The 72,089-nt window shown below is 39.8% G+C and overlaps 3 protein-coding genes, 2 long non-coding RNA genes and 2 pseudogenes across 6 annotated transcripts; 5 read left to right on the forward strand and 2 right to left on the reverse strand.

The window, feature by feature from the left end:
• The first annotated feature begins 15,688 nt into the window (after positions 1-15,688).
• Positions 15,689-18,671, forward strand: LOC108268641 (uncharacterized). Its single transcript, XR_001813349.3, has 3 exons — positions 15,689-16,926; positions 17,649-17,776; positions 18,338-18,671. It is a non-coding gene; the product is annotated as an uncharacterized LOC108268641 (long non-coding RNA).
• Positions 18,672-23,230: 4,559 nt separating this feature from the next.
• Positions 23,231-23,349, forward strand: LOC124628450 (uncharacterized; annotated as a pseudogene).
• Positions 23,350-26,807: 3,458 nt separating this feature from the next.
• LOC108268636 (elongation factor Tu-like) lies at positions 26,808-43,775 on the reverse strand. 2 transcript variants are annotated; one of them, XR_006982933.2, is made up of 6 exons: positions 43,044-43,775; positions 42,667-42,909; positions 41,152-41,301; positions 28,101-28,413; positions 27,434-27,518; positions 26,808-27,205 (listed from the first exon to the last, which is right to left on the reverse strand). XR_006982933.2 is itself a non-coding variant. In XM_053682266.1 (5 exons), the coding sequence occupies exons 2-4, from the start codon at positions 42,673-42,675 to the stop codon at positions 28,276-28,278; spliced, it is 297 nt and encodes a 98-aa protein (XP_053538241.1). In that variant the 5' UTR covers positions 42,676-42,909; positions 43,044-43,775; the 3' UTR covers positions 26,808-27,518; positions 28,101-28,275. The 2 variants fall into 2 exon arrangements, 1 of the variants encoding a protein (XP_053538241.1); XM_053682266.1 differs by having other exon boundaries at positions 26,808-27,518.
• On the forward strand, positions 38,070-39,969 carry LOC108268619 (kelch-like protein 10). Its single transcript, XM_047157137.2, has one exon. It carries the CDS (start codon positions 38,085-38,087, stop codon positions 39,864-39,866), a length of 1,782 nt encoding a protein of 593 aa, XP_047013093.1. The 5' UTR covers positions 38,070-38,084; the 3' UTR covers positions 39,867-39,969.
• A 9,326-nt stretch (positions 43,776-53,101) lies between the features above and the next one.
• Positions 53,102-55,133, reverse strand: LOC108268525 (elongation factor Tu, mitochondrial-like; annotated as a pseudogene).
• Positions 55,134-65,011: 9,878 nt separating this feature from the next.
• LOC108268639 (uncharacterized) lies at positions 65,012-66,659 on the forward strand. Its single transcript, XR_001813347.3, has 4 exons — positions 65,012-65,194; positions 65,317-65,366; positions 65,807-65,944; positions 66,466-66,659. It is a non-coding gene; the product is annotated as an uncharacterized LOC108268639 (long non-coding RNA).
• Positions 66,660-67,522: 863 nt separating this feature from the next.
• Positions 67,523-69,781, forward strand: LOC108268618 (kelch-like protein 10). The gene has a single exon (XM_047157136.2). It carries the CDS (start codon positions 67,869-67,871, stop codon positions 69,648-69,650), a length of 1,782 nt encoding a protein of 593 aa, XP_047013092.1. The 5' UTR covers positions 67,523-67,868; the 3' UTR covers positions 69,651-69,781.
• The last annotated feature ends 2,308 nt before the right edge of the window (positions 69,782-72,089 follow it).

The raw sequence follows: 72,089 nt of genomic DNA on the forward strand, positions 1-72,089 counted from the left end.
AAGCAAATACTCACATCTGTAAACCCAGTTGGAGATAGAAAAAAAGACACCAGCCGTGAGTGAGAAGAAGCAAGGATCCAGATTTATTGGTTCCATTCCACCACATGAGATCCACACCAATGAGAATTCTCAGAAGTGATCTGACACCTGGAGCTCAAGCTCCAGTATTTATACTGTATTTACACAGTAGATAACCAATATATTTCAGAAAGACTATGATATCAATAGCAATAGGGTTAAAAAAGAACTCATCTACATTACCATTATATTTTGAAAGAGGCCTTTCCAATTTACCATTGGGTTCAAAAGTGGAGAGAGACAAAACAATTTAGAGAGACCTTGGCCTCACTATTATCTCGCGCGGTGGGGGTGGGGGGGGGGGGGGGGGGGGGTGGGGGTTTGGCAGCTTGACTCAGCTACCCTTATAAATGGCTCCTCATGGTTTTCTCTTAAAATTAAGGCCTTCCATGTGAGACAAGAATCTTCACCATCTGAATTATGAGTAAGTTACATTTTTCTGGATTTCTGGTTTATAATTTATTTTCATATTTGCTCTATATCTCTATTTTATATATAGTTATACTGCTTGCAAAATGGTTTACTGTACTTCCTACTTCATAATATCATTATATTACCCTTCTACTATCCTACTACTCTTTATTTTATAAAGAGTTTTTTATAAAGAGTATATATTTTATTATTATAAGATATTACCCTTATAATATCTTAATACTCCTTTTTATTATCCTTATAAAGTTATAATGTTATGTGTGTGTGAGAGAGAGAGACAGAGAGAGTGTGTGTGTGTGTGTGTTATGTCTACATGCCCGCCCTTGACTGTACAAGAGTGTGTGTGTGTGTTTGCACTCCTCAGCTCTTATACTTCTTTTTGACTTTTTGACTAATAAACCATAGTGTGTTACTCTTAAAAGATCTTAAAGTGTGAATCCAATTCGTCAATATCGCCCTAATACCGCTTCTGTGTGTCTAGGTGCCCGTCGTCATTTCTTCTTCTCTACACCCCATTTTCTTCCCCCTACCGCTCTCCTCAAGATTACGCACCCACCAGTCCTGTGAATTTTCAATAAAATTACATATTACTCATACTAGGTCTCCCTCATGTCTATTTCATGTCATTTTTATCCACAACAGTGTATATTCAACTAATATTTGTGAAGATCCAGCTAGAACAAATTCCTTGCTTCACAAGGCAACTAACAGAATGGCGACAACAGTTAACTTTTAACTCTTAATCACTGGTGATTACTGTGATTAATTAAGACGACTGGTAGGTGATGCATCATTTTAGACCTCGAAACAGAGAATAAACACATTACTCTGTGCAATCATCGTTAACCATTGTTTTTAAATAAACGAGCCAACTTATCATTACACTAATCAGACCATAGAGGATAAATTATTATTTTTTTAATCTACGAAATCCTCAAATCATAAATTTCAATGAGCTGCCTTCAGCTAAAGTTACATAAATGCATGTGAGTGGATAAGCCATGACAGAGGATTTGCTACAGAAACCTAGAGTCACTAAATCAGGGTTGCCAAGGTCGCAGGTTTTCCGCCAAACTGGGATAATTTTGGAACATTGTCATGGATGGAAAAACAAATTCTGCAGGCGGCGTTTGTTTGGGCTAGTTTAAAAATAGCCTGCAGCTGCCAAGACTTTGTATTAAAGCAAATAACCAGATTTAAATATATTAAATATTCCAGATGTTAATTGGATTTGTTTCAGAAGGATTTAGTTATTTTGTTACTTTTATGACTTTCATTTTTTATTTTTTATTTGCCAAGTATTTTTTCTTTCTTTTATGCCATATAGCTGTACTTGTCTGTAGAGGTCTTGCCTTGCTCTATGTACTGATTTTCAATAAGCACGTCGATGCACTTCTTTATCATTCTGATGTTGGGGTTGAACTGATCTTTGGACTGGTTGATCACCTTGAAGGAAGAAAATAAAAGAAATGTTGAGGGTTTAAAATAAACATGACTTTTTTTTTTACAACAGCAATCATCATCAAACAACAGAGAAAATGTAGAGAAATATTTGTTTAACTACAATTTATCAAGATTCTAGGAATATGCAAATGAAGATTTGCATACTGGAACATGATAGGCTGTTATACTTTTTAGGTTACAAAATTCACCAGTCACATGAAACTTACAACAAACAGGCAAGCATAAAGATGAGTTACTTTGACAAGGGCCAAATTGTGATGGCTAGACGACTGGATCAGAGCATCTCCAAAACGGCAGGTCTTGTGGGATGTTCCTGGTGTGCAGTGTGATGCTCTGGTCAATGTTCTGCTGGGAAACCTTGGGTCCTGTCATTCATGTGAATGTTACTTTGACACGTACCACCTACCTAAACATTGCCGCAGACCAAGTACAACCCTTGGATCTGGGGGACCTACCCAATGTTATGCAGGTGAATTTAATGTTATGGCTGATCGGTGTTTACCACAGTGCTGTCGAATTCTTGATTCTGATTGGCCAGAATGTGTTGGTTAATTTTCTGTAAGAGCAGCTCTGACAGTAGTGCTGGCTGTAATTCCTAATGTTGGCTTGCCAAGGTTGGTGTACAACCACAATTCCAAAAAAGTTGGGACAGTATGGAAGATGCAATAAAACAACAACAAAAAGAGTCATTTAAACATTCATTTCACCCTGTACTATATTAAAAACACATAATTTGATGTTTGACTTGACTTGTGAATTGAATGTACTGTTGAAAATATTCACTCATTGCAAATCTGATGACTGCAACACACTCCCAAAAAGTTCAACAGTTGACTGTTTACCACTGTGTAACATCAACTTTTCTTTTAATAACACTTATTAAGCATTTGGACACTGAAGACACTAGTTGGTTAAGTTTAGCGAGTGGAATTTTCCCCCATTCATCCATTGTTAATTTCTTCAGCTGTGCAACTGTATGGGGACTTCGTTGCCTTATTTTGCGCTCCATATTGTGCCACACATTCTCAATGGGAGACAGGTCAGGACTTCAGCAGGCCATGCTCGCACCCGCACTCTCTGCTTACGCAACCATGCGCTTGTAATCCGGGCAGAATGTGGTTTGGTGTTGTCCTGCTCTGGATGGCAGCACATGTTGTTCCAAATGTGTACATGTCTTTCTGCATTAACAGATGTGCAAGTTACCCATGCCATAGGCACTGACACACCCCAATACCATGACAGATGATGGCTTTTGGACCTGACGCTGATAACATCTTGGATGGTCCTGTTCCTTTTTGGCTGTTTTCTCAAAAACTATTTGAAATGTCGACTCGTCAGACCACAAAACACAATTCCACTATGCTACTGTCCATCTCAGATGAGACAGAGCCCAGAGAAGTCGGCTTCTGGACATTGTTGAGGTATGGCTACTGCTTTGCATAGTAAAGCTTTAACTTGTATCTGTGGATGCAGCGTCGAATGGTGTCGAGTGACAAAGGTTTACCAAAGTATTCCCGAGCCCATGTCAAGATCTCCATTACAGACTCGTGAAGGTTTTTAAGACGGTGACATCTGAGGGAACGGAGATCATGTGCATTCAGAAGTGGTTTTCGGCCTTGCCCTTTACACACCGAGATTTGACCGGATTCCTTGAATCTTTTAATTATATCGTGCACTGTAGAAGGTGAAATGTCCAAAATCCTACCGATTTGTCTTTGGGGAATGTTGTTCTCAAAATGTTGGATTATTCACTGACGCATCTGTTGGCAGATTGGCGAGCCTCGACCCATCTGTGCTCTTGAAAGACTAGGTCTTTTTTGGAGGCTCCTTATATAACTAAGATTAAACAGTTGCCTCACCTGTTTCACATCACCTTCTTATTTCAACTTGACACATCTCTATTAGTCCTAAATTGCCTTTGTCCTAACTTTTTTGGAACATGTTGCATGCATAAATTTCAAAATAAATGTTAAAAAAACCCCCCAAAAAACGATGCAGTTGACAAGGTAAAACATCAAATACCTTGTCTTTATACTGTTTTTTTGTTTAAATACAAGTCAAAGTACATTTACAAATCACTCCTCTTTGTTTTTTATTAGCATTTTCCATACTGTCGAACTTTTTTGGAATTGGGGTTGTAGAAGAACTCATGTGTCCTGGGTCCTCAACCCAGGTCAGGTGGAAATCTAGTGCAAAGCCTTCCCAGCAGAGCAGAGGCTGTTATAGGAGCAAAGTGGGAACAAATCCATTTTAATGCCCATGGTTGTGGAAAGTGATGTTCATCAAGGCTGTGATTTTCAGGTGTCCACATACAGTACTTCTGGCCATATAGTGTATGATCTAAAAATAACTATTGGAAAAACTGCAATGAAACACAAAATGTTTAAAATAAACAAATAAATAGTAAGCAACTAAGAAGTCACAAAGTAGTTGACTGGCAGTGTAAAAACATCCAAAATGTTCTTAAGACCATTTAAAAAGGTCCATATATAAAATGTCTATAAAAACAGCGATGTGTCTTTATCTGGTTTGTTGGTGTGTCATGTGGATTTGAGAGCAGCTCTGTTTTACTACATGGAAGCTGAATGTGTTGCCTGATGTATGTTTGACAGATAAATGGTAAATGGTGCACTTATATAGCGCTTTTTATCCAAAGCACTTTACACTGTGTCTCATTCACCCATTCACCCACACACTTACACACCAATGGTAGCAGAGCTGCCATGCAAGGCGCTAACTTGCCATCGGGAGTAACTTGAGGTTCAGTGTCTTGCCCAAGGACACTTCGGCACGTGGAGTCATGTGGGCCAGGAATCAAAACACCAACCCTACGATTAGTGGACAACCCGTTCTACCACCTGAGCCACAACTGCCCCCATCCATACTTAATGACAGATGTTGGGCCTAGTTAGAAATTTCTGCAAATAAACTCTGATCGCTGCTGTTTAACGTGACTCGCTTCTGAAAGCATAAAGCAGTCTTATGTATGCATGATGTGAACTCAATGCACCACAATCCTACAGCGATAGTTAACCACTAAAGTGAAATTAATTGTTTGTCTTTGTAACTTTGCTCAATATGAACTACGTCTGAACATCTCTACCAGCTGAAAAAGTTCCCTGGTGTCTTGTTTACATGGACACCACAACTAATGAGGCTAGAAGAGTGTTTCTGCTGCATTTGGATCAGGAGTTTAAGATGCCTCACTGCGGTCTTACTTTCTGTGAGTCATGGTTGATCATCTTGATGTGCAGCAGGGACTTGATGGTTTTCTGCAGCTCCTTCTCGTTCAACTGCGGGCGCTCCTGCAGCTCTTTGTAGCTCACCATCTCGCTGTTGTTGAAGGCCAGCAGCACCGCCATCTGGTAGGTGGTAACAATGGCGATGTAGGATTTTGGGCAGGTAGTTCATCTTCACCTCACCTGAAAGATAGGTAGATGGATAGAGAGAGATAGGGAGTGTGAAATGATGGCAGGATTATCAGAATGATATCTGACTACTTATCAGACTGGTCAGTGATGGCTTTTCCAATATAAGCACACACGGCGTTATAAAAGAGTGGTGAGCAGTTCTGTACAATACCATCGCTTTATTTATCCACTGCTGCTAATTTTCTGTTTTAATTTTTAGACAGTGAGTCAACCAAAAAAAAAAGCGGTTCCAGAGAAATGATGTTCCACAGAGATGACAATCTTGCCTTGCTTGGCAAACATGCTCAAACGACAACAAAACTCCCACATACAGTATCTCACAAAAGTGAGTACACCCCTAGCATTTTTCTAAATATTTGATTATATCTTTTCATGTGACAACACTGAAGAAATGACACTTTGTTACAATGTAAAGTAGTGAGTGTACAGCTTGTGTAACAGTGTAAATTTGCTGTCCCTTCAAAATAACTCAACACACAGCCATTAATGTCTAAACTGTTGGCAACAAAAGTGAGTACACCCCTAAGTGAAAATGTCCAAATTATGCCCAAAGTGTCGATATTTTGTGTGGCCACCATTATTTTCCAGCACTGCCTTAACCCTCTTGGGCATGGAGTTCACCAGAGCTTCACAGGTTGTCACTGGAGTCCTCTTCCACTCCTCCATGGCGACATCACGGAGCTGGTGGATGTTGGAGACCTTGTGCTCCTCCACATTCCATTTGAGAATGCCCCACAGATGCTCAATAGGGTTTAGGTGTGGAGACATGCTTGGCCAGTCCATCACCTTCACCCTCAGCTTCTTTAGCAAGGCAGTGGTCATCTTGGAGGTGTGTTTGGGGTCGGCATCATGAATGAATGAATGCCTTTTATTGTCACTATACATATGTACAATGAAATTAAGAGCCACTCCTTTTTGTTCCGTGCAAACATGTACATTCAATAAACAAGAAGAATAAACAAGATAAATAAACAAGATAAATAAACAAGATATACAAGATATACAAGATATTGGGGTGGATGGGGGAGGTACTATGAAATGCACTATATACATATGCTGTGAACTCAGTACATGTATTTGTTTATAATGGTAATAGCTTTCGGGAAGAAACTATTCTTAAATCTACTAGTCCTTGTTTTGATGCACCTGTAACGTCTCCCTGAGGGCAACAGATTGAACAGATCAAAGCCAGGGTGAGAACTGTCCTTAATGATGGTTTTTCCTCTGCTGAGGCAACGGGAGGTGTAAATATCCATCAGGGAGGGGAGAGGGCAGCCAATGATCTTCTGTGCTGCTCTTACTACTCTCTGAAGCCTCTCCCTGTCTGCTGCGGTGCAGCTACCGTACCACACCGTGATACAGTATGTCAGCAGGATCTCGACGGACGAGCGGTAGAAGATCAGCAGCAGATTGTAGTTCAGATTGTACTTCCTGAGAACCCTCAGGAAGTGTAGCCGCGTTTGAGCCTTCTTGATAACCGCTGTGATGTTGTCCGTCCAGGAGATGTTTGCAGAGATAAGGACGCCAAGAAACCGGACGGTGTGGACCTTCTCCACACACTCACCATTAATGAAGAGGGAGGCCAGCTCAGTGTTGTGTTTTCTGAAGTCTACAATAAGTTCCTTGGTTTTCTTGGTGTTTAGAGTCAGATTGTTCTTTGAACACCAGGCTGCCAAGTTTAGGACTTCCTCTCTGTAGGCTGCCTCCTCTCCTTTTGAGATAAGTCCGACCACTGTGGTGTCGTCAGCAAACTTGATGATAAGATTATTGTTGTAGACTGGTCTACAGTCGTATGTGTAGAGACAGTACAGGAGGGGGCTCAACACACAGCCCTGTGGAGAACCTGTGCTCAACGTGCGAGTGGAGGAGAGGTGGGGTCCGAGTCTCACTGTCTGGGACCGGTTGGTGAGAAAGTCCTTTATCCAGGCACACGTGAGGCGGGGGAGGCCAAGGGTGACCAATTTGGTGACGAGAATGTCCGGAATTATTGTATTAAAAGTCGAACTGTAATCCACAAAAAGCATCCGGACGTAGCTCTGTTGCTGCTCTAGATGTCTTAACACGTAGTGGACAGCTACAGCGATAGCATCCTCTGTGGATCTGTTTGCACGATAAGCAAATTGAAAAGGATCGAAATCTGGGGGGAGGTAGTCCTTGATGTGCTGAAGAACCAATCTCTCAAAGTACTTCATGATAACTGGAGTGAAGGCCACAGGACGAGAATCATTCAGGCTAGTGGTGGGCGACTTCTTTGGCACTGGGATGATTATGGCTGATTTTAGGCAGGCCGGGATGACTGCTTGGGCCAGGGAGAGATTGAAAATTCTGGTAAAGATGTGGGCAAGCTGGTGGGCACATGATCTGAGCACGTTACCAGGAACACCGTCTGGGCCAGCAGCCTTCCTGGGGTTCACTGCCAGAATCATCCGTCTAACATCGTGTTCCCTCACAGTAAGTAGAGTGGTGCAGGAACCAGAAGGGGATGGAGGCAGGGCTGGATTGGTACGGGGGCCAGATGAGGGTGGAGGTGGGGCTGGAGGAGATGAGTGCTGTTGTTGTGATGTTTCAAAGCGAGCAAAGAAGCAATTTAGCTCTTCTGCCAGCATCGCATTCAGGTCTCCTGTTGTCGCCTCACGGCCTCTGTAGTTCGTGATGTTCTATATGCCCTGCCACACCTCCCGTTTATTTTTGCTGGACAGGTGGGACTCTATGCTCCTCTTATAGTCTGTCTGTTCGAAGCAGTCCTGTAGTTTGCAGAATGCATCATCAGGCCAGGTGGTAACAGTCTTTATAGTGGTCTTGGCACTGCGTCTGAGGGGGGTATAGGCAGGGGAGAGCAGGAGGGAGAGATGGTCTGATTGGCTGAGGTGGGGGAGAGGTATGGCTCTATACGTGTGCTTAATGTTGGAGTAAACATGATCCAGAGTCTTCGCCCCTCTAGTAAAACACTTAACATGTTGATAGAATTTCGAGAGTACAGTCTGTAAGTTCGCCTTATTAAAGTCTCCTGCAATTATGTGGACACCGTCGGGGTAAGCCCGCTGCTGTTCGTTTATGGTGTTCAACAGGAGAGAGAGCGCTGTGTTCACATTGGCGTCGGGTGGAATATACACAGCCGTGATAATCACTACTGTTAGCTCTCTCGGTAGAAAAAAGGGCCGACATCTTAAAGACATGTACTCGAGGTCAGGGGAACAATGTTTATCTATCATTGTTCCGTTGTTACACCAATTCTCATGCACATACATACAGAGCCCCCCCCTCTGCTCTTATCGTAGTCCTCAGTCCTGTCCCAGCGAAGCATAGTACGACCTGCTAGCTGCATGCTAGCACCGGGTATCCTCGGATGAAGCCAGGTTTCAGTAATAATCAAAACACAGCAGTCACGAACGTAACGATTTCCAGCTAGTTGTAATTCCAAGTTGTCGATTTTATTCACTAGGGATCTGGCATTGGAGAGAAACAGGCTCGGTAAAGGTGGCTTGTGTGGTTGTTTTCTTAGCCTTAGCATAATACCGGACCTGCATCCCCGCTTTTGCTTCCTCTCCCTCCTCCGTCTGCGCCGCCTTCTGGACCCGACAACAATCGACGGAGAGCCCGGCAATCTCGCTATGTCGTCTGGGATGTTGTGCGTGTGATGAAACATTCTTGAAATAGGTATGCGGTGTTGGTCCCCAATATCCATAAGGTTCTGACTTGTATATCGGATGTTCGTGGAACCGATAATGCTCAAACAAGTAATAAAGAAATAATACAAAAACAAGAAAAGAGAGCACTGGAAAGGAGAGCCATGAGTCGCAGCAACTGTGTGTGCCGCCATCAATAAGACGGAGAAAATGTCCGATAAGACAGAGAAAATGTCATGCTGGAATACATGCTGGGATCATACTCTGGTTCAGTATGTCACAATACATTCAATTCAATTCAATTTTATTTGTATAGCGCTTTTTACAATAGACATTGTCTCAAAGCAGCTTTACAGAAATATCAACATGGTATACAGATATTAAAGGTGCGAATTTATCCCAACTGAGCAAGCCACTGAGTGGCGACGGTGGCAAGGAAAAACTCCCTAAGATGTTTTAAGAGGAAGAAACCTTGAGAGGAACCCGACTCAGAAGGGAACCCATCCTCATCTGGGTAACAACAGATATTGTGAAAAAGTTAATTATGGATTTATATACAATACATGTTGGCATTCATGGTTCCCTCAATGAACGGTAGCTCCCCAGTGCCAGCAGCACTCATGCAGCCCCAGACCATGACACTACCACCACCATGCTTGACTGTAGGCAAGACACAATTGTCTTTGTACTCCTCACCTGGGTGCTGCCACACACGCTTGACACCATCTGAAACAAATAAGTTTATCTTGGTCTCATCAGACCACAGGACATGGTTCCAGTAATCCATGTCCTTACTCTGCTTGTCGTCAGCAAACTGTTTGCGGGCTTTCTTGTGCATCATCTTTAGAAGAGGCTTCCTTCTGGGACGACAGCCATGCAGACCACTTTGATGCAGTGTATGGCGTATGGTCTGAGCACTGACAGGCTGACCCCCCACCCCTTCAACCTCTGCAGCAATGCTGGCAGCACTCATACATCTATTTCCCAAAGACAACCTCTGGATATGACGCTGAGCACGTGCACTCAACTTCTTTGGTCGATGATGGCGAGGCCTGTTCTGAGTGGAACCTGTCCTGTTAAACCACTGTGTGGTCTTGGCCACCATGCTGCAGCTCACTGTCAGGGTCTTGGCAATGTTCTTATAGCCTAGGCCATCTTTATGTAGAGCAACAATTCTTTTTTTCAGATCCTCAGAGACTTTGCCATGAGGTGCCATGTTGAACTTCCAGTGACCAGTATGAGGAGTGTGAGAGCGATGCCACCAAATTTAATACACCTGCTCCCCATTCACATCTGAGACCTTGTAAAACTAACAAGTCATATGACACCGGGGAGGGAAAATGGCTAATTGGGCCCAATTTGGACATTTTCACTTAGGGGTGTACTCACTTTTGTTGCCAGCGGTTTAGACATTAATGGCTGTGTGTTGAGTTATTTTGAGGAGACAGCTAATTTACACTGTTACACAAGCTGTACACTCACTACTTTACATTGTAGCAAAGTGTCATTTCTTCAGTGTTGTCACATTAAAAATTGTAATCAAATATTTACAAAAATGTGAGGGGTGTACTCACTTTTGTGAGATACTGCAATATCTGTGTGAACATTAAAGGATTAACCTGAACACGTTAGTCAATTTTGTTCCCTGTGTGTGTGTGTGTGTGTGTGTGTGTGTGTGTGTGTGTGTACGCATGCGTTTCTGTCTGTTTCATAAATAGATTTTGTATCGAGAAATATAAATTGTCAATTTTATATATACAGTACACATTTGATAATTGAAGTAAAAGTGCATCTGTAGCGGCATCTTAAAAGAAAAGTATTACGTTTAAAGATACTTGCGAACACGTCTACATGACGGAAACTCATTGTGGTGGAGGATTTACTTTTCTCACTCTTGTAACTACACTTTATGCACTTACAGAATAACTGTGGGTAGTGAATAAGAAGCTTCACAATGAATAATTGAATAATAAACAGTGTTTAAGAGCTTCATCTATAGAGTTGTGTAGCTAAAACAGGTTGGTATGGGTGTGTGTGTATATGTGTGTGTGTGTGTGTGTGTGTGTGTGTGTGTGTGTGTGTGTGTGTGAGAGAGAGAGAGAGAGAGAGAGAGAGAGAGAGAGAGAGACGTAATAGGACGATTGCAGGGTTGGTAACAGACTATCTGAACACAGTGAATGAAGCCGGAGCAGCTAAGTGCCTCATTTGACCCGTTTCCTGCTATTCCACAACTACAACAATGTGTTAATTAAACCCAGCACAAAACACTGCCTACAAGGCACTTAGAGCCTCAGAGTCTTCACACACTGCATGCAGACACAGTTGATTAAAAGAAACGGCTGAACTTAAAGCTCTGAATGACTTCAAGCCTTAATTTGAAGGTGTCACGTTCTAACCCTTTCAGTGAAACACATAGCAACACGAAACAATGAAATCAGGATCCTAATGCAAAGCTCTAATGAGAACCATGTCCTGTGTGTGTGTGTGTGTGTGTGTGTGTGTGTGTGTGTGTCTGTGTGTTTGTGTGTATGCACCGTACCTGTGCAGAGACAGTGTAGCCAGGTGAGCTTCCTTCCACTGAAATTCTGGTTATAAAACAGCTCCAACTAGGAGAAGAGATACATCAGCAATAACACGTACGCTCTGTATAGTGTGTCATATAGGAACAATTGAATTGAAAGTTTTAGTCATTTGGTTATTGTCAGTTAAACTCCAGTAATGTTAAAACCACACGCAGTAATTCCTAAATCATTCATTCCCTCATAAGTGAAATGCCACACAAGTGCACAGTGTCGTTATATACATATAGACACACACAGAAGTGCAAAACAGATCTTAATTAATTCTCTTGTATATTGTTTTTGTTTATTTGTTTGTTTAGAATTTAATACCATGCCAGCTACCATGGCTATTTTCACGGTAAGAAACAGGTTAAAAAAGTAGCATATGTGGGGTGGTATACGTAACATCTAAGCTAGTTTTACATCTTGTCATTAGATTTGGTGATATAAACTATTGGTCAAAAGTTTAGAAACACTCATTCTTTATTTTTCCCCACATTTTAGAATAATAATAAAGTCATCAAAACTCTGGAGTAACACTATGGAATAAGTGGAACTATGGGAATTATGTTGTGATAAAAAATCCTAAATAAATCAAAATAATTTATAATTTTAGCATCTTCAAAGTAGACATTTAGAATTTCCGGAAATTTCTAGAATTTCCAGAAATGTATTCGTGCCATTTTCTTGACTGATTTCTTGAAGAATTTCCCTGAGATGCTTTTTAAACAGTATTAAAGGAGTTTACACCTATGATGGACACTTACTGGCTGCTTTTCTGAATATTTCTCTCAGAGTCGTCTCTTTAAAAATATATTTTTTTGTAAATAAAATGTTAGTTTTCTAATGAAAGAAATGAACATGTCGGCACAATTATATTTTTGTATACAACACCGATTTCAAACATTTAATCATGCATCTTCAGATCAAAAGGCTTCTATCATCATGAGAAACATTTCAGTCGAGTGTCCACAAACTTTTGAGTAGTGTATTTTGATACGGGTGAATTATAATTTATTAATCACTCAGTTTTAATCATAGAAAATACGGTTGTTCATCATATTTGGTTTGTCTTAATTAATTACAATAAAATGAACAGTTTTCATTTCCTGTGTTTATAAACCAGGCCAGTCTTCACTAATATTAATGACTGAATGAATGCACGAGTTGTATTTGGGGTAATCAGCCACGTTTTCAAGCCAGTTGTAGATTTGCTCCAGTTTTAGACTCGCGGAGCACATTTTCACATTCATACCTTCAGTTGTTAGTAAAGTAAATTGCGAATCAGGTATAAGGCCCCAGGTGATTTGTCTACACTATGACATCACTGCATTTCACCAGGAGTCTTCATTCTTACAAACTCAAAATAATAATAAAAAATAATTAATTAAATTTAATGGAATATAAACTTGGGAAGTGACAGAAATGAGAAAACCTTTATTTCAAATATAAAAAAAGTGCTCTGGTGCATAAAGCATTAACATGCACTTGTGAGATATCTCTCCCTTAACCATCTGAATAAAAGCTGTAGCTTTAATACTATTCAAATTGTAATCTATTGTTGAATCATTTTCAAATAAGCCCCAGGGCCTACACTTCCTGAACCCATGAAGTGAGGGGAAATAAGTATTCTGACACTTGTTTTTGTTATTTAATATACTTCCAGTAGATACATGTATATCCACTTAAAATGTACACACAATGTCTTTTGACTTTGTACTTCTAAATATGAACAGAAACACTGGAGTTAAGACGACTGCTATGCAGTTCGTTGCTTACTGCTCTCTGGTTGAGGTAGACCAATTGATTGGGTTTCGAATAATCGGTATCAATAGTTTTTCCCAATTGCGTCCACTGCGGGAGCGGTTTAGAAGGGTCCACTGTTGTCATATAGTACGAGAGCAGCCTCTAGAGGCCAAATAAAAACTATCACTGACTAAGTGGTTGTGTTATTTGAAGTGTTTTTTATTTTTATTTTGTTTTTTAGTTCACTTTGGCTCTCTGTTTGGATGTATATCCTTTATTTACATTAATATTTATTAATAGTTAATATATATTACTATTTATAGATTTATTTCATTTAAAAAAGAACAGTGCATTTTCATTGTACAGTAAGTACTGTTTATTATTATAATAACGTTCTGTAGTATTTTACCCTGATAGTTATTGTTGCATTCAGTATCAATTTTAAAAACTATCGGTTGATTAATCGGTTATCGGCAGGTACTGATCCACTAATCAGTCGACCTTTATTCTCTGTGTGACTATTGTTCCTGCTGCCGTCTGGTTGTCCTGCAACTCTTTTTGAGTGACTCCTGGCTTTTCTCTAATCTTGTACCTTCCTTATCATCAGTCTGAGAGCGTATTGTGAAATCATGTCTTTGGACGATTAGTTGTGGTTCCAGGAACGTTACACCTGCATATTAACTGTACCAACAGGGATGCTTAAGGTCTTTAAGGATGTTTAAGGCTCTGTAGGTTTTTCCTATCAAGTGTTGTTTAATCATGTTGTCCCTGAGAACTTCTTCACCTTCACCCTGAATCTACTTGTTGCTTGAAATCTTCCCAACCATCTGCAACGTCTTTTATGACGACACCTGGTGCACGATAGACTGAGACCACACTTAAAATCTGGGATCCCCCCATTTTAAAATCGGAAATAAACAGGTTTTTGAATTTTAAAAGGTGTAAAAAAAAGTAAAATGTTCAATATAGAAACAATTTAACATGCACGATTCTGCCCTATTTCTAGGTCCCTATTTAAATGTAAGCAAAGGTGTGATATTGACCACGTTTGTACAAAAGGTCAGATTTTCTTCACATGTCTGCTCTGACAGATTTGATCTAAAATGGATGTAAGGTTTTGCACAAACTTGCCAGTAAAGCAAAAAGGGACATACCAAATACAAAGAAACCGAGGGTGACTGTTTTAAACAGTTAAAGGGGTTTGAGAATCCCTGATTTACACCAATAGACAATGTTATCTCCAAACACACAAGAACAGGGCTGGGCGATAAAACAATCTCGATATTTATCGCGATTAAAATAAATCCATGATATTGATATTTAGCCCACATTCTACCTTTAGATGAACATCAGCGGAACCTTTCGTCTGCGTCATCATGCGGCAGACGGATTGCTTTTACGGTTGCAGTGCCTCCTGGTTTATTACGGCTGCGTCCGAAATTGCATACAACGACAGTACGTAATTGCCATTCAAAAAGTACGTGCTATTCAACGTGTGTATTATGACTTCAATCCCGGACATACTACATCCGCCACGTTAGCACTGTCATGTGAACTTCGATGTCATCATAAACACAAAAAATCTTAAACAACTTAACTCTTTCCTGCTGAGATTACCTTTTGAAAGAAATCTTTGTCATCTGTGTACTTAACGACAGTGATGACGCTGGTAAGTTTATCCTCCACCTTGTTCTCGGTCATCCCCTTTGCTGATTTCTTCAGCAGATTGTCACAGTACTTAGCAAGCTATAATGCACAGCACAAGAGAACAGGCATATGAAATCCACATTGTGATTAGTGTCACTGTGCAGAGAAAGTGTCTGTTTTAACAGATCATACGCAGCATTATTCTAATAGATAATACAAGGAAGATAATAAAATAAAATGAAAAAAATTACAAATGGATTTGGGCTCTCTGTAGTGTACTACTGACATCGAAGCCTGAAAAAAGTAAAGATATAAATAAGTTAAAAATATATAAATATATAATAAGTTTATCATTTAAATAGGGTTATGAAGTGTTCTCTTTAGTACTTTCGAAATCTCTAGACACCAGTAAAGTTCATGTTATTAAAAAAAAAAACACTTCGAATATCATTTAAGACCAAATATGCAGTTATATAATATGCTAAAACATTATTTGAAGTTCTTTAGGGAGGTCACTGCTGGACTCATGCATGACCAACAACTAACCATCTAAAACTCTTAGACTATGTGAATGAAAGGAAATTAAAGACAATTTAATACTTTGATTTAATGTCAATTCAGACAATTTAAGACATTTTACAGAGCTGCCGACACTCTGTTAATGTTTGTTGTGGATAAAAAATGTCATAAAATAAACATAAGGGAGACCTAGCATCCAGCAAAGGGGAGAGGAAGGATTGACGACGGGCACCTAGACATATAGAAGCGGGATTAGGCGGACATTGACAAATTGGAATTACACTATAAAGATCTTTAAGAGCAGTAGTAGTCAAAAAAAGTCAAAAAGAGGTACACGAGCTGAGCTGAGGAGCGCTAATACACACACACACACACACACACACACACACACGCTCGTACAGTCAAGGGCGGGCAAGTAGACACAACATACACACACTCTCTCTCTTTCTCATACACACACATGAATAACTTTATAAGAATAATGAAAAAGGAGTAATAAGATATTATAATATCTTATAGTAATAGAGAAACTCTCTATAAAAAAACAGAATAGTAGGATATGCAGGACAGTAGAACTGTAATGATATTAAGAAGTTGGAAGTACAGTAAACCGCTTTTCAAGTAGTATAAAAATATATCTATAAAATAAGAAATATAGAGCAAATATGAAAATAAATTATAAACTAGAAATACAGGAAAATGTAAACTTACTCATGACTCAAATGGTGAAGGTTCTTGTCTCGCAAGGAAGGCCTTAATTTTAAGAAAGAACCATGAGGAGCCAGTTATAAGGGTGGCTGAGTCAAGCTGCCCCCCCACGAGATAACAATAAGATCAAGGTCACTCTAGATTGTTTAGTCTTGTCCACTTTCTATTTTACGGGTTATTCAAATTCTCTGGTTTCGATTCTCTGGGTAATTCAAAACTCTGGTTTCGATTCTCTGGGTAATTCAAAACTCTGGTTTCTGATTCTCTGTGTAATTCAAAACTCTGGTTTCTGATTCTCTGTGTAATTCAAAACTCTGGTTTATGATTCTCTGAGTAACTAAAAACTCTGGGTTTTTATTTTCTGGGTTATTAGAAATGCCTGGGTTCTGATTTTATGTGTAAATTAAAACCCCTGGTTTCAATTCTATGTGTAAGTGAAATAGCCCTTTTCTGGAACATAAGAGTAAGGTAAATGAGCTCTTTTTTTAACCCTATTGGTAGTGAGATCATAGTCTTCTTGAAACATATGGGTTATTTAGTGTGTAAATACAGTATAAATACTGGAGCTTAAGCTCAGGGTATTGGGATCACCTCTGAGAATTCTCATCGGTGTGGATCTCGTGTGGTGGAACGGAACAATAAAGCTGGACCCTTGCTTCTTCTCACTCACGGCTGGTGTATTTTTTCTATCTCCAACTGGGCTCAGAGGTAGATGTGAGTATTGGCTTCTATGTTGAATTTTAAGTGTTTTTGGGTAATAGGCTAAATTTGAGCCAACATGTTCTTCATGTGAAGAACATAATAATTCATAATATAATGAATACATAACATACTGATGTCAATTAATTTAATATTCTAATACTAAGATGGTCTGCTACTTACTATTATTGTTATTATTATTATTATTATTATTATTATTATTATTATTATTATTATTATAGACAACCATACAATTGACTAAATCCTACTTTCCATGCCACCTACTTATTTAAAATGATGACCTGTATAAATTGTATGGGAAAAAACCCACAACAATGATACCCAGGAATACTCTTTTATTCTATATATACACACGAGAGCGAGTCAAATGATATCCTTAAAAGTGGCCTAGAAGTTTAAGGACAATTGTTATGCGCTGGAGCATTTCCACTGAATGAATGGAAATTATGTTGAAAAAATTTATACACTGTTGTGACATGTATTCGCAATAAACGTTGCAAAACTAAATGAACAAATAAATAAGTATTTCATTTGACTCAGCCTCACAAGTTTATCACGTTTGATTTCGTGGATATGAATTCATATTACGTGCAATCCTGAACATGCTAGTTTACAACTAATGCTGTACTATGGCCCTGTACAAGGTTTTTCATAAAATCTTTCATAAATACTTCTGATCTCTCTTTGTGTATGTTTAATAAAAATCTTCGCGAAAGGAGGATGTGTACCTTGGCAAGCGTACTCATGAAGTGCTGATCCCCGTTGAGCACTGTGTTAGAGAGGTCACTGGTGGCTCGGAGCCCCTCATCACGAATGTGCACCTGCAGCACTTGGATCATGTGAGGTAAGCCACTGGCGACCGCCGGCAACAGTGTGTACATATTCGCCATGTCTGAAAACGAGTCAGCACAAGCCACATCAATTCTCCATGTTAGTCAGTGAGACAGGGGTTTGGGCTCCTGCATGTCAGACTGCTCAGAGTAACAGCAGGTTACAAATCAAGGATAAAGGTCAGGTATTTACACAGACACTGAATCCTAACGGTTTGACTTCAGACATGGTGGGCGACAGAGTTTCATAACATGGCTAGTTTGAGGAGACATAGATAATGAATATAATGATAAATGCTGCGCGCGGAACTCTGACTTGATCAGTACTTACAGAGAATGAAGAGCAATGGCATTAGTACAGTATAGAATTATTAGCAGAAAAGGGAGATACCTACAAACAGACTGAAAATTGATATATAAAATATTAATTATATATGAAAATTGAATGAAACATAGATCATACAATTTTCATATGTTATATATATATATATATATATATATATATATATATATATATATATATATATATATATATATATATATATATATATATATATGGGTTCATCTTCCAACAGGACAATGACCCTAAGCACACAGCCAAGATAAGAAAGGAGTGGCTACAGGACAACTCATGTGGATGTCCTTGAGTGCCCCAGCCAGAGCCCAGACTTGAACATCTCTGGAGAGATCTGAAAATGGCTGTGCACCGACGCTCCCCATCTAACCTGATGGAGCTTGAGAGGTCCTGCAAAGAAAAATGGGAGAAACTGCCCAAAAATAGGTGTGCTTTTTTTGTTTTTTATTTTTAATAAATTTGCAAAGATTTCAAACAAACTTCTTTTATGTTGTCATTATGGGGTATTGAATAATTAATTTATTCCATTTTGGAAAAAGGCTGTAACATAACAAAATGTGGAAAAAGTGAAGCGCCGTGAATACTTTCCGGATGCGATGTGTATATATATATATATATATATATATATATATATATATATATATATATATATATATATATATATATATATATACAGTATCTCACAAAAGTGAGTACAGCCCTCACATTTTTGTAAATATTTGATTATAACTTTTCATGTGACAACACTGAAGAAATGACACTTTGCTACAATGTAAAGTAGTGCGTGTACAGCTTGTGTAACAGTGTAAATTTGCTGTCCCCTCAAAATAACTCAACACACAGCCATTAATGTCTAAACCACTGGCAACAAATGTGAGTACACCCCTAAGTGAAAATGTCCAAATTAGGCCCAAAGTGTCAATATTTTGCGTGGCCACCATTATTTTCCAGCATTGCCTTAACACTCTTGGGCATGGAGTTCACCAGAGCTTCACAGGTTGCCACTGGAGTCCTCTTCCACTCCTCCATGACGACATCACGGAGCTGGTGTATGTTGGAGACCTTGTGCTCCTCCACCTTCTGTTTGAGGATGCCCCACAGATGCTCAATAGGGTTAAATCCTTCACCTTCACCCTCAGCTTCTTTAGCAAGGCAGTGGCCATCTTGGAGGTGTGTTTGGGGTCGTTATCATGCTGCAATACTGCCCAGTCGCCGAAGGGAGAGGATCATACTCTGCTTTAGTACGTCACAGTACATGTTGGCATTCATGGTTCCCTCAATGAACTGTAGGTCCCCAGTGCTGGAAGCACTCATGAAGTCTCAATCTTTTGTGCTCCGTTTGTGCTGGTTTGTGCTGATAAAAGTTTCGTTTGTGCTGCTTTCGTTTTTAAAATATTAGACATTGAATTATGTTGCAGTGACGTCACCAGCCCCACACATGCTCCAAGTTTACTCCAAATAGGCTTGTTTGTTTGTGCTACGCTTGTGCCGATAAAGACTTTGTTTGTGCTGCTTCGGATTTGGAGATATTAAAAGAATATTCATAGGTCATTCTGGGGTCACTCAGCCCTCACACATACTCCAAATTCACCCGAAATAGTCTCAATCGTTTGTGCCGGTTTGTGCTGATAAAAGTTTCGTTTGTGCTGCTTGAGGGCTGCTATGCCCACATGTAGGGAGAAACCAGTACAATTCACTGTGTACAGATTAAGTAAAAATGACCACTAAAAGGAAAGTAACATTATAATTTATTTCATACCGTACCAGCATAAAACAAAAATTATGATGATAATAATAATAATAATAATAATAATAATAATAATAATAATAATAATAATCCATTATATCCCTTCACTTTACATATCTCCACTTACTGTATTTTAAGACTTTCCCAATGTACCTGAACCATGCTGTCTAGAATTATTGAGCTATGTTTAGGAATTTGGGACTGCTTGAAAATGATTAGATTATAAACATCTGTACATGATTTGAACTAACTTTATGCTTCTATTGTTACAGCAGTACATCTTATTCATACATTATACACTTGACAGTGATATTATTTGTCATGACAAATTTACACCTATCAGCCATAACATTAAAACCACTGACAGGTGATGTGAATGGCATTGATTATGTCATTACAACGGCACCTGTCAAGGGGTGGGATACACAGTATTAGGCAGCAAGTGAACAGTCAGATTTTGAACTTGATGTATTGAAAGCAGGATAAATGGTTAAGGATCTGAGCGACTCTGACAAGGGCCAAATTGTGATGGCTAGACAGCTGGGTCAGAGCTTCTCCACAACAGCAGGACTTATGGGCTGTTCCTGGTATGCAGTGGTTAGTACCTACCAAAAGAGTTCAAGGTGTTGACTTGCCCTCCAAATTTCCAAGATCTCAATCCGATCGAGCATCTGTGGGATGCCAGATACCTGGAGGTCTCACCTCACAACTTACAGGACTTTAAGGATCTGCTCCTAACGTCTTGGTGCCAGATACCACAGCACACCTTCAGAGGTCTTGTGGAGTCTATGCCTCGACAGGTCAGAGCTGTTTTGGCAGCATTTTTCCTAGTCATTTTTCCTAGTTTAAGATTTTTGGGGTCAACTTCCTGCTTGGTTTTGACTACACTCACATAACATTGCTTCAATTCCTGTTGACAATATCATAATTATGAGGTGAATGTACGTGAAAGTATAACTAGAGCTCATATTTTACTTTATGACAACTGAGAGTATGTTTAAAAAAAAAAGTCATGGCAGCCCCCACAAATGTGCCACCTACAGTAGACAGTAAGATTTAAGTCATAATTTTGCTTGTTAACTAAGAACTACAGCTTGATATTTTCCTTGTGTAAGTAAAAAATTAAATTTTTGGTGATGAAATTGCAAAACAAACAAATAAATAAATATATAAAAGAAAATGTCTCACGCTGTCAATTTTGTCCTGCCAAAAACTAGTTGAACACACACCACAGCATAATGACCATCTCTGACATTGTATGCACAAACTTCCGAGGAGGACTTGAAGGCAGCAATAAATGATGTCACATGATTTAAGTCATGTTATTTCTATCTAGCAGTTGTACTTCAAAGGCTTCATGGACTTGTTGGTCAACCCACTTGCATTAAAGGGACCATAATTTTAGTATTAACAAATTGTTGTTTTTTCATTCACCTATCAAGGCCTTGGAATGATATGAATTTGACAGTTCTATGAGTGTAGGATTTTGAGCAATAGAGTATTATAGAAGTAGAAAGCAGATACAATATTTCAACTTTATTCATTCAATCATTTACCTTCAGTAACCAAAATCTTGACCATTGAGTTTCCTCAAGACAGTGGATGTGGGAATGAAGAGACCCGCTTCATTCTTTAGAGCTCTACATGGCCAAAGGTTATCTTGGGTCTCATTAAATGAGCAGAACAGTTTGTGTCTAGTCAGGATATCATGATAGCTAGATCCAGAACTGCGTGAAACCAGACTCCATCGCAACTTGGAATGGACTCTTTGATCATTTAAATTGGAAAATATATGGTCCACGCAAGAAAGATTTTTCCTCACAAACAAAGTAAAATAAATATCTTTAAATTAATTTATAATATTTACCCTGTCAAAAATTTCTTAAAGAAAAAATGCATATCTGATTTTTACACTAATTACTCTTTTTGTCAGAATAACACTGAAACTCGCCTTCACTTGTTTTGGTCGTGCAGTTATACTTTGCAGCTTTGCAGGAAAAATGTTAGTTTGTTTATCTCAAATTTGGATTTGTTGAAGTGGATCTAAATGCCTGCTTTATAATAAACATAATTCCTTTCCTATGTAGAGTTTATATTCATGAATGTAAGTTGTCGAATTGTAAACATATTATTTTGGTATTCATACAAGAGATAAAACATTCATTGGTTACAATTTCATCTTCTCTTAACAAAAAAGCACTCAGAACATGTACAATTTGCATGGCCTACAAACTTTTTACTGTAATTAATGTGTAATTTTCTTTTAATTTTGGTAATTCTCTCTTTTTTCCCTCTTTTTTATCATTCATTTATTTAAGTTACTGTCTAGTTCTACTTCTGTTTAAAGCTATGGTGCTGTTTGTGTTTTCTTTAACTATTACTTATATTGATGTTCAAATAAAGCATTAAATATATATATATATATATATATATATATATATATATATATATATATATATATATATATATATATATATATAAAAGACCTTACTCAAGCAAGTGAATAAACAAGTAACTTCCAGAAAATAAAAACATTAAAATTAAACCTGACAATTGACCCATTTTCTAATTTCTTATTTGTCGCTTGAGTGCGCGATTGAAAGAACGAAAAACAACTTTGATTTGTAAATGAATAATGACATAAGCCATTTTTTTCATTTTCTGATATTTGGTTCTTAATTGAATATGAAAAGAAGGAATGATACATGGATTATAAATCCCTACCTCATCCCAGAAATGATGCACATGGAGACTAGTGAAATGTCACAGGAGTCTGAAGGACAGGATGGAGGGACTATATATGAGGTGAGTGAAAACATTGTAAATAGTATTAGCAGAGAAGGATGTGAATGGGACGGCTGTGGCTCAGGTGGTAGAGCGGGTTGTACACTAATCATAGGGTTGGCGATTTGATTCCCGGCCCACATGACTCCACATGCCAAAGTGTCCTTGGGTAAGACACTGAACCCCAAGTTGCTCCTGATGGCAAGTTAACACCTTGCATGGCAGCTCTGCTACCAGTGGTGTGTGAATGGGTGAATGAGACACAGTGTAAAGCGCTTTGGATATAAGTGCGCCATTTACCAATGTAGTTTTACTGTAAACACCAGTGTAAATGATGGTACTGCTGAAAGTGTGAATGTTAGTGATGAAAGTGAGAAAGAGGATAATGTTGTGGCTTTGGCTACTGATGTGGCTCAGGCTGGTGAGTAAGAGGAGGGTCTGGTAGGTGAGCTGAATGATCTGTCTCAATGTACAACATCCTATTTTGGGATAAAGATTGGATACAGTTTTGAAAAAGGCCCAATCAAGCAACCAGCCCATTCAAAGCTTGCTTACACTAGTTATGTAGTTACCATAGCTTTTGCTTATGGCCATACCACCATGACAATGCCTGATCTTGTCTGATCTCTGACACAAAACTGAGTTGGGCCTGGTTAGTACTTGGATGGGAGACTGCATGGGAATAACAGGTGCTGTAAGATTTGGAATAAGGCTTTCCTTTGCTTTAGTGTTTTAACCCTCTGGGGTCTTCAAACGTGACCGCATGTTCTGCTGGATTTTTTCCTCATGACCGCGGAAACAACTTAAAATACACAATCATTTTTGGCTATACAGATAAGTGTAAGGCATCATTAGAAACTATAAAGGGTCTATTTTTATTTGTGTACACTCACAATAAAAAAATCTTCTGCTTTTGGAAAATAAAGAAAATAAACAGGGTGTGCTTTCGGCTGTCTCTGTGTCCACAAGAAACTTTCTGAAACACATCACAAAAATGAACTGTAACTCAGCGAATACTTATCACACAAACGTGAAACACTAATTCTAATTATAATTACTAATGATATTAAAACTTCATGAAGACCTGTGGAACTTGTGTTTATCAAAAGGAATTATACTTCTGTTAGATGATGAATAAATGAAAAATAATCTACATGAAGCGAGTTGACTGGATACTGACTGGCACATACTATATTCATTTACTATATTCAGATAAGTGAATGTGTGTGTTCCTCGTACCAATTAACATTTAGTTTGTGCTTTTGTTTTTCTTTATCATTTTTAATAGAGTTATTTTAATTTATGCTTTAAAACATTGGGCAAACAGTTATTTTTGTTTTAGAATGTAAGGTTTATATTTTATATTTTATACCTTTTTTTTTTTGCAAATATGTAGCATAGCCTGGATAAATACATTCACTATATTTGTTTTCTTTGACTTTAGTTTTCACATTGTTTGGAGGACCAAATTGGGCACCAAAATTCTTAATCCCGAGATCAGCAATCAGCCAGTCCTGCTTAAATTAAAATTAAGTGCCTTGAACCTACACCAGTCGAGCATGGTCCAGGGATGGTTCACCAAAAAATATCAATTGTCAACTACTTACAAAATTTATACCTGCTTCATTGATTTTGTCTATGTAAGTCATAAGTATGAGCATAAATAGATTTAATGTGTGAATAAAAGAACTTTATTCATATAAATATTGTGAGAATCATACATCAATCTGATTTCATTGGCACAGCCATATACTATCTAGTATAGAGGTTGTTGACTGTGTTGTTTACATGTTGCTGCATTGTACATGGTGTTTATCATCATTAATCTGGGGCTGATAGTCTGAAGCTGTTTGTGAGAAATAATTGCCCACAATATCTTGTACAGTTTTTCATTATAAAATGCTCGAACACCTTTTTCCATTTCTTTTCTTCACCAAACACTTTAGGAGATGGTTCATCTTAAAATGCACAGATCACCATCATCCGCATACCTGTTTCCCATCTGGCAATCCAGAACCAGCTGTCATGCACCTTGTCCATTACAAATGTTATGGATTTTTGTTCTACTAGAGCTCATTATAATCTTTATTTGAGACTGGTATTGTGTAGAGCAGCGTTTCCCAACCTTTTTTCAGTCAAGGCACCCTTTGAAAATGCTAGACAGCATCAAACGTGGTTTATACTCGACATGTATGGCAAAAATGACATCATCACTGAGTGGGCGGTCGAGCGCGTTTAATGTGTGAGGCCTCATTTCTCGAGGCGGTTTGTACAACATTTTTTGTAACCTGCCGTGCTGCGCTGCTTCCGGAAATGAAAGACTTGGAGGTGACTCTTGCCGGAAGGTACGATTGTACAGGAATCTCTATGATCCATCCATGCGGGACCTAGAGAGAGCCAGATGGCCCAAAATTCATGGAAGGTTTTTAAAATAGTGATTTGGATTTGCTTTGTACATACTGCTGAGATAATAAAGCCAACGCTGAAAGTTTTTTGGAGTGCACCATGTTTTCATTCATCAGTATCTTCACAAATAAACACAGTCACTGCACTACACCATCAGACACAGTGATTAAACCTCATTCTGCTGTCTTTATACACAGAGACGTTTACATTGATGGTGAACATATAGAGTGATCATTCTGTAATATCTTTCTTTTGTCTCTATACATAAAGAGACATTTACACTGATGGTGAACAAACAGAGTACTCATTCTGTAATATCTTTCTTTTGTCTCTATACATAAAGAGACGTTTACAGTGATAGGTGAATATGATCAACTCGTTTTGTAAATGTGAGAAATTACATTTGCAGGAAGCTCCCACTTTTTGCTGATGTCTACAGTAATTGCTAACATTTACTAAATGAACCTGCAATAAATAAGTATATTTAATGAAACTAAAGGTACATGTTTAATAAAAAATCTTAATGAAATGAATAAAAGAAATTGAGGTTGTTTAGTTTAGTTTGATACATGTTCTCATATTTATAGCTGTATTTTGTTGTAATGTGACAAGTGATAATCCCAAGGTTTAATGGGTTTTATATTATTCTTATATCATTCTTTGCTCATTTTTCATACTGTGGGTTTTAGGGAAGTTTACTGAAAACAAACATCAAAAACAACAAACACCACAATTCCTCCTCAACATACAGTAACTCCACATGAGACACCATGTTTGTAAGCGTTGCTTTGGTTGTTCCGACAAACTACTTCTTCTCTCATCTACGTCCTGTCGGTTTACAGGACGATTACTCAAAGTCGCCCCCTTTCGGTACAAAGAATATTACACCAGCGATCGCGTCAACTATAAATGCGTACTGATGTTGACGTGCTGCTGACAGGTCAGCGAGGGGGGTTGAGGGGGAGGGAATTACTATTTTTTAAATATATTTTTAAAATTATTGTTATGTGTAATTTACCAGATTTTTTTTCTCTGTATTTGCAGCTGTTTTCAGGCTTTTACTTTCAGTATTTGCAGGCCTTTGCTCGATGGATCAGAGAGTGACTCCATATTCAAGGTGTGTATCTTTTTAATATGTGTAATTTGTGTGTGAGTAGGTTGCAGGGTTTTTTTTAATTTAAGATCGTGACAATTTACAGATTTATTGATGTGCAGCAGCATTATTGGTAATCAGGCAGAATTTCAGCTGTAATTGTAGGAATAGAAAGAGACTTTTCTTCTTTTCTGTTCTGTTCTTGGTCCAGCTTGTGGTTACTGTGTACAGTGGTCCTGTTCCTTCAGGAATATTTAGTACATGAATCAGGAATGAACAGAAACATTTGAATTTTACACTTAATCCTGTGTTCAGTGATTTTACATTAAAACATGTTATTACTTACCCCATAAATCTTACCCCATATTAAAATGAATGCTACCCATCAGTAAATGCCTGGTGCTGGAGATCCTGCTTCCTGTCATCTGAAGACACCCAAGTAAAATTGGAACCTTCATTTATTCTGTCAGTTCTGTAATTTCCTCTCTGAACTAACTGTAGATACAAAGATGAACCCAAACGTCGAGGTGTTAGAAGTTGATGTGAAGGTAGATTATAGGTTTAAAAGTTTTGGCTCCCTACCTTTTCTCCAAAGCACTCCACACACTTGACACAGACATCAGTGAAGAGACAGATTACAAAAATTAACATAGCGGTTTATTGAAATGAACACGTGAACACATACATGTGCGCACACACACGCATACACTTTGGCATATTACAGTGGAAAATGTCTCTGACGCACACTTCGGCAGAAATAAAAAATAAATACAAAAATAAACCTCTCAAAAACCCACCATCAGTGCACAGAAATATAAACACATTAAAAAGCTTTCTCTCATTCATGTCTCTAGTCAAGACTGCCTATAAAACTATATCAAGTCAAATGCAACCTTCACTCCACTGGGTGAAATTGCCAAATACACAATAAACTCATCTTGACCATACACATGCAAACTCTATATATGTTTGATGTACCTCGGAATCGAGTCCCACAGGCCTTTGCTTTCTGTCGATTCACTCAGAAGATCTTCAAGTTTCTCTGGCTTTTTCTGAACCTACATGCCATAGACAGACAATTTATGAACAGTACGAAATGTTTGTGTATGTAGGTTTTAAAGACATAAATGTCAGTGTACTGTTAATTCCTGATTATTAACATGCAGGAAACTTTGAGGGAAAACCCCCCTACAAAAGGAGCAATCATACAATATGTCAGTAGTCAGATTCACATAAGATTCTAGTGCTGCATAAATCAGTATGTCACACCATGCATGAACACTCACTTGAACTTTGATGATCTTGCTGTGAAAGCTGTTGTGCATCACTATAATATCTCCAGCATCTGCAGGTGAGTCTGTTCCATCGTTCCTAGACATAACGGGATAAAAAACAATCCTGTATTACTGTCAGTAAAAGAACGCCTGCACAACAGAGCAAATATATACATCACTCATCTCTCCAGAGTTCCAGTCACCAATGTACCCCAGCCTGTGCGCACACACACATTGTGTTACACACACACACTCCATATACACGGCATCTCACACACACACACACACACAAACACACACAGTGCAACACCATCCTTAACCGTTCACATCATTTCATCTACTGTAAAGCAACGGAAACAACAGACTCTGCATATATTATGAAGTAATAACGTCTCAGCCAATCAGAGATGGTCTGGGATGGAACATCCATGATCGAGTTTCACAAGAGTCTAGGTCATGAATCAAATCAACGGATCGACTTCATAAATCTCTTTTATTTGATTATAACCAGTTGAATTAAGTGACATATCGCTCTGATTCATTTAAAATAATTAATCAAAACGATTCTCTGAATCTGTAAACTGATTCGCTGCTTTATGAATCAGTCTAAAGAATCATGTTACCGAGTCAGTTGTGTTCGGAGTGTTGCGCAATCAATTTTGAAAACCCATACACACACCTGGTATGGAGTAGACTCCCTCAATGGGCAGCAGGAGGGGTCTATCCAGATCTCTCCTGGGTAGAGGGATGTACTCATCCACCACCTCCAAGACTGCTCCCTCCCAGCTCAGGCTGCCGGTTCCACACACACACACACACACACACACACACACTGAGCTCTGAGTGTTACAGGATCACACACTCTCTCCACGTCCCCAGTCTCTCTTCGTCAGTACCTCCAGGGCGCAGAGGGCGGAGCCACAGATGACGGGTGTGTTGTCTCCGTCGTAGCCGAACTTGCTGAGCAGCTCTTGGATCTCGAGCTCGACCAGCTGCAGGAGATCATGTTATACACACACACACAGTCTGGGTTATACTACATGTTTTGTGCAGAAACGCAGACAGAAAGCAGTTCAGTTCTGTAAATATAACATGTTCCTTGATCAACATTTATTTTTGTAAATACTTTTCTAACTCTCATTAAAGACAATACTAAAATAAATTACCAATGGTCTCAGGGGCATTTTTATTTATTTATTTATTTACTTTTTTACACTACAGTCCTCTTCCATATGAATTTTAAAGCTCTGTAGCTGACCACAGAGACTTTTACAGATGAACAATAATCGGAGAGCAACTGTGTGTGTTGTCTCGCAATCACACTGAATAAAGAAATTCAATTGTATCTGGTATGTGTCACAGCTCCGTCAGATCAGAACTCAATTTCCCAAGATGCAACACTCACTTCTCATGCACGCATGCGCTCACCATCCCCGGAGTTCTGATCAGACACACCTAGCACCAATCACACACAAACACTCTCACCGCTAGTACTTAGGGATGTCATTCACCTAGAGTCAATGCGAAGTATATCTTCAGTCGACTCGTTTCTCTGCGTTACCAAGCCGTTCTAGTTAGTTAGTCTTCTCGTTATCCTCGACCCTTGTTTCCGGTTTCGACTATGCTCTCTGCCTGACCCCGTTTGTGTTGTTCGTCCGATCTTGACCATTGCCTGTCTTACGACTACGTTTCTTGAACTTCCCGATACCACGCTCTCCGTGCCGATTCGAGGTTCGTGACAGAACGTTAATGGAAGACAAAAAGGTCAAAGTTCTTATTTACAATTTATTACTTTTGGGAGAGGTTTTTAAAAATAAATAAATAATAATACAGTCTTATTAAATAAGTCTATTAATTAGCCTACATTATAAAATAATAAAAATAACAATGTTTCACATATTGTACGTGCAAATAATTCTAACAGTATAAAAATAAATCTGGGAATAGACAATAGAATAAAATTAAATAAATAACTTAAAATGGCACAAATTTTAAAACAAAATCAGTCAAATTATTTTAAACAGACATTTACAGACTATTAACATTTTAACTGAATGGTATTTTATTTTGTATGATTTCACATTTTATAACATATTTTAGCCTATTTAAAACGTAAATTATAAAATAGCCGTGAAAACACTGCACTGTCATTTAAAATGACATTTACAGTTCATATTTTATATCTGTATATATAGTTATTTGTTGTGTTTTTTTTGTTATTCGTGTGTTTTATTTATTCGTTGTGCACTGTAGCACGAATCAGCTGTTAGGTCATTAATGAATGACGTCATAGTAAGAACAGTAGAATGCAGTATTAACATTGTAGAAGCTAACTACTATTACATGTCAGTATTCTAATCTAACGTTCCGCTGAGCAGCAGATAAATAGCTGCTCTAACGCAGAGATGCCGAGACTCTGAGACGCATCATCAAAATGAGCGGATTAGATAAAGGAATCCAGTCTGATCAGTGAGGAAATGCTGCAAATGGCTGGATTTATAGCCAAAGAAGAGGACTTGAAGTACGATGAAGTGCACCTGGACTCCAGAAACATCTTTAAGGGCAGTTCACATCTCTAACCAAGCTTCACCTCTTATAATAATAATAACAATAACATCGAGAAGATTCTGGGATTAGATAAGCTCACTTGAAGTGTTGGATACACTCGTGAAACTTCAAGACCTGAGTTTGTTCAACATTTCTGTAGTTAATAGATGAACTGCAGAACCTGCATATCCTCTCACTTGGTAACAATTTGATCTCGCAGCTTGACCATGTACCTAAGAAAGAACCTGCGTGTAACAGGGTTAACAATGTTACTGTACATGTTATGACTTTCACCAAAATGACAATTTTTGTTCAGTTAATGGTTCTTGTGGGACCTCTTGTGGCGACATGAAGTAATTAGTGGGTCATTCACCTTTAACCTGTGAAACCACACCCATTCTCCAGGTAGAGAGGTGTATCTCATGCTGAGAGCGGGTAGGTAAAAATGTGCTCCAGCAAAATGAGATTATTTTTGTAATATAAAAATACATGTTAATCTCACAAATAATGTTAAATTGAAAGCTCAGTGATGTTTTGTAATGATATGTTAGTTGATTGTGATTGTATGTGATCAATTTTGTGAGGTTTAGACCCTGTCTGCATGGCTGACGACATCTTTTTGACTCAAATTGAGATACATGTATTTTTCCCCACTACAGGCCTATAGTAGCAAAGTTTGCGGTTTGGGACACAGCCGAAATCTCTTGTTCGCCATAAATGTTGAGAACTGCCGTGAGTGATCGTGTCCTGTCGCAAAATGCGGTGAAAACTCTCACATGACGTTCATAATGTGATTAAGGTATTTACATGTCTGTAATACACGTTCATAATGAGACTAAAACAGGAGTACTCCACCGGTCTTAATTCGATTATTGCTTACTTAGATTTTGACCTTAATTCGATTAAGGTTGCTGTTTACATGGTAGCTTCTTAATCAAAGTATGGTCTTAATCACATTAAGAGTGGATTATTGTTGTCCATGTAAATGCAGTCAGTGTTTTAGGGCAGTGATTAATTGTTTTAATCCTTTTTCTTTTGGCCTTGTAGTTTTAAAAACATTTTAAAACTCTTGCAGAATGACTTCCGGCTGAGCGATAGATGGAGTAAGACGCAACTTTTTTTGTGGAGTGTTTTTGATGTAAGTCGTGTCCAACACCTTAATCTTTACTTTTGATGTCCAAAATGCCAGCAAAATTTAAAGGCGGGAGCGTTTCTTCTGCTCCGCTTCAGCGGTCTGCTCCATACGCTGCATCCTTGCCTCGTGGTGATTCCTCCTCCCCATGCGAAGGAGTTGTTATGCCTGCTGTCCCTCCTGGTTTCAAGGAGGAGCTCCTCTCTTCACTCCAAAATGAAATGGCGGCCATGTTCAAAACCGAGCTCCAGGCGACCTTGGGCGAAAACTTGACTTCTATCAAGGAAGAGCTACAGACTGTAAAGTCGGAATTGACAGTCAGTATTATGAATATCCAGTCGGATGTGAGTATTTTGAAGAATACCGTGGGTGAAATGAAAACTTCACTCTCCACCTGCTGTTATGACATCACTACGCTACAGGCTAAAGTGGAGCACCTTTCTGTCGAGCTGGCGAAGGTGGAAAATAAATGCGAGGATCTCGAGGCTAGGTTGCGGCGCAACATTCTAAGGATCATCGGTGTCCCTGAAGACTCGACCAGCTCTTCCACACCGGCAGCTGTTTCCACTTAAAGAGGCTTTTAAGCTGGACAAAGAGCCCCTTCTGGACCGCGCTCATCGCACCCTACAGTCGAAGCCCAAACCCGGCGAGCGCCCCCACCCCATAATTGCCTGACTCCATTACCATGTGGACTGTGGACATCCTGCGGTGGGCCAGAGCCCAACAATGGATGAAGGTTGGTGACATGGTTGTCTCTATCTTTCCCGATCATACCGCGAAGACAGCCCGTGCTCGTGCCACCTTCAATGACATCCGCCGCCAGCTTCGTGAGATACCGGGAATACGGTTTGGTCTGCTTTATCCGGCACGCCTCCACGTTACACATGACTGCACCGAGAGGGAGTTTAAATCCCCGGAGGACGCCAGAGCCTTCATTAAGACACTGATCAAGTAAGAGACTGATAACATAACAGGCTGATTATCCGTCTCCAGATTTGAATTGGACGACTACTAACTCTACAACACATGATGTTGCAGTGAATATGTTTGCGTGCCTTGCTCTTATCATTGTTTAGTTTGCAGGAGCCCGACCTTGGTTGACTATTGCTATCGGGTCAACAGCTGTTAGCTTTTCTGTTAGGGATTTGACTCCCTGTGGAGTTTGCACTGGGTTCTCCATCGTTTGGGGATGGGGACGATGTAAGTGCTATGGTGAGGGTGGGAGGGGGTGGGACTGTTTGTTTGGAGTGTGTGAGTGTTTTCTCTTCTATTTTATTTATTTATTTATTATTTTATTATTTATTTATTTTTTTAATTATTATTTTTATTTATTTGTTGATTTATTTTTACTTTTTTTATTTTTCCCCTTCTTGTTTCCTCTCCCCTTTTCCTTCTCTCAGAGGCAATGCTTCGTTTTCATTTCTTCCTGCCGTAAGCACTTAATAAATGGCCACTAATACTGGAAACTTTGGCTCACATGTGAACTTTGTGAGCTTGAACATTAAAGGTATGGGGTGCCCTATAAAAAGATCTAGGGTATTTGCTCATCTGAAACGGCTCAATGCGGACATAGTGTTTCTACAAGAAACTCATATGCACACCACAGATCAGGTTAGGCTTAAATGTCCATGGATTTCTGAGGTGTTTCACTCTAATTTCAACTCTAAGGCCAGTGGGTTGCGACTTTAATTGGTAAGTCAATTCACTTTTCATCTTCCAGAGTGATATCAGATGAAAATGGCAGATACGTAATAATTTCAGGTTTATTGTTGCATGTCCCTGTATTATTAGTTAATATTTATGCCCCAAATTTTGATTACCCACACTTCATGAATAAGCTCTTTGAGCGCCTCCCTTCATTACATAATACTCTCCTTATATTTGGAGGGGATATGAATTGCGTTGTGGATCCTAGGTTGGACCGTTCTACTCCCAAGACCATGACACCCTCACTAATGTCAAGTACACTTTCTGATTTCATGGCCAAGAATGGTTGCATTGATCCTTGGAGATTCTATAATCCCGGTATCAAGGAATATTCTTTCTTTTCGCAGATGCATAAGTCCTTCTCTAGAATTGACTATTTTTTCATCGACGCCAAACTTATTTCCAAAGTGTCGATGGTTAAATATCATCCTATTTTGATTTCTGATCATGCTCCACTTTCTTTGGATATTCAGCTTTCCCCCCAACCCCGATATTCAACACCGTGGAGGTTTAATACTCTGCTTTTGTCAGACAACAAATTTAATACATTTATTGCAGCTGCAATTGATTGAGCAGTTTATTGAAATCAATCAGAATTAGTTTGAACCTATTTATTGTTCTCTGCTGTGGGAATCACTAAAAGCGTACTTACGGGGCCACGTCATTCCCCACTCCGCACATTTAAACAAAACGCGTACAGCCAAACTTCAAGAGCTATCGACAAAAATTGGTGAAATAGATCGACAATTGGTCATTGGCCCTTCTTCTGCCTTACTTAAAGATCGTGTTGACTTACAGACTGAATTTGACCTCATTACAACTGCTGATGCAGAGCGCCGCCTTCTACGTTCACGCTCCGCATATTATGAACATGGCGATAAGACGAGCCGACCCTTGGCCCACCAACTGTGTCGCTAGGCAACCTCGCGCATGATCCCTCAAATAAAAGATTCATCTGGCATACTCCATACAGACCCTAATACCATTAACTCAGTCTTTTTCTCATTCTATTCCTCTCTGTATACGTCTGAATCTCCATCTGGGACTTCTGAAATGTATGCTTTTTTAAGCAGTCTCAACTTCCCTACCATTAACTCAGATGTTGCTAAAGATCTTGATTCACCAGTAACCTTAAAGGAAATCAACCTAGCTATAAATAGCATGCAAAACAATAAAGCTCCTGGCCCTGATGGATTCCCAGTAGAATTTTTAAAAAGATTTAAATCTAAACTGTCCCCTTTGTTGCTTTCTGTATATAAGGAATCTCTGCAGGATGGCTCTCTTAATACTACTTTATGACAAGCCTCTATAAATCTGCTTTTAAAAAAAGACAAAGATCCGAATCTCTGCAGCTCTTACTGACCCCTCTCCTTGATAAATGTGGATGCTAAGATTCTTGCTAAGGCTTTGGCTGGTCGCTTGGAAAGAATCCATCCTGTCATAGTTTCAGAAGAACAAACTGGATTTATAAAGGGGCGTCAGCTATTTTACAATGTCCGCACCCTTTTAAACATTATCTACTCCAAACCCTCCGTTACAACCCCCGAAGTAATGATCTCAGTCGATGCTGAAAAACCGTTCGACAGGGTTGAATGGGACTACCTGCTTACTGTGTTAGATAAATTTGGATTGGGTGATACATTTATTTCTTGGATACGTCTTCTGTACTCATCCCCGCAAGCTAGTATCTCCACCAATGGTATGCAATCAACTTATTTTACTTTATCCCGTGGCACTCGACAGGGTTGTCCCTTGACTCCTTTACTTTTTTGCATTAGCTATAGAGCCCTTGTCCATCTATCTAAGGTCCTCCCCCTCTTTCACTGGGATATCACGTTTGGGAATGGAATTTAAATGATGATCTATTACTGTATGTTTCCAGCCCAAGCCACTCTTTACCCGGAATTCTCTCCTTTTTCCAGAGATTTGGTTCATTTTCAGGTTATAAAATTAATATTTCCAAGAGTGAGTGCTATCCAGTTAATACTTTGGCATCACAACTAAATCAATCTGATATCCCCTTCAGACTGAGCCCCTCTGGCTTTAAGTATTTAGGAATCAATATAACCAGAACTCTAACTTCACTTTTTTCTGCTAACTTCTCCCCATTAATGTCCAAAATCAAAACTAACCTGATGGCTCAAATTTAGCCTATTACCCACAGACACTTAAAATTCAACATAGAAGCAAATACTCACATCTGTAAACCCAGTTGGAGATAGAAAAAAAGACACCTGCCATGAATGAGAAGAAGCAAGGTTCCAGATTTTATTTCCACCTCACGAGATCCACACCAATGAGAATTCTCAGAAGTGATCAGATCTCTGGAGCTCAAGCTCCAGTATTTATACTGTATTTACACAGTAAATAACCAATATATTTTAGAAAGACTATGATATCAATAGCAATAGGGTTAAAAAGAGCTCATCTACATTACCATGATGTTTAAAAAAAGGCTTATCAAATTTACTATGATGTTTTGAAAGAGGCTCATCAGATTTACCATGATGTTTTGAAAGAGGACTTTCTGACTACCATTAGGATTGAAAGTGGGAGAGAGAGGAAACAATTTAGAGAGACCTTGGTCTCACTATTATCTTGCGGTGGGGGGACTTGACTCAGCTACCCTTATAAATGGCTCCTCATGGTTCTTTTTTAAAATTAAGGCCCTCGTCTACACCATGCCTGACCCTTCCTCGCGAGACAAGAATCTTCACCAACTGAATTATGAGTAAGTTTCTTTTACATTTTTCTGTATTTCTGGTTTATAATTTACTTTCATATTTGCTCTATATCTCTATTTTATATATGGTTATACTGCTTGCAAGTGGTTTACTGTACTCCCTACCTCATAATATCATTATATTATCCTTCTAATATCCTTCATATCCTACTACTCCTTATATTATCCTTATAATATCTTAATACTCCTTTTTATTATTATTATAAAGTTATAATGTTATGTGTGTGCGTTGGGGCCTTTGTGAGAGAGAGGGAGAGACAGAGAGTGTGTGTGTGTGTGTGTGTGTGTGTGTGTGTTATATCTGCACGCCCGTCCTTGACTGTGTAAGAGTGTGTGTGTTAGCTATGTGTGTGCGTTTCCTTAACTCTCTTTCTCTGTGACTAATAAACCATAGTGTGTTAATCTTAAAATGTGAATCCAATTCATCAATATCGCTATCAGATCTTCAATAAAATTACGTATTACTCATACTAGGTCTCCCTTGTTTTACAGTAAGTGGCAGCCTTTCTTAACCTTCTTCAAGTCTCTGCCATCTTTGGCTTCTGATTGAGGGGAATCCCCCCCCCCCCCCGTTTTATTTATTAAACTTTTATTTAGTTTATTTAATTTATTTATTTATTTATTTATTTATTTATTACTACTATTATTATTTTTAAAAATTATTTTATTTATTTATTTACTTATTAAATTATGTTGTTTTTTTTTAAATTAATTAATTAATTTTTAGCTATTGATATTTCTTAGTGAGTATGTATGAATGTATGAATGTGTGTTCCAATCTGTATGCAAAACCTTTCAATAAAAATATATTTAAAAAAACTCTTGCAAAATATGTTTGATGTGTGTTAAATTAAAAGCAGAACTTTAGATCAACTTTTTTTGAGGTTTGTAATATTTAATTGTAATTAAAACTTGATTATAAATGTGTGGTGTAAAGGTTTAAATGCATTAAACACCAACTAAACCCAATCTGCAACAGTCCCGCTATAATCCCAAATGATACACCCCTGTGTTTAATGCAGCACTTTAACACAAAACTAAACGTACACGTGTTTATGAACGTTTAGAAACATTCATTACATATGAACAGCCTCCATGTGAGCTTCAGCTAATAAAGACAGATGACGGAGTTTATAAATTTTTTTAAGTAGAATTTTGAACTTGAATATAGAACTAGAATTTAGAACTTTGAATGTATCGAGCTTCGAATGTACCGAACTTCGAATTCCTGATCAGTAATGATTTCGTTAACAATAAGAGCCTTAGACGCAAGACTTATGCGCGTTGTTGTTATTCTCCGTTGACTGTGTATTTCTGTCTGATCTTCTGCAGTTTAGGGAGTGCAGTTCTTCTTTCAGTATCTTCACAAATCATCTGGGTTTGGATCACATGTGTGTAATTTATTTCCGGCATCTCTGTAGAGTTTAGCTGAAGCCCTGAACCTGACTGTAAAATCTCACTGATGTCACACACAGTTCAAGTAAATAATAAAATCTTTTTTAATCAGAGAATCTTGTTTTTGTTATTTGATGTGTTTCAGTTGCAGTTTAAAAATGAGCTGTTGAAAGGAGGTGTGCGAGTGTGTGGGGATGAGATCAGTGTGTTTATTAGGGCATATACAAAAATCATAGTCACGGATCAAAGTGTAGCCAGTTAAAAAAATTAAACTATTGAACTGGAAAAGAAGAACCCAAATTTCTATAAAACAAAAAAAAAAAAATAAAAAAACCTCCCGGGAAACCGCCCTACTCTGGAAATAATCCTTAATTTTCTCTATAGCAGGAAAAAAAAAGTGCTATTTATAGTGTGTAGTGTAATGATATAAAATATCCTATGACACTTTTTGTAATAAAATATCAGTAATAAAACATATATAGGCCACACTAAGTAAAGAACATTATTAGCATTATATTTAAAATGTCATGGTATCAAAACTTATAGCAGCGGTCATTTAGTGCAGAGTTTATTTCTGGTGTAAAACGGCTAAATGTTTTAAAAGGTTACTTAAAGTGGGCAAGTTTAATTACTTGTTAATTAATCCTCACCAAAAAGCAGGATAGGTAATCTTTCTGTATGAACATACATCTCTCTCTCTATCTGTAAAGGTATTAAACAAACAAACAAACAAACAAATAAATATACAGCCATTATCAACGATTTCATAATCAATATTTAATAATTTTAATGTAGAATTAATTCCATTTGGGAAATTGACCCTGGGAGGTGTTTTTTTTCCAGGAAAATAAATGGTTCTTTACGCCGGACGTATGCATTTTGGACATGCGCAGGATTTAAAGCTGTTTTTAAAGCATTTCACAGAGCCTGAACTGCAGGTTTCTGTCAGGTTCACTGCATCCTGTATGTATCTGTGGCTACAGAATTAGAATTGGAACCTTGGAATCATGTGCTGTTATTCTGAAATCCAAAATCGTAACATTCAGAGTTGAAAAGCTGATCTGCATCAACACAATCCACATTCAGATGAAAGCTGTACATTCAGTAGCTCTGACCTGCACAAAAACACTGGACAAAACATGGGTAAACAGAAAGAAGAGAAGGGAATGGAGAGGAAGGTGGACGCGATGTCCTGCAACATCATCAATGAGTTGCGTTTAGAGAAGCGGTTCTGTGACGGAGTCATCATGGTGGACGGCACTGAGTTCCAAGTGCATAAGATCATCCTGTGCGGCTGTAGCCCGTACTTCATGACTCTCTTCAACAATGGCTTGTACCCTCCTGATAAGCTCAGGTACTGCATCCCTAACGTTTCCGCCGAGATAATGGAGCTGATCATGGAGTACGCGTATATGAGACGTGTTAACATCACGGAGAAAAACGTGTGTAAACTGCTGATCGCTGGTGATTATCTGTTGGTGAACAGCCTGGTGAATGAGTGCTGCGCGTTCCTGAAGGCTCAGCTGTGTCCCAAGAACTGCATTAACATCTGGCGTTTTGCTCACTCCTACTTCTTCGAGAAGTTGAAGCAGCAGGCCTTCTGGTTTATCTTGCACAACTTTGAGGAGATGGTGCGCCTCTCTGAGGAGTTCCTGGATCTGACGGTCGAGCAGCTGAGCGAGATCATCGAGAAGGACGAACTGAACGTGAAAAAGGAGAGCGTGGTGTTCGAGGCCGTCTTACAGTGGATCAAACATGCGCCATGGAAACGGAAAGCACACATAGGAGTGTTACTGCCCAAGGTGCGTCTGTGGCTATTGACACACGATTACCTTATGAACAATGTGAGCAACAACACTTTAGTGATGGATGACATGACGTGTAAGCCGATCGTCACTAGCATTCTGACGGGCATCGATGACCTCAACTCGAGCCTTTCTCTCAGCTCTGATCTCATGAGACTCCGCCTGCCCAGCGCTGTTCTGCTGACCATCGGTGGCTTGCACAACACGGAACCCACCAATGCCATACAAGCGTACGATACGCGAGCAGCATGCTGGGTCAATGTCACGTGCAACGGCCAGAGTCCACGAGCCCATCACGGGATGGTGTATCTGAATGGCTTCGTGTACTGCATTGGAGGACTAGACAATGTTACATACCAAAGCAGTGTGAGAAGGTTTGACCCCATCACCAGAACCTGGGCTCAGGTGAGCCCCATGTACTTTTGCCGGTGTTTCGTGAGCGTGTGTGTGCTGGATGGTCATATCTATGCGATGGGAGGATTTGATGGCATCGAACATCTGAATACGGTCGAGCGATATGAACCTGAGAATGATCGGTGGAGCATGATCGCACCGATGCACGAACAAAGGAGCAACGCTAGCGCTACATTACTGAACGGCAAAGTGTACATATGCGGAGGGTATAACTGGAGAGAGCATTTGTTCTCGGGGGAGTATTACAGTCCTCAGATGGGAGCGTGGACCGTCATCCCCCCCATGATGAAGAGAAGGAATGGACTGGGCGTGGTTGCGTACGGAGGACAGGTTTATGCTGTCGGGGGATTTGATGGTACTAATGAGCTAAGCGATGTAGAGGTGTATAATCCTCAGACCAATGTGTGGAAACAAGGTCCAGCCATGAACAGCAAGCACAGAAACTTCGGCATTGAGGTGGTGGACGATCTCCTGTTTGTTCTTGGAGGAAATAACGTGGAGTGTTATGATGAGCAGACTTCTGAATGGCATGCAGTCGAACACACAGGGATTTCACGCCGTGCTCTGAGCTGCTGTGTGCTGTCTGGTTTACCCAACATAGCCGAGTACGCCGCGCCCCGAGAGAATCCCTTTGGAGTCAGAGCTCATGGAGCACCAGGGGCTACCTCAAACCTCCTGCCAACGTCTGAGATGTACAAATAAACCTCTCACTTCATCAACATCCTTTTGTTCTCGAGAATCAAATTAAACATTCTGAAACAGTCAAACTCCTGCATTTGCCTTTTGTTTACTCTCTTATGCCACAAGCCGTTGTACTGAAACTCGTAAAACCACAACATCCCTCATGGAGACGTGCGATGGAACAGTTAGCGTCCACCATCCTGAGATCTCACACTCTCACACATACACACACACACACACACACACACACACACACCTGACGTCACAATGACACGGCGGCTCACATGGTCAATGCTGAACAGAATTCCCTTCATGTTATTTTCTACATGATGAAACTGGACTTTGTTGACATGTAGCTTTTGTGTCGTAAGTTTAGGTTTGTGACATAATTCCGCTGATTTTAGCCCAAACTCACTAACGTGATAAAATCACTGTAACGGATCATTTTTACGAGCAAAGATGAAGACAGGGGACGAAGATTATACATCATTTCTCTCTGTACATCACAGAAATAATGCATGTAGATCTTATTAATATGTTTATCCAGCTCAAATATGACCTTGCTCAGAGTATCCACCATTATTTCCGAGCCGAGCCGGAATGCCTTTAGATCGGAACACCAGAAAACTGGTTCTGTACTTTCAGAGCTCGAGTACAACAGCGTACAACGGAGTTCAGCATTAATACCAGCAGATCCACAGTGAGAGACTCTCAGATAATACTATAAACACACCAGGTTCAATTACACTACACTAAAACAACAGAAAAAACATGGATTAGGAAAAAAGGACATAAAATAATGACAAAGAGTAAAGGAAAAGGAGAGCGAGAGAATATATATATGTGTGTGTGTGAGAGAGAGAGGATGAGAGAGAGAATGATAGAGAGAGAATATGTGTGTGAGAGAGGGAGGATGAGAGAGAGAATGATTGAGAATGAGAAAGAGAGATATGCATGAGAATTAAATAGAAAGCATGAAAATCAGAAATCAAGAGGGGAAAAAAGCAAAGAGGTGAGAGTCAAACACACTACATGAGGGACTGACAGAAAAAGTTTAAAAGAAGATAAGAAATGTAAAAAATAACTGAGAAAAAGAAAGCAAAAAAGGAACAATAAAAATGATAAATATGAAAGGGAAAGAAAACATGGTAGAGGAATAAAAAAGGTAGGACATAATTGATAAAGAGCAGGAGAAACTGTGGAAAAGAAGAGGAAGAGAGGCAGATAAAGAAAAAAGGAAAGAGAGGAAGGAGAAAAGAGTGAAAGAGGGATGAAAGAAATGAAGAAAGAGAGATTAACGTGTCACCTTGAAGAAGTCGGATTTGTCGGCGATGTGCTTTAACATCCACTGTGTGAGCTGCGGCCTGATCACCACGGCAACACGACCCTGGCTCGGGCTCATCGGCTGGGCGGAGTCGGCCACACCCACCCATTCTGCTGTCACCATGGCGAAGGACTGATACGAACATAGCATCACTATGTGCTACTTCAACAGTATTTAGAATGATTATGTGCTTCTAGAACCTTAGTTTGAATGACTACGTGCTACTGTGACATTAGTTCGAATGACTACATGCTACTACAACAGGATTTAGAATGATTATGTGCTTCTAGAACCTTATTTCGAATGATTACGTGAATGGTAAAATGGCGCACTTATATAGCGCTTTTATCCGAAGTGCTTTACACTGTGTCTCATTCACCCATTCACACACACACACACTCACACACCAATGGCAACAGAGCTGCTATGCAAGGCGCTAACTTCCCATCGGGAGTAACTTGGGGTACAGTGTCTTGCCAAAGGACACTTCGGCATGTGGAGTCATGTGGTTCAGCAATCAAACTGCCAACCCTACAATTAGTGGACAACCCGCTCTACCAACTGACCCACAGCCGCCCTAATTAGTCAAGCTAATGTCAGAAACTCTAGAGCTCAGTTCTGTAAATTAAAGGAAAAATCCACCCTGAATGACTTGAATATTAATCTTTCTAATTGGGATCATTGTTGGCTTTCATAATTTATTTTTGTAATCAAATTTTTAGTTGGCCATTTTAGTTTAAACTTCATTTCATCAACACTTTGGTTTATTTTCACATTTGTTTCCTACATTTGCCATGATGCCATTCAACTACCTGCTGATAGTGGTGCCAGTGGGATTTAGACCTTGCTTCATTTCTAACTAAAGAGACTTAAGCAGCAGCGTTTTAATCTGTCCAACTTCCTCACGTCATCTGTTGCAAAGCTTTAACTTTTATACTAATACCAATATTAACACTGTTGTGCTTGTCATCTTGTAGATCACTAACTAACCAAGCTGTGTCTGCCATAAATCATCGCAATTGTGCCATTTGGTGTCTCTACTACTTTTTTCATTGGATTTCTCATTAATATGACCTTGAACATCACCAGAAAATGGTGAGTAAGAAGTTGTTGTTCATTTGTCAATGAGGTGGCTGTGGCTCAGGTGGTAGAGCGGGTTGTCCACTAATCACAGGGTTGGTGGTTCTATTCCCAGTCCACACGACTCCACGTGCCGAAGTGTCCTTTGGCAAGACACTGAACCCCAAGTTGCTCCCGATGGCAGGTTTGTGCCTTGCATGGCAGCTCTGCTACCATTGGTGGGTGAATGAGACCCAGTGTAAAGCTGCAGACCATTTACCATCTGTTTTTAGGAGCCAACAGCAAAACCTCACTGTTATGTTGAATTGTTTTTACTCCTTTAGTTGCCTTTAGTTGATAGATCCTCTATCAGTAGTAATCATAAAGCAGCCTCTGACAAATATATTTACAGTTCTGATTATCTGCCCAAATGTTTACCTGTGGCATTCGTGAAACACCCAGGAATTACGGCTCAAACGGGGACGGAAGTCGGCCTGGCCCACGTTGTGGATCTCCAAGGAGAAGCGAAGTTGACGCCTCTGTCCGTACAGTCAGTTGGCGTTGGCTGCAGATTTAGATAAACAGTTTTCCTCTGCTGCACAGTAGAGAAAATGCAGCGGCCGATCTTCTATGTAGACACTGTACTCCACCAGAGGGCATTCAGGACCAAGTCTGATGCCGCTAAGGATTGTGGGAGATGAGGATACATTTATGTTTATTTATGTTTGTCTCTTACTAAAGCAATGACATAAAAAACTTAATAAACCATAAACCAGGTGCTATCATGTAGATTGGTCAATGCACATATTACTTACTGTCTGTGCAGATAACTCCAGCAGCAAATGCAGCTCCTGCCCTCTTACGGCTAACACTATGACGCTGACACTCAGTTAGAGTCATCTCGTCTCCACGACACTTCACCCCACTCATCACCATCTCAGTCACGTTGCCGCTGTCCCAGTACCAAGGTTTTTTATTAACAAAGAGGACGATGCTAATGACACAGAACAATGAGTAATCTGTTGACCTTATCTCTCATAATAATGAGAGTGCACAAGCAGTCTGATAATAATGGTAGATTAAATCAGATAGATTTTGTTTAGATGTCTGTCATGTATGAGTGGAGTACAGATCCATGATATACTATACACGTTTGCATCTACAAAATCATAGTATGAGTATTTGTTGTGTTTTTACAAATCTAAATTCAGGAATGAAAATGCTGATTTATGCAGCAGTCCTTTGTTATTGTGTTTGCATGCAGGATATAACCAGGGCCTAGATGACGGCAGGCCTCCATGGCCTGCTTAGTGTGTCACCTGGAGCCAACCTGTACAGCTGCTCTGCCCTCGTGGCCTGTACTGCCCCTGACCATACGGATCTCTACATGGATCCCGGATCTCTGCAAGGGCAATTCAGTGAATTACCTGATGACAATCCTGTGAATATAAACTGGAATGCAATTCTATTATGCAAGGTATTCATTCATTCATATTATTGTGTTTTTGTGTCAGTGCTTAACTTTAAGTTGAGCAATTTACACTTTACCTGGCTGCTACCACAATAACTGCTACAGTGAGGGAAAAAAGTATTTGATCCACTGCTGATTTTGTACATTTGCCCACTGACAAAGAAATGATCAGTCTATAATTTTAATGGTAGATTTATTTGAACAGTGAGAGACAGAATAACAAAAAAAAAAAAAATCAGAAAAAAACGCATGTCAAAAATGTTATAAATTGATTTGCATTTTAATGAGGGAAATATGTATTTGACCCCCTCTCAATCAGAAAGATTTCTGGCTCCCAGGTGTCTTTTATACAGGTAATGAGCTGAGATTAGGAGCACACTCCTAAGGAGTGCTCCTAATCTCAGTTTGTTACCTGTATAAAAGACACCTGTCCACAGAAGCAATCAATCAATCAGATTCCAAACTCTCCACCAAGGCCAAGACCAAAGAGCTCTCCAAGGATGTCAGGGACAAGATTGTAGACCTACACAAGTCTGGAATGGGCTACAAGACCATTGCCAAGCAGCTTGGTGAGAAGGTGACAACAGTTGGTGCGATTATTCGCAAATTGAAGAAACACAAAAGAACTGTCAATCTCCCTCGGCCTGGGGCTCCATACAAGATCTCACCTCGTGGAGTTGCATTGATCATGAGAACAGTGAGGAGTCAGCCCAGAACTACACGGGAGGATCTTGTCAATGATCTCAAGGCAGCTGGGATCATAGTCACCAAGAAAACAATTGGTAACACACTACGCCGTGAAGGACTGAAATCCTGCAGCGCCCGCAAGGTCTGCTGCTCAAGAAAGCACATATACATGCCAGTCTGAAGTTTGCCAATGAACATCTGAATGATTCAGAGGACAACTGGGTGAAAGTGTTGTGGTCAGATGAGACCAAAATGGAGCTTTTTGGCATCAACTCAACTCGCCGTGTTTGGAGGAGGAGGAATGCTGCCTATGACCCCAAGAACACCATCCCCACCGTCAAACATGGAGGTGGAAACATTATGCTTTGGGGGTGTTTTTCTGCTAAGGGGACAGGACAACTTCACCGCATCAAAGGGACGATGGACGGGGCCATGTACTGTCAAATCTTGGGTGAGAACCTCCTTCCCTCAGCCAGGGCATTGAAAATGGGTCGCGGATGGGTATTCCAGCATGACAATGACCCAAAACACATGGCCAAGGCAACAAAGGAGTGGCTCAAGAAGAAGCACATTAAGTTCCTGGAGTGGCCTAGCCAGTCTCCAGACCTTAATCCCATAGAAAATCTGTGGAGGGAGCTGAAGGTTCGAGTTGCCAAACGTCAGCCTCGAAACCTTAATGACTTGGAGAAGATCTGCAAAGAGGAGTGGGACAAAATCCCTCCTGAGATGTATGCAAACCTGGTGGCCAACTACAAGAAATGTCTGACCTCTGTGATTGCCAACAAGGGTTTTGCCACCAAGTACTAAGTCATGTTTTGCAGAGGGGTCAAATACATATTTCCCTCATTAAAATGCAAATCAATTTTATAACATTTTTGACATGCGTTTTTCTGGATTTTTTTTTTTGTTATTCTGTCTCTCACTGTTCAAATAAATCTACCATTACAATTATAGAATGATCATTTCTTTGTCAGTGGGCAAATGTACAAAATCAGCAGGGGATCAAATACCTTTTTTCCCTCACTTTATATTGCCCCTAGGTGTAAATTAGTGTGATGATGTGAGTGTGCATGGTGCTTTGTAATCTACTGCTATCCCACCCAACGTATATTCCCACCTCACATCCAGTGTTCCAAATCCACCACAACCCTGACCAGTATAAAGTGTTTAGTGAAGAAACAGAAGTGATCTGTTATGAACATTCACACCAAAAGGTACCAACTCCACTTAGCTAATTAGTAAAGGGCTTCACAAATGGGAGACCTTAAGATTTGATATAACCAAATCTACATGTTCCTTGTTGCTGTGGTGGTACCCTCAATGGTAAACCTTTTGCATGTAAGCCTTTAAAGCTTTACTCCAAAAACCAATGACAGTTCATTTATGTACTTTAAATCATTTTTAAAGTTATACTATATTCATGTTTCCAGATGAAAGATGAATATTAAAAGGTATAAATGATGTATCCTTGATGTGAGACACTACCCCTGCAACAAGGATAGGTAAAGTTTAGTACTATTATTTCGGAGAGTGTATCTCAATTCTGAATATGGCCCTTAATTTGTCATAATGATGATTGACAGCAAATAAATCATGCTTTTTTTTGGCAAATACCTTTCACAGTACCTTTCTCAGTGAGCTTATCCTTTCAAAGACTCAGTTAGTCTATTTTTTGGTCTTTTCAATCTCCTACCCCCCTCTTTTTTTCACTGGTTCCTTCCTGTGCACACACACATTTTCTATCACTCATGAACATGGTCTGTGTACCACAGCACTCTCTGCTTACATTTCACCATCTGGTGCGAATCTGCAAAAGTGTCTTTGACGTGGACTGCAGTTTCTGCACAGAAAGCTACAGTGAAAGACACAGACAGACAGACTACGGGCGGGGGGAGGGTCTCCAGCAATATTTTGACATTAGGTCTCACAGATGAAAGTTATTAACTGTCAAGGACCATGCAGATTCTAGTGATATATCATCAGAACAAGAGCAGATTTATGATCAAGTGGATTACGTTTAGAAACTCTCAGAATCAATAATAGTCTAGGATAGTGCTAGGATTTATATGTTTATGTCTATTGTGTACTGTATCTCACTTCATTATAAGACATGACAGCTTTTTTTCCATTGTAGAAGAGATTATTTCAAAGACATATGTGTTCTTTGAGTAGCTACTCCCCAATGCGCTAAATTAAGATAAGCATTCAACACTCAATGACTAAGATAAAATTATATGTAAGACTCAAAAAGCAGCCAGCAGCGAAACTCTCTTGGTTGCTTCCTATTTTCCTTATGCTTCAGCTATGCAATCAACACTTCCCATGATTATTCTGAAGACTCATGCCTTATTTGTCCCTTTATCATATTTTTGTTCTATGCAGTACTAAGTTTGGACAAATCTGGAAATGGAAAAAAAAAAAAAAAAGTCATAAAAAATTAGGAAATAAGACATTTTCAATCAATCATTCATCTTTAGTAATCACTTTATCTTGGTAAAGGTTGGGGTGGATCTCGAGCCTATACAGGGCACGAGGCAGGAATGCACCCTGGATGACATTCCAGTTCATCATAAGGCATTATGCTCAAACATTCACACACTCAGTCATATCAATCCACCTTCCAGTATGTTTTTTGGGAAATGAGAAGAAACATAATTCCTTTCCTATGTAGAGTTTACATTCATAAATGTAAGTTGTCGAATTGTAAACCTATTATTTTGGTATTCATACAAGAGATAAAACATTCATTGGTTACAATTTCATCTTCTCTTAACAAAAAACCACTCAGAACATGTACAATTTGCATGACTTGCAAACTGTAATTAATTACTGTAATTAATGTGTAATTTTCTTTTAATTTTGGAAATTCCCTCTTTTTTATCATTCATTTATTTAAGTTACTGTCTAATTCTACTTCTGTTTAGAGCTATGGTGCTGTTTGTGTTTTCTTTAACTATTACTTATATTGCTGTTATTCTTAATACTTATTGTTATATCATCTATTTTGGTTAAACCATACTGTAAATTGAATGTTCAAATAAAGCATTTATATATATATATATATATATATATATATATATATATATATATATATATATATATATATATATATATATATAATGAAATTTAACTGTCAATGCTTTACCCTCATGTACACAAAAATCAAAAAACAAACAAACAAAACAAAACAAAACAAAACAAAAAAAACACACACACACCCAGTGACACTGAATATGGTGGACCATTTCAGTTTTCTTTCAACTTACTTATACCGAGGTCATTAATTAAACGGTCTGTCCTGATTATATTGGCAGGACCAGCAATCATGTTCTCATCTGTCACAGACATGCATGTGTGAATGCACTAGAGTGTGTGAATGCACTACAGGTTTCCTCTCCATACACACAAATTGTTAACCTGAAGAATAATGGTGCTGCCAGGGTATACATTTGTCTACAGAAATGATGGACAAATCTTTGGATTTGATGTGATTTGTGTGCGATTTTAGCCCAGCCTCTAAGGGACCACCTCTAGCTAAAAGGGAGAATGGAATGGAGGAAAAATGGAAAGCATGGCACTGCAGTTACCTTGTCCAGGGTGTACCCCGCCTTGTGCCCGATGCTCCCTGGGATAGGATCCAGGTTCCCCATGACCCTGAAAAGGAGTAAGCGGTAGAAGATGGAGATAGATGGCACTGCAGTTTATTCTAAATTGCAATTTCTTACCCTCAACCTACAAATTACCAGGCTTCATTGTTAGCAAAAAGCAGTGCACATTCACTTTCAGATCAAGTGGAATTTCACACACACACACACACACACACACACACACACACACACACACAGACGCACAAACACACTATTCTCTAGTATCCATGTCAATCCTTCACACTTACAGCCAACGTGGGACATTATATAATTCATTAAGAGGTACTAAACTTCCATTTGGATCCACCGCTCACCCCACTTAGAGGGAGCATATTATACATGGCAATCACAATAAACTTTAACAGCTATTAACACTTTAGCGGTTTCTATCTGGTAGATTAAGCTTGATGCTCACAATGGGCTTCTTTCTCCTAAGATAAAGCCCTACTCATGCCTGTATCTGATAAATGTCTTCAGAACGTCCCTTACGCAACCTCAGGATACAGGCACCCGGGCTAGCCTTCAGCTGGAAGTATCCCTGCAAAACACGTTGGAACACAATCAAGACGTAAAAATTAACAACGGATGTGTGAAAGCTTATTACCTCGCACATCGTACACATTCAGAGCAAATGCAAAATGCATTTGACATTTAATATTGTGGTTTAAGCTGCAGTACTGCAGAGTCTTAGATACATAAAAAATATGAAAAACAGAAATATATTAACATACACTATCTTCTCTATTTGACAACAAATGAACACTGGCTTCAAGCATCATGAAGATGATTTAAAAAAAAAAAAAAAAAAGATTTCTCCTGCAGAAATTGGCTTTTACTGGCTTCTGCCTCCACAGGTAAAATGATCAGGGTTCTTTGAAGGCCATACTGTCTGCTGCAGAACTCTTTGATCTTTTCACTGAATATTGCTCTTTAATTTTAGAAAATAATAATATTTTGCTCTTGAGACACACTAATGTGACAATTCTTTTGAACATGGACTGTTAATTAAAATCTGATTTGGAAAACCAATCCAACCCACGAAAAACCTTGTTGATATTTAACACATCCCTAGGTTTGATCTTACCAGGTTGGCCATGACGATGGTATCATGCATGAGTGGCTACTGCTTCATGCCGAGTGTAAATTGCAGTCCTTGTGGAGGCAGACCTGTGGACAGGTCGAAACAATGGCCCTCCAGATCATACACTGTGTTTACAACACCACTGACCTGAGAGTACACAGCACAATCGGACATTGTAAAAATCTAATAATCCCCATTTATGAATTGGCTACATCACTCTCTCCTCTGCACTAATAGCTGGCGAGTGCCGGGTGCTCTGGTGCACTATGGCTGCTACTGCATCATCCCTGTGGTGTTTGAGTAGATCCCCCCCATCCCATAGTATGTAAAGATCTGTTTCAAAACAGCTTTATCCAAATTGACCAAAAGAGAATGTTTCGCTATGTTTTACAAGAAACACACCAGTTTTTCTACAAGTACATCTTGTAGGTGAATGTTGTCTAGGTCGTATGGGCTCTGGACTGCCTCCACCATCCAGCTCTCTGGTGTGACCATGTTCAGCATAAGCAACGGGGATTCTGGGATTTCTGCGAAGCGAGCCATTGGGCCCGGTGACAGCGTGTCGTTCCGCAAGAAAGCCACGTCGGCTTCCATAACAAAACGATAGAAGCTGACGGATAGAATCAATAAACGCAGAGAAAATAATAAGTTTTTTTAATGCATGTACGTGTGTGTAGTACAGACACCATGCGAACATATAGGTCACTTTATATAACTGTATACATAAAATATCCTGATAAAATGGTAACTTATGTTTTGGTAGATCAGATCAACTTGACCTCACCGTTCATTAACTTGACAATAATAAAATCGAATGTTTTTTTGACCATGCCAATGCTATGATTTGTCACGCATAGAAAACCTACCAGGAACCTCTATGATTGGTCAGAAGGCTAAACACAAACTCAATACTAGCTCATTTGTATATTGTGACTTTTGGAATATCTATATTGCAAAGGCCATTACAGTAATAACAATTCAAATTAAATATATTACGCATCCCTAGTAAGCATGCAGAATAAATTTCGTCCTCAGAGCACGTATGTGCATACATTAAAACTGGACCTTCATTATGGTGGCAGAAATGCCATTAGTATAAAAAATTCATTTTCAGTGCTGTGGGTCACACTGTAATTACCAGATTAAGTTTTAACAACGACAGAACTCACAGAAGGCTCTGTGTTTGTAAGACTTAATGAAAAGAAATGTAATATTTTAATGAACTCATTGTGTTGATAAGGCATAAATCAGAACCGGTGGTGTTCAGCCTTGTAGATGTCTTAAAAGCATGTGTGTGTGCTTGTGTTTGTTTTCACACACATTGAACGAAGGTTAATTTGGTACCGTCTCTCACCTCTTCAGGGGCATCTCTGACAGCTTGGCTCTGCAGTTCATGAAAACTGAACCCTCAAATTTACCAACCTACCAAGCACCTGCAGGAGCGGTACACACACACACACACACACACACACACACACACACACACACACACACACACACATATACCACAGGATTCAGCAAGGAGTTATCAGCCTAAAGCTCAGAGTTCATGGCCGTTGCTCTTATTTAACTACTTTATTCAGCACACCACAGAGGCTTAAGCACAAACTGGCACTAGCAGCTACTTAGCCAGTGGTGAGTGCTAGGTCAGTAAACTGGAACAGTATTCACTGTGCACAGAAGGAGGCTGCATTCTCACCCAACACACATTCAATTAACAGCAGCTCTTACGATCAATTATGGGGCCAACTTCTGAGCATCTTTTGTAAGCAGATCCACAGTTGCAACCACATCAAACTTGAGCTCAGACTTGAACCCAATTAAACATCTCTGGAGAGATCTGAAAATGGCTGTGCACTGACGCTCCCCATCCAGAATATCAAAACATGGGGAATATTAAGGAGTTTGGAATACCGAAGCGTAGAGAATACCGGCACGTACAGAATACCGAAACATACAGACTACCAAAGCGTACGGAATATTAATGAGTATGGAACAGAGAAGCATACAGAATATCAGCGTTTAAGGAATACCAGAGCGTACAGAATACCTGATCGTATGGAATACCGGAGCGTAAGGAATACCAAAGCATACGGAATACCAAAGCTTACGGAATACCAAAGTGTACGGAATATTAATACGTACGGAATACCGAAGCGTATAGAATACTGGCGTTTACAGAATACCTGATCATACAGAATACCAAAGCATACGGAATACCAGAGTGTACGGAATACCCGAGCGTACGGAACATTAAGGAGTATGGATTACCGAAGGGTACAGAATACCGGATCGTACGGAATACCGAAGCGTACAGAATATTAAGGAGTATGGAATACCAAAGGGTACGGAATACAGGACTGTACGGAATACCGAAGGGCATGGAATACCGACACGTACAGAATACCGAAGCGTACAGAATACCGAAGCATACAAAATACCGGAGCATACAGAATACCGAAGCGTACGGAATACCAAAGCGTATGGAATATTAATGAGTATGGAATACCGAAGCGTACAGAATGCCGAAGCGTACAGAATACCTGATCGTACAGAATACCAGAGCGTACGGATTACCAGAGTGTACGGAATACCAAAGCATACGGAATATTAAGGAGTATGGAATACCGAAGGGTACGGAATACCGGAGCATACCGAATGTTAAAGAGTACGGAATACTGAAGGGTATGGAATACTGAAGCGTACGGAATACAGGAGCGAACAGAATACCAAAGGGTATGGAATACCGAAGCGTACGGAATACCAAAACATACGGAATATTAATGAGTATGGAATACTGAAGCGTACAGAATACCAGCGTTTACAGAATATCGGAGCGTACAGAATTCCGAAGTGTACAGAATACCTGATCGTACAGAATACCAGAGCGTACAGAATATTAAGGAGTATGGAAGACCGAAGGGTACGGAATAACGGAGCGTACGGAATTCAGGAGCGTACAGAATACCGAAGGGTACGGAATACCGGAGCGTACAGAATACCGAAGGGTACGGAATGCAGGAACTTACAGAATACCAAAGGGTACGGAATACATGAACATACAGAATACCGAAGGGTACGGAATACAGGAGCGTACAGAATACCAGAGCGTACGGAATACTGGAGTGTACAGAATACTAAAGGATACGGAATACTGGATAAAAGCTTGGTAAACTGGGAATATAAATTATAATCAGGTTTCTTAAACTGGATAATAATATTCAGAACAGCAGACAAATGAAACATTAATAACAGGAGTTCAGTGGAAAGCAGCTCAATAAAACTCAGTAACACAGAGTTAGCTAATGAACTAAAAGGCAAATGTCAGTAAATTTCACTGTTAGCTTTGGGCACTGAAGCTGATTCTGATTAGCGTTAGCATTAGTATGATAGTAAACAGACTCCTTTCCTACAAACACTCAGACCTGTCACTTAGCACACATATATGTGTGTGTGTGTGTGTGTGTGTGTGTGTGTGTGTGTGTGTGTGTGTATGTGTGCGCATTAATAACATACTCTAGTATGTGTACTCTAGTTATCCTGCCTTCACAATTTTTTGTAAAAAAATTGTAGACAATGCTACATTGTAAGAAGAGATAAAAGTCAGTAGAGCACTGGACATATCTTGTGGTTGTCTTGTAATGAGGTGTAAGGTAAACGTGCTAAGGTAAACGTGCTAGATCACTCACTGCTCCCTACACACTTCAGAGTGATTAGTGGAAGTGGACGAGGGCGTAGTATTGGAACACGAGAGTCTGTGTATGTGTGTGTAAGAGAGAGAAAGAGAGCAGGAAACAGTAAACCGTGGACGTTTATACTAATGTAAAGTATGGATGAGTCAAGAGGTTGGATTACTTCCTGCCCCGCCCATACCCAGCCCATGCCCCACCCATACCCAGCCCATGCCCCACCCATACCCAGCCCATGCCCCGCCCATACCCAACCCATGCCCCGCCCATACCCAGACCATGCCCCGCCTTCTCAGTCTCAGCCACAGTTGTGCTGGTCCTCAGGTGTAGTGGGCAGGATGTCGGTGATGAGCCCCATGCCAATGGTCTTGTTCCCGTCCCTCAGCGTGAACCTCTGACCTTTCTCCAACACCATGGGCTGTCTGAGGTTCAGAGTGAGGGACGTGTCTTCAACTTGCATGACCATCTCCTACACACAGATGAGGACAATGCATATTACAGTGTGACAGAGAAATGTGCGAGTGTGGATGTGTGTGTGTGTGTTACATTACCCTTGGGGAGCTGGATCCTGCAGGCCATGTCCCAGGTGAGAAAGAGCATGACTGGCATGAAGTTGGTGATGAAAGGCTTGTGTCTGCTGCCTTCCTCTTTACTCAGTATGTACACCTGCGCACGCACACACAAGCCTTTAACAGAGTGTTTTCCTATCAAACAAGAGTTCCAAACAGAACCCTTTTTTGGACACCAAGAACCCTACATCAAACAATGAACTCTACTTGTGTGATATAAACTTTCTCTCTCTCTCACACACACACACACACACACCTGAGCTTTGATTTTCTGATGAAGCTGGACGGAGCAGGGTTTACACATCACCACACCTCACCTCATGTCCTCCCTTTTCACACCACGCACCAGCATGCCCACATTATCCACCGCCTCAGCACGGTCCAGAGACTGATGGAACATCTTGATACCTACACACACACTTTAGGCTGGTTTATGTTTGCTCAAAAGTGATCATGAACCAAGATTTTTATAGGCTTTCTGAACAGAAAATCTGCTAAGCATGTCTGAGCTGTCTAGCAAAAAAATATGGCGTGGCCATGAGCAGGAAGTAGTAATGGACAAAATTTCCATCAATCATGTGCACACATTTTGTCTTGCAGTTCTCCTCGAACACTGAGCACAGGATAAAACATCACGATTCCTGCCTGTCCTTGAGGGAGCCACACATTCTCACACTCTCTCTCACATACACACTCACCTGTGACCACTGACTTGGCAGAGCGGTTGTGTCCCACAAACTCACACTTGTGTCCTTTTTTAATCACTCATCTCTCCAGAGTTCCAGTCACCAATGTACCCCAGCCTGTGCGCACACACACATTGTGTTACACACACACACTCCATATACACTGCATCTCACACACACACACACACACACACACACACAAACACACACAGTGCAACACCATCCTTAACCGTTCACATCATTTCATCTACTGTAAAGCAATGGAAACAACAGACTCTGCATATATTATGAAGTAATAACGTCTCAGCCAATCAGAGACGGTCTGGGATGGAACGTCCATGATCGAGTTTCACAAGAGTCTAGGTCACGAATCAAATCAACGGATCGACTTTATAAATCTCTTTTATTTGATTATAACCAGTCGAATTAAGTGACATATCGCTCTGATTCATTTAAAATAATTAATCAAAACGATTCTCTGAATCTGTAAACTGATTCGCTGCTTTATGAATCAGTCTAAAGAATCATGTTACTGAGTCAGTTGTGTTCGGAGTGTTGCGCAATCGATTTTGAAAACTGATAGACTCCCTCAATGGGCAGCAGGAAGGGTCTATCCAGATCTCTCCTGGGTAGAGGGATGTACTCATCTACCACCTCCAAGACTGAGCTCCCAGCTCAGGCTGCCGGTTCCACACACACACACACACACACACACACACACACACACACACACACACACACACACACACACACACACACACATACACACACAGAGCTCTGAGTGTTACAGGATCACACACTCTCTCCATGTCCCCAGTCTCTCTTCGTCAGTACCTCCAGGGCGCAGAGGGCGGAGCCACAGATGACGGGTGTGTTGTCTCCGTCGTAGCCGAACTTGCTGAGCAGCTCTCGGATCTCGAGCTCCACCAGCTGCAGGAGTTTGGAGTTGTCCACGGTGTCTGCTTTGTTCATGTACACCACCACGTGCTGCACACTGATCTGCCGAGCCAGCAGCAGGTGCTCACTCGTCCACCACCAGGATACAGCTGTCCAGCTGAGCCGTGCCCGTGATCATGTTATACACACACACAGTCTGGGTTATACTACATGTTTTGTGCAGAAACGCAGACAGAAAGCAGTTCAGTTCTGTAAATATAACATGTTCCTTGATCAACATTTATTTTTGTAAATACTTTCTAACTCTCATTAGGACAATACTAAAATAAATTACCAATGGTCTCAGGGGCATTTTTATTTTTTTTTATTTATTTACTTTTTTACAAAAGCACCACAGTCCTCTTCCATATGAATTTCAAAGTGTTGTAACAGACCACAGAGACTTTTACAGATGAACAATAATCAGAGAGCAGCTGTGTGTGCTGTCTCGCAATCACACTGAATAAAGAAATTCAATTGTATCTGGTACGTTAATGGAGGACAAAAAGGTCAAAGTTCTTATTTACAATGTATTACTTTTGGGAGAGTTTTTTTAAAAATAAATAAATAAATAAATAAATAAATAAATAAATACAGCCTTATTAAAAAAAGTCTATTAATTAGCCTACATTTTTTTGTATTCTATGATTTCATATCATTGCTATGGTGCCTGGTTCGTGAACCTTATGCTGTTCAACAACAACAACAACAATAATAATAACAATAATAATAATAATAATAATGTTTCACATATTGTACGTGCAAATAATTCTAACGGTATAAAAATAAATGTGGGAATCGACAATAGAATCAAATTAAATAAATAAATCAAAATGGCAAAAATTCTAAAACACAAAATCAATCAAATTGTTTTAAACAGACATTTACAGACTATTAACATTTTAAGTGAATGGTATTTTATTTTGTATGATTTCACATTTTATAACATTTTAGCCTATTTAAAACGTAAATTATAAAATAGCCGCGAAAACACTGCACTGTCATTTAAAATTACATTTATAGGTCATATTTTATATCTGTATATATAATTATTTGTTGTGTTTTTTTGTTATTCGTGTGTTTTGTTTATTCGTTGTGCACTGTAGCGCGAATTAGCTGTTACGTCATTCATGAATGACGTCATAATAAGAACAGTAGAACGTAATATTAACATTGTAGAAGCTAACTACTATTACGTGTCAGTATTTTAACCTAACGTTCGGCTCAGCAGCAGATAAATAGCTGCTCTAACGCAGAGATGCTGAGGCTCTGAGATGCATCATCAAAATGAGCGGATTAGATAAAGGAATCCAGTCTCATTGGTGAGGAAATGCTGCAAAAGTCTGGACTTATAGCCAATGAAGACTTGAAGTACGATTAAATGCACCTGGACTCCAGAAACATCTTTAAGGGCAGTTCACATCTCTAACCAAGCTTCACCTCTTATAATAATAAGAATAATAACATCGAGAAGATTCCAGGATTAGAGCAGCTCACTTGAAGGGTTGGATACACTCGTGAAACTTCAAGACCTGAGTTTGTTCAACATTTCTGTAGTTAATAGATGCACTGCAGAACCTGCATATCCTCTCACTTGGTAACAATTTGATCTCGCAGCTTGACCATGTAATATACTTAATAAAGAACCTGCGTGTAACAGGGTTAGCAATGTTACTGTACATGTTATGACTTTCACCAAAATGACACTTTTTTTTCAGTTAATAGTTCTTGTGGGACCATCTCTCCCGAACATCAAGTAGAATGGTGAATAGCCGGTTGAAACATGGATCCGGCTATTGTAGGCCATAACTAACTCGGGTAGATACTGCTTCCAGTTCTTTTTCTTTTCTGGGGGTAGGGTCCTTAGCATGTTAAGCATGGTTCTATTGAATTTTTCACACTGGGAATTACCCTGTGGGTGATACGGACTTGTGCAGCTCTTTCCGATTCCATATACTTTATATAGTTCTTTGGTGACACTAGCTTCAAAACATCGACCTTGGTCGGAATGTAGTCGTGCAGGACAGCCGTAGTGGACAAATCAATGCTGCACAAGTGCTTTTGCCGTGGTGAGAGCAGTCTGATTCCTTGTTGGCACTGCCACCGTGAAGTGAGTGAACATGTCAGTTAAGACGAGGACATTCTCACACCCTCCCACAGATGCTTCCAACAGAGAATAATCCATAGCGAGGACTTCCAGCGGTGCAGACACATTAGTGCACGTCATTGGAGCTGGGATTTTAGGGAAAACATCCTTTGTGAGAGTGCATCTCTTGCACTCATGAATCCAGTTTAGAACATCCTTGATCATAGTTGGCCAGTAATAGCTTCGTCTCATGTGCTCCAGCGTGCTTCTTGGTCCAAAATGGCCACTATGATCGTGCTGACTCTCATACACATTGTAACGTAATGATTCTGGGACCACCAACTGACAAATTTCTTCTCTGTCTCTTGGGTCAAGGATAGTTCGGAACAACACACCACTTTTTAGCTTCAGCCAGTGGAATTGTCCAGCAAGCCTTTTTAGCCCCACATCTAGGCCCCGCTGCTCTATTGGGCTCAATTTCTTATGGGTCAGTACAACATAGTAGATTGGTGCTATATTAGGATAGATCTTTTGTAGCTCCTCTATATCGCTCCAGCTATATCCAAGGACTTTCCCTGTCACAGACGCCTGGACTGATACCTGTACTTTGTGCATTCAAATAGTCCAAAGGGAGTAGTGACGGCTGTCTTTCCCCTGTCTTCCTCACTCATGGCCACTTAGAAATAGCCTGACATTAGGTCAAGTGTGGAGAACAGCTGCACATTCCCCAAGGCATCTAGTGATTCCTCCACACGAGGGAGAGGATAAGCGTCTTTGAAGGTCACTTTATTTAGCCTTCTATAATCACAGCAAAAGCGCACGCTGCCATCCTTCTTGATGACAATCACAGCCGGTGATGCCCAAGGACCACAGCTTTCTCTGAGTACACCTTGAGACACCAAATCTCAAACATGTTTTTTTACTTCCTGAAACACCTGGCGTGGGATTTGGCGATGTCTTTGGTTAATGGGAGGAGCATCTCCTGTAGGGATGTTGTGTGTGACTGCTGTCATATAACCAAACTCAAAATCATTCTTTGAGAACACGTCACTGTGCTTTGTCAACAAGTCCCGCAGTTTTTCATGCTGAGTTTCTGTGAATTCTTCAAGGTTTGTTTGCACTGCAAAAGGCAACCGCTCTGTGGCACTTTCCTCAGCTTCTACCTGATGTTGCTGCACAGCCTTGACGTGCAGAGCACCCTCCTTCTCCTCAAACTCAACAAGCACTTTTGGGACAACTTCCTGCGGCTTACACAGAGTTGCTATCCTACACCGAGGCATAAGCTTTACAGCCCTTTTGCTAGAATTCAGCACTCTTACCGGGACTTTACCATCAGCTGTCTTGGCGAGCACATTAGCAATCAGAACACTCTTGGGCAAGCTGACTTCTGGTGAGGCCTCTACCAACACTTGGCAGCTCACTTTTGGTAGTATTCTACAGCGACCTTCCAAAACACACTCACTAAATGGGGGGATAGTTATTGCTTTCTTCTCAGCTACGTTCACAAAGCCAATCTTGTCTCCATTGTTTAATGCTTCAGTCTGTGTCTTAATATTTGCCAATACTGGCTGGACTTTTGTCTCCCTGACACCATGGCTGTACCTGTCCATCTTCCTCATACCTTCAGCAGCCATGAATAGATCTTTGAGGTCACTCAACACATTCATCCCAACAATACCAGGTAACCCTTTCAACTCTGTCACATTGGGGTTGCTATCTCTGATCACGAACACGCACTTTCCATACAGCGTCTTCCCCATGCAGTCTATGTCTGCTTTCAAGCACCCTATAACGGTAATATCTAGGCCATTTGCCGCTGTGAGTCGGACCCAGTTGGCAGATGAGAGCACAACCTCTCCGAAATGAGCCTTAAAATGTGACTCTGTTATAGTAGTCACCTCCGACCCCGTGTCCAATAGGCAGATAGTCCTGATACCAGCAATCTTCACGTCACTGGTAAGACAATCTCCAAAAGCACTTTCACAAAGGATCTTGGAAACATTCTCTGCTTCGCAGCCTGCAGTGTGACTTCTAATAACGGATGCACCTAAACTCTTCTGCACCGAGGTCTCTTGGTCAGCAGCCATTTCCATCTCAGCTGTGTGCCTCAGAGGTTGCGCTCCACTTGGGTTTTCTCTGCTCTGAGAACAGCGTCAACTAGTGTGTCCAGGCTTACCACACATATAGCAGATATGTCTTCCTTCACCATCTTTTAAAGGTGCATTTTTTGTCTTTCTCTCCTTCACTTTCTCTTTGTTATTCACAATCTGAAAGAGACTCTTCCTGTCGGGCAGCTCTTTGTTGAATTGCTTCATGAAGCCTCTCGCTGGTGAGAGGGGCTGAAGGGCACTCTGTCACTGTAGTAACATGAATGGTACCTCTTGAATGAGTACTGCTTCTAGCATTACTTAAAGCTTGCACTTCCTCTTCCTCTGACCAAGTAATAGCCTCCTGCATAAGCTGGATAAACGTCAGATCCTTCTCAGCTTTGACTCTCCTCTTCATTTCACGTCGCAGTGAATCATCCTTGAGGCCCAACACAAGCTGCTCTTTCAGTACACCATCAGCATCAGCAATTCTGGATGGTTCCCGGTTTTGGATGATGTTCAGTTTCTCTTGCAAGTCATATGCATAAGAGCAGATTGTTTCTCCCGACATTTGTTTGCGATCATAAAAATCTTTCAGCCTGCAGCCAATGGGAATTTTATCCCCATAAGTCTGGTCTAAAGCATCGAAGATCTCATCCACTGACCTCTCTTTTCCCTGGAGCATAAATTTGATTGTCATTTTGGCTTTATCTTTTAAGTACTGCTTAACAAACTGTATTTTATCCCCTTCAGGGACTTTCATCATTTTGAAGGCAGACTTCATCGAGTTTATCCACTCTTCTATACTCGATTCACCACGCTTGGAAGGACATCCGCTGAACTCTGGGAGTTTACGGTCCCTTGGGATGTAAACAGCAGATGGAGCTCTTTGAACAGCAGCCTGTTGATCAATAACAGCCTTAGCAAGTGAAAGCGCTTCTCTCTGTTCGGGCCTGGCCTGTTCCAACATACCTGTCTGTTCACCAAACCTCCTTTGCATCTCATCAAACTGCCTTTTTAACTCTTCCAGTTCAGCCATAGCTCCAGCTCCAAAATAAGGAATGTGCACTTAATCAGAATAGTACTTGGTTGATCCTGTTCGTGATGCCAAAATGTGGCGGAAGGAATGTACAACCGCCTTGTGGGGGAATTATTCAACACTTAACTAAGGAAGACTGAGTGAGCAACAGGATCCTAGTCCCCCCACCCAATGCTTTTAGTCTCTGTACAACTTGTGGTTGTATATTGGTACCTATCATGTTGCAATGTAGTGATGCTCAAGATGAGGTGAGGTGGGCTTCAGGATTTGTTCTGTAGCATGGCAGCCACCTGAAGTGTGTGTATAGATAACAAGGTAAGTATAGTTAACTACAAGCATCCACCCTCCCCGGATCTAACAGGATAGAGAGACGCCCCCACTCCTTAGTAAATGACAGAATTAGCATTGACAGTTTTCAGTTTAACTAACAAATGTGTTTATTCACTATGGGTGAATTTGTAACAAAGTAAAATTGAAGGAACAAAAATAATTAAAATAAACTTTGGCTATTTAAATTTAACTGTAAACAAACAAAACAACAGTTGGTCAGAATTTCTCTTTGACCACGCTGAAGTAATTCCCGAGTCAGTTCAGCTCACCATAGAAACTTCCGAACCCAACAGGATGCTAAACAGTCCAATCACGTGTCACAATGTTCATGAACACATAGGAAGAGTATATAAATCCCCTTTAGGAAAAGTTTCTGGTCATGGTTCCATGAATAAAAGTTTTTCCAACTCAATTGTTTGGTCTTTACCCCTTAGGAAGGAAACACGATGACTTGTGTGTTCAGTGCTACCAGTGCTCAGTTGAAAATGGGAAGCATAATGTACATCACCACTCTTATAACTTGGATGAGGCACTGAATGGTGTCCAGCAGATGGCAGGGTAATGTCTCTCCACCCAATGACCCCCAGCGATTGTGCTCACCCTCAAAGCCGCAATCTCGGCCAACGGAGATCCAATCGAGAAGACGGACGACACACGACCCCATCCAATAAGTCCCTTACGTTTTTTATTCGTTTGAACAAACAAAACGAAACTTGTAAGCGTTGTAATATACCCAAAGTTAACTCTTCAGCTCCACTCTCGCCGCTGCTCTAATTCTCTCTCTCACCACGCCACTCCTCGTACACGTCAACGCAATATCAAAATAAAAGTCTCTACTAAATAGACTTTGTAGGTTCCCCTACATAACATTACTCTGTTCTAATTCACATCCTTCAAAGCACTGGCATGTTCCGCCTACTCTCACAATCCCCGAAACACACCCACACCCAAAGTCTCCATAAAACGTATGAGACAGCAGTGTTTCCCACAAATAACCAAAAGTTGTACACAATATGTAAACAACTCGGAGAGCAAGCTGAACCAACCAACAATGTCACCTTGCACATGATCCCTCAAATAAAAGATTCATCTGGCATACTCCATACAGACCCTAATACCATTAACTCAGTCTTTTTCTCATTCTATTCCTCTCTGTATACGTCTGAATTTCCATCTGGAACTTCTGAAATGTATGCTTTTTTAAGCAGTCTCAACTTCCCTACCATTAACTCAGATGTTGCTAAAGATCTTGATTCACCAGTAACCTTAAAGGAAATCAACCTAGACATAAATAGCATGCAAAACAATAAAGCTCCTGGCCCAGTAGATTCCCAGTAGAATTTTTAAAAAGATTTAAATCTAAACTGTCCCCTTTGTTGCATTCTGTATATAAGGAATCTCTGCAGGATGGCTCCCTTAATACTACTTTATGACAAGCCTCTATAAATCTGCTTTTAAAAAAAGACAAAGATCCGAATCTCTGCAGCTCTTACAGACCCCTCTGCTTGATAAATGTGGATGCTAAGATTCTAGCTAAGGCTTTGGCTGGTCGCTTGGAAAGAATCCATCCTGTCATAGTTTCAGAAGAACAAACTGGATTTATAAAGGGGCGTCAGCTATTTTACAATGTCTACACACTTTTAAACATTATCTACTCCAAACCCTCCGTTACAACCCCCAAAGTAGTGATCTCAGTCGATGCTGAAAAAGCGTTCGACAGGGTTGAATGGGACTACCTGCTTACTGTATTACATAAATTTGGATTGGGTGATCAATATAACCAGAACTCTAATTTCACTTTATTTTCACTCCCCATTAATGTCTAAAATCAAAACTGACCTTCAGGGACGGAGGTCTTTACCTCTGTAGCTTATAGGAAGAATTAACACGGTAAAAATGAATATCCTGCCTAAGTTCCTCTTTTTATTCTAATGTCTCCCTCTATTCTTATCAAAACGTTTTTTTAAGACTATTGATCAGGACATTTCTAGCTTTTTATGGTGTGGAAAGGCACCTAGAATAAGTAAGCCAATTCCTTCAGAGATGTAAACTCAATGTTGGCCTTTCTCTCCCAAATCTCCAGCTGTATTACTGGGCATCACACATTCAAAAAATCTTATTTTGGTCGAAACCAGCGCATTCCCCGTGGTGTACGTTAGAGGTACATTCATGAGGCTCGTCCTCTTCAATGGCTCTGCTTACCTCATCTATTTCCACCAATTTCTCTGGCTTTACAGATAACCCAGTGGTTAGTTCAACTCAAAAAATCTAGTACCAGTTCAGGAAGAATTTTAAATTTATTTCCGCGTCTACTTTAGTTCCGTTACTGAAAAATCACTCATTCCAACCTGCACTATCTGACCCCACGTTTGCTATCTGGCATGACAAAGGTCTCAAAACCTTCAAAGATTTCTACAGGGACGGTGCTTTTCGTGGCTTTGCAGATCTTTCTAGTGAATTTCAGCTTCCACTGTCCCATCCTTTTTGCTATTTTCAAGTTAGACACTGCGCAAAATCATTATTTCCTACTTTTCCCTCCTCACCCCCAAATCAACTATGGGATGATTTTCTTTCTTCCGACCCTCTTCAGAAATCTCTTATTTCAAGAATTTATAATAAACTTTTATCCTATGACAGCTCACCTATCACTAAAATCAAGGTTGCTTGGGAGGGTGAATTGGGGTTGACCCTACATGAAGCCTGGTGGGACGTTGCCCTTAAAAAGATCCACACAAGCTCATCTTGTGCTCATCTCTCTTTGATACAGTTCAAGGTATTGCACAGGATTCATTTCTCCAAAACACATCTGTCACAGATTTATCCCACTGTCATTGACAAGTCTGATAAATGTCATGCCTCTCCCTGCAACCTCACCCACATGTTCTATTCCTGCCCATTACTATTCTCCTTTTGGCAGAAGTATTTTGATAGCATCTCAAAAATACTGTCTATTACCATCACACCCTCTCCCTATATTGCCATATTTGGGTATCCGGAGGATTATAACAGGTACAACTCGAACCAATTAGATCTCTTGGCGTACAATTCCCTGTTAGCAAGACGGCGCCTTCTTTTGCATTGGAAATCCATAAAGCCTCCCTCCAGCACTCAGTGGCTCAGGGATGTAACGTCTTTTCTAAAATTGGAGAAGATTAGGTACTCTCTGGGTGCCAACTCTGATAAGTTTTACAGTAAGTGGCAGCCTTTCTTAACCTTCTATAAGTCTCTGCCATCTTTGGCTTCTGATTGAGGGGAAACCCCCCCCCCCCAGTTTTATGTATTAAAATTGTATTTACTTTATTAATTTATTTTAATTTATTTATTTATTACTATTATTATTATTATTATTTTGGCTTAGTGGTTAGCACGTTCGCCTCACACCGTCAGGGTCGGGGTTCGATTACCGTGGCTCTCTGTGTGTGTGGAGTTTGCATGTTCTCCCCGTTCTGCGGGGGTTTCCTCCAGGTACTCCGGTTTTCCTCCCCCAGTCCAAAGACATGCATGATAGGCTGATTGGGCGTGTCTAAAGTGTCCGTTGTGTGTGCGATTGTGTGCCCTGTGATGGACTGGCACCCTGTCCAGGGTGTACCCCGCCTTGTGCCCAATGCTCCCGGGGATAGGCTCCAGGTTCCCCGTGACCCTGAAAAGGAGTAAGCGGTTGAAGATGGATGGATGGATATTTCTTAGCGAGTCTGTACGAATGTATGAATGTGTGTTCCCATTGGTATGCAAAACCTTTCAATGAAAATATATATTTTTAAAAACTCTTGAAAAATATGTTTGACGTGCATTAAATTAAAAGCAGAATTATTTAGATCACCTTTATTGAGGTTTGTAATATTTAATTGTTTTTAATTTATTTATTCATTTTCATATGGTTCATTTACATGTGATTCATTTTCATGTGATTCATATTCACGAGATTCATATTCAAGTGATACATTTTCATGTGATTCATTTACGTGATTCATTTTCATGTGATTCATTTTCATGTGATTCATTTACATGTGATTCATTTACGTATGATTCATTTACATGTGATTCATATTCATGAGATTCATTTTCATGTGATTCATTTACGTATGATTCATTTACATGTGATTCATTTACTAATTTGCTTCTCTTTAAATCCAGTTTTTGACTGTGATATTACAAAGCTCTTTCCAGATTATAATATTTAATTGTAATTAAAACTTGATTGTAAATGTGTGGTGTAAAGGTTTAAATGCATTAAACACCAACTAAACACAATCTGCAACAGTTCTGCTTTAATCCCAAATGATACACCCGTGTTTAATGCAGCACTTTAACACAAAACTAAACGTACACGCTTTTATGAATGTTTAGAAACATTCATTACATATGAACAGCCTCCATGTGAGCTTCAGCTAATAAGGACAGATGACGGAGTTTTTTTTAATTTTTAATTAGAATTTAGAACTAGAATTTAGAACTTCGAATGTACCAAACTTCGAATGTACCGAACTTCGAATTCCTGATCAGTAATGATTTCGTTAACAATAAGAGCCTTAGACGTAAGACTTATGCGCGTTGTTGTTATTCTCCGTTGAGAATTCTGTCTGATCTTCTGCAGTTTAGGGAGTGCAGTTCTTCTCTCAGTATCTTCACCAAATCACCAGATCATCATCAGAAATGTGGTGAGTAGGTTTTCTTACTCCTAGCTGTGACTCTTTAATTAATAAATAAATAAATAAATAAATAAATAAAAATGATGATGATAATAAAATGACTGTATGGATTCTTCTCCCTGCCTATTTAGTAAACAAGATAAAATTCTGAAGGACTTCCTTCTTCCGGATCTCAAAAAAGGTAAGTGTTTATAAACACAATATATAATTAAATATTATTTAATTAAAAAACATTTTGGTGCAGACTCTTTAATTAATGCATTTTATGTTTTTTTTTTAAATTAAAGATAAAAATAGTTTAGTTTGTTTTTACCTCCTTAATCAGCTGCGTCATGCAACAGTCTCAGGCCATTTATATTTTTAACATCAACAATATCACTTGTTTTTTTTTCTTAGACTAACATTACAGGAAAATATAATGTTCTGCAATTAAAACAAGTAAAATAAACTGCATGAAAAGGTTAACGTAACTTCTCAGGAGCAGGTTGTTCTGTACATTCTGAAATGTGGGTTAAATATTGGGGATTAGTGAAAGATTACCATTATGTTTAATGTAAATGAACAAGGTTTAAGTGTGTAAAGCTTTGCTGATAAATGTTGCTTTTTCATGTCTGTCTGTAGAGCGATGAAGATTGGGACAAGGTGAGGAAATCAAAAGAAATGAAGTAGAAGATGAAGGATCACCAGGAAATGCTGGAGAGTATGAATGTCTCCTATCTCAACAACCTGGACAGAATCATGGGGAGAGAGCGAGAAATGGTGAGAAATACAGAGTGGTGTTTACTGAGCTGTCGCTATCACTATCAGTAAATCTTTATTCAGCTTGTTTCATGAATATTTTACAACACAAAGTGCTTAACGACGGACCATGGAAATAACCATTTCAATTATTTCTTGTAAATTTATCAAATTAAATTTGATATTTTTTCTTATTTTTATTGCTGTACATCGGTGAGCACTTTAAGTTCTACAGTATAAATGTTTTTGTCTTTTTAAGTGTCAGGAACACTTTAAACGTTTAAAAGTGATTAATAGGCAGAAAAGTAAATAAATAAAAATGTAAAAACTAAATCAATCGTCACTGATGCTCATATAAGGTGTGTGATCCTTTCTATATTTAAGATAACAAAGTAATGCTTCACATGACCTATAAATTATATACATTTACCATAAATACAAGAAAAAATTAACAATAACATTTAATGATGCAGTTTAACTGTCTGTGATGATGATGATGATGAGCACTGTAACTACTTATATTTGTCTGTGTTTCTCTACAGCCAATCCCTTTTCCTGAGGGGAAAGCCATTAGTTCCTGTTTGAAACATGCAGTAAGATTAAAATCATCTGGGTTTGGATCACATGTGTGTAATTTATTTCTGGCATCTCTGTAGAGTTTAGCTGATGCCCTGAACCTGACTGTAAAATCTCACTGATGTCACACACAGTTCAAGTAAATAATAAAATCTTTTTAATCAGAGAATCTTGTTTTTGTTATTTGATGTGTTTCAGTTGCAGTTTAAAAATGAGCTGTTAAAAGGAGGTGTGCGAGTGTGTGTGCGCGTGTAAAATGTGTCGTTTAGAGGTGAAGAGACAGGACACAATCCCATGAGATCGGCATGTTTATTAGGGCATATACAAAAATCATAGTCATGGATCAAAGTGTAGCCAGTTAAAAAAATTAAACTATTGAACTGGAAAAGAAAAACCCAAATTTCTATAAAACACTGGTTTAACCTCCTGGGAAACTGCTCTACCCTGGAAATAATCTAAATTTAATCCCTAGCAATAAATAATTTCAGGACATGTGGTCATGATTCTTAAAGAACATTGGGAAATAGTTCCTTGCTACGCCTCTCTTTGGATCAAATATTTATTCATCTAACTTGTTAGAAATCATCCTTAATTCTCTCTATAGCAGGAAAAAAAGTGCTATTTAGAGTGTGTAGTGTAATACTATGAAATATTCTATGACACTTTTTGTAATAAAATAATATCTGTAATAAAACATATATAGGCCACACTAAGTAAAGAACATGATTAGCATTTCATTTAAAATGTAATGGCATCAAAACTTTTAGTAGCGGTCATCAGTGCAGAATTTATTTCTGGTATAAAATGGCTAAATGTTTTAAAAGGTTACTTAAAGTGGACAAGTTTAATTACCTTCCTCACCAAAAAGCTGGATAGGTATTCTTTCTGTATACACATACATCTCTCTCTCTCTCTCTCTCTTTCTCTATCTATAACGATATTAAACAAACAAATAAATAAATAAATAAATATACAGCCTTTAACAACTATTTCATCATCAATATGTAATCATTTTAATGTAGATTTAATTCCATTTGGGAAATTGACCCTGGGAGGTGGGTTTTTCCAGGAAAATAAATGGCTCTTTACGCCGGACGTGTGCATTTTGGACATGCACAGGATTTAAAGCTGTTTAAAGCATTTCACAGAGACTGCTCCTGAACTGCAGGTTTCTGTCAGGTTCACTGCATCCTGTATATATCCGTGGTTACAGAATTAGAATTGGAAATTTGGAATCATGAGCTGTTATTCTGAAATCCAGAATCGGAACATTCAGAGTTGAAAAGCTGATCTGCATCAACACAATCCACATTCAGATGAAAGCTGTACATTCAGTAGCTCTGACCTGCACATAAACAGTAGACAGAACATGGGTAAACATGAGGAAGAGAAGGGAATGGAGAGGAAGGTGGACGCGATGTCCTGCAACATCATCAATGAGTTGCGGTTAGAGAAGCGGCTCTGTGACGGAGTCATCATGGTGGATGGCGCCGAGTTCCACGTGCATAAGATCATCCTGTGCGGCTGTAGCCCGTACTTCATGACTCTCTTCAACAATGGCTTGTACCCTCCTGATAAGCTCGGGTACTGCATCCCTAACGTTTCTGTTGAGATAATGGAGCTGATCGTGGAGTACGCGTATATGAGACGTGTTAACATCACGGAGAAAAACGTGTATAAGCTGCTGATCGCTGCTGATAATCTGTTGGTGAGCAGCCTGGTGAATGAGTGCTGCGCGTTCCTGAAGGCTCAGCTGTGTCCCAAGAACTGCATTGACATCTGGCGTTTTGCTCACTCCTACTTCTTCGAGAATCTGAAGCAGGAGGCCTTCTGGTTTATCTTGCACAACTTTGAGGAGATGGTGCGCCTATCTGAGGAATTCCTGGACCTGACGGTCGAGCAGCTGAGCGAGATCATCGAGAAGGACGAACTGAACGTGAAAAAGGAGAGCGTGGTGTTTGAGGCCATCTTACAGTGGATCAAACATGCGCCATGGAAACGGAAAGCACACATAGGAGTGTTACTGCCCAAGGTGCGTCTGCGGCTATTGACACACGATTACCTTATGAACAATGTGAGCAACAACACTTTAGTGATGGATGACATGACGTGTAAGTCGATCATCACTAGCATTCTGACGGGCATCGATGACCTCAACCCAAGCCTTTCTCTCAGCTCTGATCTCACGAGACTCCGCCTGCCCAGAGCCGTTCTGCTGATCATTGGTGGCTTGGTCAACATGGAACCCACCAATGCCATAGAAGCGTACGATACACGAGCGGCACACTGGGTCAATGTCACGTGCAATGACGAGAGTCCACGAGCCCATCACGGGACGGTGTATCTGAACGGCTTCGTGTACTGCATCGGAGGACTCCACAGTCTTAAATTCCAAAGCAGTGTGAGAAGGTTTGACCCCATCACCAGAACCTGGGCTCAGGTGAGACCCATGCACTTTTGCCGGTGTTTTGTGAGCGTGTGTGTGCTGGATGGTCATATCTATGCGATGGGAGGATTTAATGGCATCGAACATCTGAATACGGTCGAGCGATATGAACCTGAGAATGATCAGTGGAGCATGATCGCACCGATGCACGAACAAAGGAGCGAGGCTAGCGCTACAGTACTGAACAACAAAGTGTACATATGCGGAGGGTATAAATGGAACGTGAGTTTGTTCACAGCGGAGTATTACAGTCCTCAGACTGGAGCGTGGACCGTCATCCCCCCCATGATGATCAGAAGGTGTGGACTGGGCGTGGCTGCATACAGAGGACAGGTTTATGCTGTCGGGGGATTTGATGGTGATAATGAGCTAAGCGATGTAGAGGTGTATAATCCCCAGACCAACGTGTGGAGACAAGGTCCAGACATGAACAGCAAGCACAGCGAGTTCGGCATTGAGGTGCTGGACGATCTCCTGTTCGTTCTTGGAGAAAATAATGTGGAGTGTTATGATGAGCAAACTTCTAAATGGCATGCAGTCGAAAACATGGGGATTTCACGCCGTGCTCTGAGCTGCTGTGTGCTGTCTGGTTTACCCAACATAGCCGAGTACGCCGCGCCCCGAGAGAATCCCTTTGGAGTCAGAGCTCACGGAGCACCAGGGGCTACCTCAAACCTCCTGCCAATGTCTGAGATGTACAAATAAACCTCTACCTTCATCAGCATCCTTTTGTTCTCGAGAATCAAATTAAACATTCTGAAACAGTCAAACTCCTGCGTTTGCCTTTTGTTTACTCTCTTATGCTGCAAGCCGTTGTACTGAAACTCGTAAAACCACAACGTCCCTCATGGAGACGTGAGATGGAACAGTTAGCGTCCACCATCCTGAGATCTCACACTCACACACATACACACACACACCTGACGTCACAATGACACAGCAGCACTCACATGGTCAACGCTATACAGAATTCTCTTCACGTTATTTTCTACATGATGAAACTGGACTTTGTTGACGTGTAGCTTTTGTGTCGTAAGTTTAGGTTCGTGACATAATTCCACTGATTTTAGCCCAAATTCACTAACGTGATAAAATCACTGTAACGGATCATTTTTACAAGCAAAGATGAAGACAGGGGATGAAGATTATACATTATTTCTCAGAGAAATAATTAATGCAGATCTTATTAATATGTTTATCCAACTCAAATATGACCTTGCTCCGAATATCCACCATTATTTCCGAGCCAAGCAGGAACGCCTTTAGGTTGGAACGCCTTTAGATTGGAACGTCGGAAAACTGGTTCTGTACTTTCAGAGCTTGAGTACCACAGAGTGCAGCATTAATATCAGCAGATCCACAGTGAGAGAGTCTCAGATAATACTATAAACACACCAGGTTCAATTACACTACACTAAAAAAAGAGAAAAACATGGATTAGGAAAAAAGGACATAAAATAATGACAAAGAGTAAAGGAAAAGGGGAGAGAGAGAATATGTGTGTGACACAGAGAGAGAGAGAGAGAGAGAGAGAGAGAGAGAGAGAGAGAGAGAGAGAGAGAGAGAGAGAGGGGATGAGAGAGAGAATGATAGAGAGAGAATATGTGTGTGTGTGAGAGAGAGGATGAGAGAGAGAGAATAATAGAGAATGAGAAAGAAAGATATGCATGAGAATTAAATAGAAAGCATGAAAATCAGAAATCAAGAGGGAAAAAAGCAAAAAAGTGAGAGATAAACACACTACATGAGGGACTGACAGAAAAAGTTTGAAACAAAAAGAAAGAAGAAAAGAAATATAAAAAATAACGGAGAGAAAGAAAGAGCAAAAAAGGAACAATAAAAATGATAAATATGAAAGAGAAAGAAAACATGGTAGAGGAATAAAAAAGCTAGGACATAATTGATAAAGAGCAGGAGAAACCGTGGAAAAGAAGAGGAAGAGACAGATAAAGAAAAAAGGAAAGAGAGGAAGGAGAAAAGAGTGAGAGACGGATGAAAGAAATGAAGAAAGAGAGATTAACATATCACCTTGAAGAAGTCGGTTTTGTCTGTGACGTGCTTTAACATCCCCTGTGTGAGCGCCGGCCTGATCACCACGGCAACACGACCCTGGCTCGGGCTCATCGGCTGGGCGGAGTTGGCCACACCCACCCGTTCTGCTGTCACCATGGCGACAGACTGATGCGAACATAGCGTCACTACGTGCTACTACAACAGTATTTAGAATGATTATGTGCTACTACAACAGTATTTAGAATGATTATGAGCTTCTAGAACCTTAGTTTGAATGACTACGTGCTACTACAACAGTATTTAGAATGATTATGAGCTTCTAGAACCTTAGTTCAAAATGACTATGTGCTACTGTGACATTACTTTGAATGACTACATGCTACTACATCAGTACTTAGAATGATTATGTGCTTCCAGCACCTTATTTCAAATGACTACGTAAATGGTACACTTAAGTGCTTTACACTGTGTCTCAGTCACCCATTCACACACCAATGATAGCAGAGCTACCATGCAAGGCACTAACTTGCCATTAGAAGCAACTTGGGGTACAACATTTTGCCCAAGGACATTTCGGCATGTGGAGTCATGTGGGTCAGGCATCGAACCAACAACTCTACGATTCGTGGACAACCCACTCTACCAACTGAGCCACATTTTTAGTCAAACTAATGTCAGAGAGAGCTCAATGTCAACTCTAGAGCTCAGTTCTGTAAATTAAAGGAAAAATCCACCCTGAATGACTTGAATATTAAGCTTTCTAATTGTGATCATCATTGGCTTTCATAATTTATTTTTTAATCAAAATTTTAGTTGGCCATTTTAGTTTAAACTTCATTTTATCGACACTTTGCTTTATTTTCACTTTGGTTTCCTACATATGCCACAATGCTATTGAACTACCTGCTGATAGTGGGATTTAGACCTTGCTTCATTTCTACAGTGAGGGAAAGAAGTATTTGATCCCCTGCTGATTTTGTACGTTTGCCCACTGACAAAGAAATGATCAGTCTATAATTTTAAGGGTAGATTTATTTGAACAGTGACAGACAGAAAAACAACAAGAAAATCCAGAAAAACGCATGTCAAAAATGTTATCAAATGATTTGCATTTTAATGAGGGAAATATGT

The sequence above is a fragment of the Ictalurus punctatus genome, chromosome 8 (assembly GCF_001660625.3).
Source record: "Ictalurus punctatus breed USDA103 chromosome 8, Coco_2.0, whole genome shotgun sequence".
NCBI lineage: Eukaryota > Metazoa > Chordata > Actinopteri > Siluriformes > Ictaluridae > Ictalurus > Ictalurus punctatus.

Coding starts and splice junctions, on each gene's coding strand:
- LOC108268619 (XM_047157137.2), top strand. CDS start 38,085: ATGGGTAAACAGAAAGAAGAGAAGGGAATGGAGAGGAAGGTGGACGCG.
- LOC108268636 (XM_053682266.1), bottom strand. Junction 28,414..41,151: donor ACAAATCCGACTTCTTCAAG/GTGACACGTTAA, acceptor GATCTCCTGCAG/CTGGTCGAGCTCGAGATCCA.
- LOC108268618 (XM_047157136.2), top strand. CDS start 67,869: ATGGGTAAACATGAGGAAGAGAAGGGAATGGAGAGGAAGGTGGACGCG.